The sequence below is a fragment of the Barbatula barbatula genome (genome assembly GCF_947034865.1).
Source record: "Barbatula barbatula genome assembly, chromosome: 15".
NCBI lineage: Eukaryota > Metazoa > Chordata > Actinopteri > Cypriniformes > Nemacheilidae > Barbatula > Barbatula barbatula.
In genome coordinates, this window is record NC_136778.1 from 5,580,582 (window position 1) to 5,644,980 (window position 64,399).

Genomic DNA, 64,399 nt, shown 5'->3' on the forward strand with positions numbered 1-64,399 from the left:
GAAAATGTGCTACTGATGACAATGTCATCTATCTGGCGAATGGAAGCCGGTTTTTTCAACGGGATTTGCATTAATACGCTTCGAAATAAAATAATAAAAATAATAAAATAATAAATAATAAAATAATAAAAGCCCTCGATGCGCCCCCTTGCGTTTCGAAAGCGTAGTTTCGACATAGACGGTCAAATTTAGGATGGTTTTAAGTTTGGTAGGCTTGGCAGGCAAATCGAGCAATACACGTTTTCTATAGTTAAATAATGGATTGGTTTAGTAAACAAACAAATGCCCAAACAAAATTGTAAAAACAGGCAGTTGTTTATTGTATCCCTGGGCGACGGATTGTTACACAACTGTCGAATCTACTTCAGGACACTTCAACTTTGCAGACCGTCACGCCATATAAAGTCATCCTTTATACAAAATGGACAGGAGGTAAGATTTACCGATAAGGAAATTGTGCGATTAAACATTAGGCCAACCTTAGTCTTAAAACGTACTATTGTTTATAATCAATTTATAATAAATAGCCTGTTTGGGTTTCGACAGACGGATATGCCCAAACTTGTTTATAAATGAACTTTAAATGATTCTAACATTGAGATTTGTTTAAAGTCAACAAAAAGCTCCTGGATAACATGGTCTGCTTACTTATAAACGAAACTTAAACCATACACATGCTAGCAAACTAAAATTTAAACTAGCATTTACGTTTACAATAATATCTTATTCAATTTATTGACTAACACGAAAATATGGCAACTATTTATGTCAAATTGTATGTAAAATTTTGTGTTTCTTGTTATTTAACTTGTTGATGTAGGCCTATGCTTGCCACTGTGTAGGCTAAATAAGGAAATTACAATACACCTTTCTTAATTCTTACATGTAAAACAACAGATTCACTTTTGAATCACAGCACACAAACAATTAGATTATAGAGCTTAATAGGAACCAAACAACAGCAATAACCCATTTGTGATATCTTATTCTTTGATATTAAATTTTATAGTGAAATGTCTTGCATGAGCATGAATAGGAGGAAACACACTGCCTCTCAACACTCACTCTGGAGCTCTGAGATGGAGCAAGAGTTCAAGCCTCACATTAGACACGTTGAGCCTATTCTGACGGAGTAAGTCCTTTAGAAATTATTTTCTGTCCTGTAACGTGATTGATGAAATACTAAATGAATGAGACAACAGTTGAAGATATCTGTCTGTGACTTTTCCAATGCCTCTCACAAAGATATGTTACACTAAACTAAATATATATTTTTCTGATGGATAAACATGTTGTGTATATTTATACATGTGTATATTACTACTACTGTATTTAGTTACACCTGATAAAGCATTGTGATGCCCATCTGATTGTTTTAGATGTGACCTGGACTGGAAATCCCGTCTGCGCTGGATAGCTGAACCTCGATACGGTGATGCCCCACTTCCGCACATCAAAGACATAAAGTTTCCCATGGAAGGAAAACTGATGAGGTCATTTCCACGTGAGTAAGACCTTGACCAACAAGACATGCGTGTTAAATTATTAAATGAACAGATGCTCCTTCTTTGGAGTTTGTCTTTAGATTTGATTTGTCTCAATCCTTTATATTTATTGACATTTCTGTCTAGAGTCCAATATGACGTCCTGGACTGAGTGGAGCTTTTATCCAAATTTTGGACAGCCCAAGACCTACCACACTGGAAAGAGATGTTTTACAGACAATATGAATCATCCAAGAAGCACAAGATGTATTACAGAGAATTCGCTGGAATCATCCATAGGGAGGAAAAAGAAGGGTAAGAACTACTTTTTTTACATCAGTGCACCTACTGTTGAGTTACATGTATTTTTTTACAGTATGTAGGAGATGAGACCATTCATATTTTTTATATTTGCTGCTTGAAAAACTCAAATGTCTTTTATTTGTTTTGTAAGCCACAGATAAATTCGACCCGTCAACAAGAGCCAGACCTTTTCTAGTTCCCGAGTATAGCCCTGGCTTTCACAAGTTTAAATCAACTCCACACAAAACTACTTTTGGGTAAGCTAAACAACTTTCATTAAAGAAACCTATCTGCCAAAAAGAAAGAAAAACCCCCCACATGATTAGATGCGATAATACATGTACCATATAGATGGCACTGTTGTCATTAAATGCAGTAGCTGTAGATGAAATGAAACAACAAATCAAATCAAAATCAAAATTAAATGAATTGTTGATATCAGAAATGCAGGTTGTAACACAAGACTCAAGCATGAGGGCAAGTTCCCCATGTGTGTTTAGTAATACAGCAATAAGGTAGCATACAGATAGATGTTCATGCTAAACTGTCAATAATAGGTTGCTGAACTAAATGTGCAAATTTTATGTACCATTATTTTTTCCAGGTCATTAGCCACTTGTGAATCATTTATTTGCCTAAAGGCCCCTCCAAAAGAGTTCAGGTACATCTGCTGTTATTCTTTAGTTGCTGATTTTGTTATGCTGTAATTTGCTATGTTTTAACATTGTATGCATACTTGAAGGCATTCCATTCAAATCTGTAGTCATATCAGACACTTTTTGTATGTCTGTATTTGACAAATAAATCGTACATGTGTCCTATGGTGTGACATAGCAAAATTTAGAAATCAAACTGTTCATTTTACATTGTTTTTTATTATTAATATTTATCCTGTAAATAACATTAGAGATTTATATTCATTGTTTGTTTTTCTTCTAAGTTTTTTGCCATCACACCATAGCACAAATTTGCATATTAATCTGTCAACTACCCATTTACCATTTTACAAGCACTGAAGAGCAAGCTTTTTAAAATCAACAAACAAAATATTGTAGAAATTGTCATTGTTTTAACAGGTATATGTCGATATGCATATATCATATGTTTGCAGAAAATCTTATGCAGAGAAAAGCAAAATTCGAGAGAAAGAAAATGACATTCTTGAAGTGGAGAGGCTAAACAACTGGAAACCAGTGCCAGATATCTATGCCGGGGCAGGTTTACAGGACACCTAATTTGCAAGCAGTTGAACTTAACTTTCTCCTTAGAATACTATATTTCTTACATAAATAAGTTATGGCTTACCTGAATAACTTAACACCAAGAAGGTTTCAAAGCGGGCCAGCGTTTCCTCAAATGCTGTAGACTTTGGATAGTCCATGACCTGACCTTTCTTTGCCGTATTATTATTTAGAAGGGTACGTGCTTTAGTTGTTTTCTAATTCCCTGACAATTCTCTGTTTTCATTATAATCATGTACTGAACTTCTGGTGTTTAATATGCATGACATTTATAAAGTCAGCTTGCTTTGCTGCAGTCTAAAGATGCATATTTTACAGCAGTTTTTTTGCTTGTGTAACATTCTGTGTTGCAGACCATCTGGTGTGTTGTTATCTAGCCATCGAAAGGTTATGCTTTGCCGCATATTGTAATTATTGTCCATGCGGTTTATCCGAAGGGCAGATGAATAATGCCCAAGAGTTTATCGACACGCTACAGCTCGTACAGTTTAATCGTCATGCACCAACACTTTCTGTAACCCCTACACAGCACACACATGCATGTGTTTCTGTGAGCATGATTAGCATTGCTAATGTATATACTGTCCTTATCTTGTACTGCAAGCATGCTGTAGAGACCCTTGATATTGTTTTACTCCGTTATGGTACAACGTTTTTCAGTCTCCAATGCTCTACCTATGTTTAGCAGAATTACTTTTTTTAAAGGTCTTTTCTTGACAAGTTCTTGGTGTGTTAAGAATGGATTTCCAGAGTAACACTCTTAACAATCTTTACAGCTTCTGACATACTCCCTTGAGATCCTCTGAGCGGTACAGATCACCTTTTGAGTGCATTTATGTCAAAAAGAGATGACACATCCCTTGCATAAAAGTAAAGATATGTGTCACACAGCATACTAATTTGACACCCTCTTTTGGCATGAATGCATTGAAATAAGGTAAATATGTCTTCATCTAAAGTTTCTTTTTTTAAAATGCAATAAGAGCCGTCTCGTTTCTAATTGGTGTAATTGGCATCATTATATACTATTCATGCTTTAAAACATCTCAGCTACAGATTACATATGATATAAATGTCCTTTTTAGAAGCGTTTCAAAAAAACAGGCACTTTCTTTGGACTACTGCTGGGCCCATGAGCATATTGATTTACCCATAATCACTCATTGATCATTTGCCATTAAAAAACACAAGACACAGCACTCTTTAAAAAAAATGTTTCTGACTGGCTACAGTAAGTAAAGTCTCTCCAGATAAGCTACTGGTTAAAGTGATCGTTCACCCAAAAATGAAAATTCCGTCATTATTTACTTGCACTGTTGTTATTTCAAACCTGTATGGCTTTCTTCTGCAGAACACAAAAGAGGATATTTTAAAGAATGCTGGTAACCGAATAAAGGTGGTACCCATTCACATCTATAGTAGGGACATAAAACCAATGCAAGTCCAACAGTACCAACCTCCTTCAAATGATCTTTTTGTGTTCTACAGAAGAATGAACAAAGGTACAATTTTATGAAAGATTACGTTTCTATGATAGATGTCCTTTTTTAAGCAACCACTAGAGGGCACTGTTTGTTTTCCATTAGAAATTAACAAACTTCTTATGAAATCCCAAAATATTTTTTTTATTTCGTATAGTTTTAGTTTACGGTAGATTATTTCTGTTTTAAAGTTGGTCACCTTTTTAAAAGCAATAAATCCTGTTTGTGATGTTAACATGCTTTAATGTGGATTTTATGTCAGATCTTAAATTAGCAGAAGTTCACCTCCAAATATATTTTATAAACGTATCTTGTGAATAATAGCCGAAAGCCGTTATAGGCATCCTGCAGCAGTCCATCGCGTTCCTAAACAGTGCTAGTCTCATTAATAGATGATATTTTACACATTTCAACGACAATAAAATGACACCGTACAATGATTGTTAAATGTTCTTTGTTTATTTTAAATTAACTAGACGATCATTCACATTGCAAAGTATTAGAAAATTTGAGTATTTTAAAATAGCTATGTGCAGATAGAGCAGATTTTAATGCCAATTAAATAAATTTACTGCGTAACACTTTGTGGCATTTATCCTTATTTTCTTATCATTGATAGCATTACATTTTGCAATAAAAAAACGACAAAAATTGTATAAACACGTGTTACGTCAGGTCCCTGCTCTCTCACGCATGAAACACTGCAGTATTTGAGAACTCGCAGTATTTGAAGTCTGTAGTTTAATGCAAACAGTGCTCCTATGATTCCTTGTTAGTCTACTGCGGCTTTCTGTGATTTGTGTTCGGTGGTTAAAGGGGGAGTTCGCCCAAAAATCTACTTTGTGTGTTTTTTCTTTCCTTAAACACGTTTAGAGAACTTCCAGCGTCTTCGGAGCACAAATGAAGATATTTTAGGTGACATCTGACAGATTTCCAGGCCTCCTCATAGACATCATGGTGTCAGTTTTTGCTAAGGTCCAGAAAAGTACTAAAGACATTAAATTTGTCCATCCATGCAAAGTGGCTCAGTTGAATTTTTTTGAAGCGACGACAATGCTTTATGTTAAAAATACAAACCAAAATACAGACTTTAATCTATATAGTCTCCTCGGTCTTGTCAGTGTCTGGCGCGTGTTCACGAGAGCACTTCTTCGTCTTCTTCTTGGACGAGAGCACTTCTTCGTCTTCTTCTTGGACGAGAGCACTTTAATGCATGTGTATTAGGTTTGTGCACCGAACGCCGCAGGGGCTTGCCCCTATTGGACGCCGGCCCTCTGACTTACATGCTCACAAGTGTTCTTCTCCAAGAAGAACTGGACCTTGGCAAGAACTGACACCATGATGTCTATGAGGAGGCCAGGAAATCTCTCGGATGTCACCTTCATATCTTCATTTGTGCTCCGAAGATGCAGCAAGTTCTCTAAACATATTTAACGTCATGTGGGTGAGGAAAAAATCACACAAAGTTAATTTTTCGGTGGACTTTCCCTTTAAATATCTGCAACTGAGCTCTGTGTGAGGAGAAAAGGTTCAACCCTATGGTTCACCAGCCATTGCTTTTTCCGATCTTTTGAAGATTATGTTCCTAGTGATGTTTAGAATATTTCTTATGTCGCTGATAATATACTGTATGTGCGTACAAATCTTATTTTTCTTAGGTTTCACAGGGAGCAACGCACCATTCTAATGCATATAACCAGAATCTAGCGAGCGTGCGATTTCAAGTCGGAAGTACGTCACAAGGTTACATGCCAGTAGTCCATTGATTAGTACATCTAAGAAAATATGTTTAAAATAATGTCTGCTCACATGAGACCAACCTGTAATCTATTTTAAAAGCTTTTTATTTAATAATAAAATGTAGGCTGTCACGCAGAGTTCCCATGATCAGCAGGATTCTATTGGCTTTATCTGTGTAACACCCTCTTTTCGCACACGTTCACTCGAAGATGGAATGAATCATGGCTGACTGCTAATAGAGCATTTCTACAATGCCTTTAGTAACCGAAAACGTTTGCATGATGATTGAAAAACAACATGTCTTGCATGTCAGCTAGCGGATGTGCTACTGTAAGCAATAAAACAACAGAGCTCCTTTGAATCCAGAAACAAGAAGTGCATACAAGACATCACTTTTTGAATACCTAACATTGTATAATCTTAAATTTCGTTTTTAAAAGATTACATTTTGTACATCAGAACACTGTTTTTCACTTTAAATCGAAATGCACCACAGGTCGAACCCATCTGGAGCTGTACCGTGTGCCCGGCCACCTCTTGAATTTATCTATTGTATGAGCCAATCTGTGTAGGACGCTGTCTGCGGGATCAGCACTTTTTCTTCAGCCCACAATATTCAGAGCTCAGCCTCCTCTTCCCTGTTGCTTTACTGCTTGTGTCTTACTGCCTTGTATTCACTCAAATGACTGTTGCTTTTTAATTTCACTTTAGTGGTAAGTGAAGTCAGCAGTCCCATATATCAGCTCGTCTCGACCATTTGTTAGTTAAAGTAGCGTCCTTGTAGAGCATGCTGCAAGTTCACCCTAATGGAAATGCACTGATAATCAATACTAAACAAGAGCAATACAATCAAGTGATTGCTTGTGAAACAGAACTTTGGATTGAGTATATTAAACATGGGGAGAGTATCTAGACCCCCACCCCCAAAATAAAAGGTCCCGTTTCGTAAGTAATTTAATTAAGAAAAATCTTAAAGGTCCAATGTGTAATCTTTTGGGGTCTTTTGAAAGAAATCCAATATAGTATACATAACTATGTGTTCAGAGGTATATAAAGAGCTTACGTAATGAAGCGTTATGTTTTTATTACTTTAGAATGAGCTATTTCTAACTACGCACACCGCGGGTCCCCTTACATGGACATCACCGTGTTGTTTCTACAGTAGCCCTTAATGGACAAACTGCTCTTCAGAACGTGTTTGGAAATACGTTATCTCTTTTGGCAAAGAAGTGAAGACGTGACGACATCCTAGTTCTGTGTCAGCCTCCGTCGTAAGAGAGGGGATGAAGGCCTCCCAACCTATCGCAACCTCACTGCTAGATGGTGCTAAAATCTCCACATTGACCCTTAAATAGACACAATCTGTAAGTATCATGAACCAATTTTGCTGTCTTTCTAAAATCGATGGGATTTTAGAATCCCACTGCCATCAGTGTACCTTCATTTTACTCACCGCACTCCCCAAAGGCATCCCATTAACTGCTGCCACAAACACCTCAACTGGATATGTGAGGTGAGTGACGGTACTGAAAACACAACATTTTACCCTTAAAGCTAAAAAAGACTCCCTTGTAACTGGGCTAGCTTTAGGAAGGATGCCTAATGAAAAAACAAGCTTCTTCCCAAACCTCAGTTTATCTCTGGGGACTGCAAAACCTTTGACCCTAGCATTTACAGGTGCATCTCAAATAAATTGAATATTGTTAAAAAGGTCAATATTTTTGTCACTCATTTCAGAATGTGAAACCCATATATTATATAGATTCATTACACACAGAGAGAAATATTTATAGACTTTATATTTGTTATTTTGATGATAATGAAAACCCATAATTCTCAGAAAATGTGAATATTACATCAGATACGTAATACAAAATGAAATTTTAAACTGAGAAGTCAAGATTCTGAAAAGTATGTTCATTTCTATGCACTCAATATTTGGTACATGAGTTACTGCATCAATGCGGCGTGGCATGGAGGCGATCAGCCTGTGGCACTGGTCAGATGTAATGGAAGCCCAGGTTGCTTTAAAAGCGACCTTCAGGTCATCTGTATTGTAGGGTCTGGTGTCTCTCATCTTCCTCTTGACAATACCAAATTAGGCAAGTTTGCTGGCCAATCAAGCACAGTAACACCATGGTCATTTAACCAGCTTTTGGTACTTGGCAGGTGCCAAGTCCTGCTGGAAAATGACATCAGCATCTCCATAAAGCTTGTAAGAAGAAGGAAGCATGATGTGCTCTAAAGTTTCCTGGTAGATGGCTGCGTTGATTGTGGACTTGAGAAAACACTGACATTTCTGTTAAAAATATCATTTCTTATTGATCTTATGGAATCTTTACATTTTCTGAGACATAGAATTTTGGGTTTTCATTATCTGTAAGCCATAATCATCAAACATTTCAAGAAAAATAGGCTTGAAATATTATAATATATGGGTTTCACTTATTGAAAAATATTGACCTTTTTCACGATATTGTATATTTTTTTAATATACTTTAAAGCCAATTTGGTTCAACTCATAAATTTAAGGCAACCGAAATGCTTTACCTTGCATATAATGTGGGATGCACTTAAGGTACGTCACAAATAAAAGGTAAGCGTGCTTAATCCTCCCGTAGAATATAATATAGGAAGAAACTTCAGCTAAAAGTATCAACCCACAGAACTCCATATCCACACACAGCCTGATAAACCGATAGGTCATACCCTGGCACTGGGTCGTGTAGGGTCGCATCATTCGGCACGCAAACCCCATTCTGCATCTCAGCTGTCCTCTCTCAAAAGCCATTACAAGAGAGGAGCGCAGGTGCTGGAGCAAATAAGCGAGGAGACCCCCTCAGCAAGACTGATAATGTGAAATTCACTTTCCATCTCCATGAACTCGCGCGATTATGATAAATGCAATATTTTTTCTGCGAGAGGGCCATTTGCAAAACTGCATTTAGAAAACAAAAAGAGCAGGGGGATGGACGCTGGACCCAAAGCCAGACTGCCACTGTCTTTCTTTGATTTTCTCATTTGCTTTTATCACCGCTGCCACACATCCACGGGCGATTTTTTATTCCTAGGCAGCAAACAGGCCTCCCTGAGATTAGCCCCAATTTCATTGCATTACAGGGCTGTTTTGATTTAAGACCCTTATCCTAAAGGCGCTGTTTGTCTGATAATGAGGTGAAGGTGAGGGTGTGTGGAGCAATGCTAGTAACTAGAGATACAAGTTTTTCTTGACATTTCATCTGTTTTGACTTGGAAAAGAAAATGCTTTGAATAATAGAAGCACGGAGTGATTGTTATTTACTGGCTGTTGTTTTGGGGTAAAACAGGCACATTTTGCGTACATTCTAGGTGAAATTGAAACCTGAAAACCACTTCACTTTGAACGGCATCTATAAGAAGAAACCACATTTGATGACTCTTTACTGTAAACCATTTGCAGTTAAGAAGCAAATATAAATACAAAGGGAAAGTTCTAACCTTTATTTGACCAACGTTTCGGGTATAATAAAAGTCTGCACAAGTGATTGTGCGGTCGGATTTCCATTTTATTTATACAGATAAATATCTTTCTCTGAGTTCAACCAAACAAATAGATTTATATAGGTTTGGAACAACTAGAGTGAGTAATTCAAGACAGACTTTTCATTTTTGAGTGAACTATACCTTAAGCAAACCTAAAAACAAAGCAACCTTGTGCCATTAAATCTGAACAGAATATACCAAAATAATTATATTAAGATTTAAAATAATTCAACATTTTAGTGTGGTTTATGTTATACAGTTCTGCTTATATATACACATATATTATATTATATACTGCATAGTTAAGTCTCATAGAAGAAGAAACTATGGATATATCAGAAACATGACATTACATTGGTTCAAATTGCCCAATTTTCGGGATTTAAACATTGTTGAAAACATTTAGGATAAAGTAAGTGCACACGTGAACAAAATACACACTTCCCCTAGAATACATAAGCCAACAATTATTGGTCCAAGAATATTTATTTACATTAAAGAGCATTTTAACATTAATGTTTTATATTTTTAAATGTTTTAAAATGTCAACTCACCAAAAGTTTTCCTCCGGACAATATATCATGTGCATTTGAATAGTCATTTCCAATGTTTCTGTATAGTGAAATTACATTGTGTTTTATGACATTATGCTTTAAACATTTAGACACTAGATGGGTGAGTACACTGTACTGTATACAGCAAGTGCGAAGTATATACTTTTAGTAGGCAACATCTTTTGGGACTTAGCGTCCTTCTCAGTCTATACATTATCCACATTCCACAACCAGTAATCTTACATTCCACTCTTTAGTTTTCCTTTGTTCTCGTTGATACCCAGGACAGTGATATATGGATATAGGTAGGAACTAAGGGGCATAGATGGAGGAATCTGTTCTCATTTCTACTGTTGAGTTGCTAATCCTCAGTTGACATGCTCCGTGGACATCTGCTCAGCAACGCTGCTTCCTCGGAGTGTCAGAAATCCTATTTCACACACTCTCACTATACTTCATTATGGATGACATGCCTGAGAGATAAAAATGGATGGTGTGACGCCATTTAGCCGTTCTGTCTCTTCTGTGAAGCATTGATGAGGAAAAACAGTAGAAATTGTCAATATTGTTGAGAGTTGTTGGCACTTTGCTTCGGGGGGAATTGGTCTTGTGTAACACAGAGCGTACAAATTTAACTAACTACCTATAGGTTTGTGTACGTGAGACATGGGCTGTTTTGTGTTGTTCTCATGATTGTATTTATGTACTGGTGTGTATATATATATATATATGTATGGTATGTGACCCTGAAATTAGCAATTCATTTTCCTTAAAGTTGTATATCGTAACTGTCCTTCCAAAACCTTGGATATCCAGATTTGTAGTAAATGATTCAATTCTGTGATGTTAAAGTTGACAAGCACTTTTTAATACTTTTATTGGTTAGATATGTGCAAAACTCAGTGACAGACATAAAGGGTGACTAATACTAATGATTTATCACAAAAAGTAAAGAATCACGAAATGTTGAGATTCAGCATCCTTTCATTCTATTTAAATAATTGATTGCTGTAACTGTATTTAAACATGGCCTGAAAACCACTACATAGAAGAAATGTTATTCATTACAACTGAAATAAGGATCATGTAGTGCAGAAAAAAACATTTACTTGAAGCGCTTGAGCTAACACAATGAAAAGTTGCCTCTTGTTTCTTTAACCTCACTCACAGTTTCTCGGCAAATGTTAATTTAGTTTCGATGAAACAGAGCTTAAGGGTATTCCAGCGTGACTCATCGGTGCTGTTCTGGTAAATAAAGACAGCCAGAGAGAATTCAACACTCCACATTCCCTTTGATCTATTCAGAGCTGGTGCAAGTGTGTGAGTTTTTGTCTGTTAAACCTGAAATCATTGCGCTTTCTTATTACTATTGACTTGAATTCAGTTCCATTTTTTTACCAGGTACTCTCTAGATCACATTTTACCAATGCTTTGGTCGTCCCACAAGTCATTAGAATAGTTGCCAATCAATCCGCTGAATCCCCCCAAAAAGTCACAGCGGTTACATTCTTTACAGTTCAACTTCTGAAAAGGCCGTTTCAAATTGCTTTTGCTTATTAATCCTGTCTAGGAAAAGAAAAACAAACTCAACATTTTTGTTCATGCTTTTTTAAAAACTGATGTAATACATGCAGTAACCAAGGCTAAAAATAAAGCGTTTGGCTTGAATTTTTGATCAGAGCTGCTTCAGAGGGACCTACAGTAAATGTCACTGCCAAATTCTAACGCCCAATTGCAGCAGTCACTGAATGCAGTTTATAATTCGAACTGGACTTTTACTCATGCATGTAATTGTTCACCTTCACACCCGTGTCCACCTGGATATTTAAAGTGCAGCTCAGGCCTTCCATGATACGTTTATTTACCATTATACTCATGCTGGCAAAACCATCTGTCAGCTATAACTCTGCAACAAAGAGTCATATTCCGAAACGCACGTTATTAAAAGCTTTCACAATGTTTGGGAAGGATAACTATCATCATTGGCTTTGAGAATTTTAGATAGTAAAATAGGAGCTTTGTATGAGTCGGTTCGGAAAGAGGTAATTCTTCTGGTATTGTTCTTCTGCATTGTTCTTATTTACAGACTTACATTGTACCCCGGGGAAATTTTGTCTTTCCACTTCGTTGAAATGGTGCATATTCCATTATCTTGAGAAGAAGCAATGCATTGTGTTTGACAGCATTAAGTAAAGGAAATAAAACAAAACCGTTTATAATTATTAATTTGACCTGGTCTAATGGGTCATATTTCAGATAAAGTTTTTTTTACAAGAATACTTACAAAGTTAATTTTAAAGATATTTTAAGTTCTTTACCCAACTTACAAAGTCAACCTATATTGCAAATGTTTTATATATTTTTTTGATCATTTTTGAAGACATTTCTATATTGTGTCTGATATTGTCGAAGGAAATTAACAGGTGATGTCTTAGGAAATGGCAGCCAATTCTAACCATTATTTTGTACAATTGGTTATATTTTATATATTGTGTTTAACCTCTACGTGTTTTGGGAGTCTGCACTACTTAAATGTATTGATGAATTACAGTATCTTACAAATGAATGTAACGTAAAAAATAAGTAGGTAAGTGACCTGAATATTTGAGTGCCGTGAAGTCTACCAAACAGTTTTTGTGTATTTACATGCTCGCCATACAACTGCAAATCACAATGAAATCACTTAGTCACTAATCGTTCTTGTTAACATCGGTTCACATTTCAACCTGCATTGTAAGTGTACCGTCATTTCTGAAAGTATAATTTATGAATAATGCAATGCGGGTTTCCCTCCCTTGCATAGTCCCCAAAGACTACTGGGAGATTTCCCACAAAGATGCTGTGCCACAACTAATATATTTCTTAATAGCCACAATTATAACACAGTGACAGTTTTATCAATAGGTGTATATTAGAAAGCCGCAGTCGTTCTTGCTCTCATTTTGCGGATTACACCAGATACAAAAGCAGATATTGGCATGTCACGAAGCAGCAGAAGTATTCCTGGATTTATTTACAGCCTCCTTAGGTTTTTTTCCTGGCCCACTCCTTTCCCGCATTGCTTTATGTACGTGATCAATTATTCAGCTTGTGGCTTCCTCCAGAGCTGCATCCTGCTATGCCGAATGGAGGATTTCCTTACATGACATAAAAAAGTTGAAATGGACATTAATTCGGAAATTAGCATAAATTCTTAACCCCCTGGAACATAGTACAGTTAGTCTGTATAGTTGAAGAAATGCCATTGAAAAGGGTTGTCAAAAATGTTCTCATCATTTATTCACCTTCATTGAGAAATGTCTCAATGTCTTTGTCCACACATTGGAAGTCAGCTGGGACAATGTTGTTTGCTTACTTGCCGCCTTCAAAATATCCAACCTGGTCTAAATTTGCAAATATTTTACAAGGTGGCTTACATGTATGTGTATGAATTCATATGTTGTGAATCACACAAAAACACAATACTGAAGCCACACACCTAACCCCGCCTTTAACCCTAGCGGCTCTGGTGCGAAAGCAAATTATACTAAAATGTACGAATGAGGTCATACAAATTCATATGAATTAGACAAAATTAGCTACATAGGTGAAAGACTGAGATTTTGAAATATCTTGCGTGTTTTTCTGAAGAAAAAGTCATGCAGTTTTGAAGTGACATGAGGATGAGTAATTGATGCAAGCATTTTTGGGTGAGCTATCCTTTTATTCCCCTTCTAGGTCCCACCACGAAAGACTCATGTTTCTGAAATTCTAGGAGAAGGTAGAGCTATCCTTCATCTACTGTACGATCACGTTCAGTTACGAGAACATACAGCATGACCACCTGCGGACAACTTATAGCCTGCTGAATGGAGAACAAGTCAGCTGAGATTTTAAAAACCGCAGTCATTGAAGTTGTGATCGAGACCACAGCTGACAGTGATGTATGAGCAGGCAGAACAGAAATACATCGAGCTTATAAAGCCTGTGGATGAATGGAGCAATATTTCAATATGTAATAGTGGCCTGTCACAGTCCCTTACTGTATCGCTGCTTCTCCTGCAGTCTCGTGTTTGGAGCTGAAGTCTTATGAGCATGTGTGCAGGCAAAATTAGAGTTGATTTTCTATCAGCATTAAAAATGTAGCGCTTTATTTTCCTGCCAATTGGCAGTTGTAGAGAAAATGCTATTTAATGGCTTAATTGCAAGAAGTGACTTTGATAGCAAATTAGTAATCGTGACACAGTCCGAGTCATTTGAGATGTCCATTGATGACTCAAACTAATGTTGTGCATATAATATACAAATATTGCACTATTTTAAATGTTCAGTGTGTAATATTTAGGAGTGCGCACCAAACAAGCGGCCCACTTTTAAACGAACTTTGGCAACATGGACCAAAGGCATCGGACTGAACCAAAAGCAGGAAGTGATAACATTAACAGGTCTTTATCTTTACAGAAAAATAACATCTTGCAAAGCATTCTGGGAACCAGAAATCCTCATCAACCTTTTTTAGTTTTCTTTCTAATTTTGGTTCCCAGAAGGCATTGCATGAGGCTGTTATTTTTTTCTGTAAAGATAAAGACTTGTAACCAGGAGATTACTTAAAAGCAAATCTACGGTAAGTTACCGGCAAAATGCTGCCAGTTATATTGTAATTTCTTAAGATATTTAAAACAGTGTAGCGAGAAGACTTCTTCAAGCATGTAGCTGGATTTGCTGACCAGGCCTTCTGGGTCATGTATTCTTAAAGGCCTTCAGCTGATAAAATGATAAAGAAAGGATGAAGTCAAGCAGATAGAGAGCAAACCTCACATCAGCGTTACTCAGAGCAGGGAAAGCCCATTGGGGGAATCCCAGGTTGCTGAGAAAAGCCCTGGCTGAGATTTGTGCATTTAATAAAATAGCCCTTATTGAAAGAACTCAGACAGTCCAGAGAAAACAATTCCCTGAACTCATTTCGTTTAATTGTGTAGTATGTGAAGTGTGTCTTGTGGTATACATTGAAGAGCACAAAGAAATGATAAAAATGCATCAATTCAGTAATTTCCCCCTAAGCCATTTAAAGCTTAAGATGGAGTAGTGTTTTTAAAACAATCAGTATTTTGCCGTTCCGTTTGATAGATACAGTGTCACATACTCTTAAAGGAGCAATGTAGAGATTTTAGCGGCGTCTAGCTGTGAGGTTGCGAGTTGCAGCTCACTCAACCCCTGCCTTTCGAAGCATTACAGCGACTGCGCGTTCATATTTCTAGTTTGTTTTTTGGTCCAGTCCTGTTTTTCTTAGGGTTCAGACTGGCATTTTAACTGTGAACCTAAAGATATCGCACCTAACAGCTTACGTGTAAAATCGCAACGTCATTGTCAGCTTTTATGATTTATATTTTAAGGCGGAACTTACCGGACACCCAAAACAATGCTGTGTGCACAGTGCTGCATGGGTCATACATGCTCAGTGTATTATTACGCATATGAGGGTATTTTTTGCAAACCGGTAACTCGCGAAGAGTGTTTAAAGCAGTCAAAACGGCGCCAGGAATTCCTCCGTTACATGTGTCAAGAGTAACCTAAGTTTTTCTGGAAACTTAAGAAAACTCTGACCATTGTGGATGATCTTTCTATTTGGCACTGTTTTCTAGACTTGACATTATTTTTATGGTCTCAAGTCTTATACTTGTAGTTTTGGTGTAAATCTCTTGAATGGATAGACTATTCACCCCAAAAGGACAATTCTTTCATTATTTACTCTCCCTCTTGTCATTTCAAACCTGTGTGACTTTCTTTCTTCCGCAAAACACAAAAGAAGATATTTCAAAGAATTTTGGTAACCAAAAACCATTGGTCTCCATTGACTTTTATTGTACGGACACAAAGCCAATGCAAGTCAAAGGGGGCCAACTGTTTTCTGATACCAACAGTCTTCAAATTTATCCTCTTTTGTGTTGTGCATGCAGAAGAATGAAAATCATACAGGTTTGAAATGTCAAGAGGGTGAATAAATGAAATGATTTTGTCTTTGTACCCTTTTCTTACTCATCCTTCACTCGTTCTTCCCTTAAATGACCTGAATGCATGTTGAAATATTCGACATCATAAATATAAAAAAGTATCCGATTAGCTGTGGAACCTTTACAAAAATTTCGAAATGAACGTGACTTAATGTGTCTCTGAATAATGAAACACTAGCATCATTTGATGTGACCTTAATGCGCAGCTGTCATCGTAGATACTGCAGACCTGCTCCGGGCTTCTGTCACACTCTGTTGCTGTGTGTATGACACGAGTGAAAGATTGTTTTCTATTCATATAATCTTAGCCTAGGGGAACGTTCAAGAGGGTTGATCCACAACTGAATTTAAGAGAGATCTACTTTGACTGCAATGGTTGAAAATGTTACCATAACCTTCAGTTTGTCAATAGTTAGAACATATTTCATTCTATAAATATATGATATCTTGGACACCACCCATTATGTCATTATTATGTTTTAAAATGTGGATTCTTTTTCTTATCCTAGAAAATAAAACTATAGGAGATAGATGTTATTAGTTTACAATTTACAAAGATTAAACTTTAATGCATTGTAAGATTGTCTGTCTATATATTTCAATACCCCAGTACGTTTTTTTGATTTTTTGATTTATTACAACAGATTAATCTGCAAAAACAGACAAAAAAATCTATAGATTGAAGAATTTCTGTCAGAAGTACATAAATCAATTATCTTGAATTATAAGAATATACCAAAGCCCCCCAGTCCAATACATACATGCATATCGGTTGTAAAAATCAATGTTGTTCAATTTGATTTAAAAAATACTTTGTTGCCTCTGTTCAGTGCCGTAAATATGCATTGAGATTATATCTCAATTTTACTCCTCGCTGCTTCGCAATGTTATGACACCCACCTAAAAATCTAAATGCATTCGCAAAGAAGGGAGGCCATTATTGATGTTGTGGTTTGATGAATTGCTTGCTAGAAACTTGATTCTAATGTAGCAGAAAGAAGAGAACACAAGATCAGCTGTTACACAAAGTGAAAGCTGTGTGGTAAAAGAAATGTTCCTGGGAGGCCCAGGCGTTTGCTTCACAATTGCTGCTTTGATGCTTGATTGTTGAATATAATATTCTTCTGTTGTGTGGTGTCTTACACAATAGTACCCCCTGGCAGAGTCAATTCGGGCGATTTCTGGAGGTGTGGTGTTGAATTGCTAAGGAATATATTGCTTTACCTCCAATAAAATGCGTGCAGCTTTTCCACATGTGCTGCTTCAGTTGATCCTTCACAGAGTGCAGATGTTTGTGTTGTGTGTGACAGTGTTTTCTACATGGTTCAAATTTAAAAGCAAATACAATTACTTTTTTTTGTTTTATTAATTTACGATGACGAATGTATAATGAAAAGCCAAACGATTGCAATACTGGCAAGGCTTCTTATTTAAAAGAATAGACCATAGACCTTTACATGTACTGTACTGTACAGTAAAATAAAGATCACCATCTTAGGTCAAATTTTGCTGCTGTCCTTCAAAAACCATATATTACCATATGTCATTGTTTTTTTGCATCAATCATTATTCATCAACCTTTTTATGTTTGTCACTGGGCTTCGCAAACAACTAACCAATACAAAGTATTAAAATGTGCTTGTCAACTTGGACAACACAGTACTTAATCATTTAAAAAGTACAGTGTTCGTTCCATTTCCTGAAAAACATCAGAGGTTTCGGTAAGAAAGCAACGATGATACAACTGAATTGCATTTATTACATTTTAGTATTCTAGAAAATAGTAGCTTTACCTTGTTTGACAGGCTAATGACGCTACAGCTATCGCCTGAGTTTCTTCTTTAGGCTGCCCAGTTATTTTGCATTAACACCATGAGCTGAGACTTATGAAATATATGGACATGGCTATCATCCTCACGGGATGACAGATTCATAGGAAACTGTTATAACCTCTGTGTGGAATGGACCACATGTACCATGTAATGGCATGTAAGAGGATTCCACATACACGCTAAGTCTGCAATTCTCCATTAGTATGACGGATGTATAATGAATCCACCATCAGGTAGAACAAAAGTCTCGCAATGCACATAATATTAGATCTTCTTAAAGGATCAGATCACACAAAAGTAAGAATGCTGTTATCATTTACTCACCCTCCAAATCTGTATATGTCTTTGTTCTGATGAACACAGAGAAAGATATTTGGAAGAATGCTTTTAACTAAACAGTTCTTTGCCACCATTACCATAGTCAATGTCATTTAGTTAAGATATTTTGAAGATTTTTTATTATTATATTATACTTTTGACTACCATTGGTCGGCCAACTTGCTCTCAGATTGGAACATTAAGAACTGTATAGTGGAACAACAATGTTTGTCAAATAAATTATTATTTAGCATTTTTGTATTCTTTTAATGAAATACTGTACGCGATATACAATTTCATATTTCATTTGACATTATTTGCATTTTTGTGTGTGTTTCACAATAGATCACATGAGAGTGCGTAAATATCGATTTATTACAGTAAACAGATTACTGCAAATTATTACTGTAAAAACGTTATTAAGTATTATTCGAACATACAATACGATTTAAACCAAATAACCAATGTTGTCTCATATTTATCCTTAGAAATGTATTGCCATGCCTTATCCACCTTCTATCTCACAGACTGATGCACAGATTGCCCCTTGACAACATTTCGCAGAGGATTGAACGTGTGATACAAGGAGATAGCAGAGGACAAATGTTCTTGCTATTCGCAATGAAACTCCCGTATGAGCACAGGTAGACTGTCCTCAGGAATCAGGAGCTGTAAGATAAATGACAACAAATAGCCGAGGGAATCCAGCATCGACTGAACCGAAGAACAAAATCCATCTTCTGGTAAGTCTGGACCAAAAATGGGTCAGGTCAGGGCACCGTTTTATCACTTTCATAAAGTTGCAAAAGGTAATGTCAGTGTTCTCATACAAGATTTTCTTGATTCATTCAGAATAAAGCAATTTCAATAAGATGCTATTACACGCAGTACCTCTTGTCGATATTCATTCCAATGACTTTCCCTGTTTGTTTAAACTCTATCTAGAAGGTTGAGAAGCAAATTATTGCTTGGCAGAAATTAGGCACGGTATATGAATCCATTTCTGCATATATATTGCTATTATAAATCACTCTGTGCGTTAACGGTCCAGTGTGTAACATTGAGGATGACCTATTGACAGAAATACAAAATAATATACTGTACATAACTTTGTCTTCAGGGGTGTATACAGACCTTACATAATGAAGCGCTATGTTATTATTATGGCAAAAGAAGCGAAAATGTGATGTCATTTTTGTCCTGAGAGCCACCATAGTGCTTCGAAAGGGGGGTGGAGTGAGCTGTTGGTTGCAATTCACAACCTCACCGCTAGATGCCACTAAAATCTTCATATTACTCCTTTAATGTAAACTTTTTCTTTAGCTTTAAAATAAGTTTTACTTTATTTGGTGCCTGATCAGAACTTTTAACAAAATGTTTGTCTTGCTAAACTGAAATTTAAACAAAATTTTACTAAAAAAGAAGCATAATTTTGAAGGGATTCAAACATTTTAAATATAGAAAATATATATATATATGTGTATATATATGTGTATATATCACATGATATATGCAAAAACATTGTTATATTATTAAATTAATGTTATTATATTTATATTTTTTAAGCTTTAACATTGTGTACTTGGCATACTGGCATGCATGATACATTACTATAACCATTTGTTTTTGATTTATTTAGTATTTGTAGCTATATCATTGCTTAACCAGAATAGCTATTTTGATCTACTGTAAACAAGTTATTGCAAGAATGCTGCACATTTTTGAATGGTCAGTACACAATATATCTTGAGGTCCAGATATGATTCCACAGGAGGACAGGATCATACACATCGTCGGCAGAGATGTATAGTTTGATCGCATTCAAGTAATTATTACACATCTGCTGTTGTTAAGTTCTAACTGTATTCAAATAGCTTAAATGAGCTGTTGTCAAAAGTTTGAGTTACAAAAGTGGGCCACGTTTTCCCACAACGCATCACTCGTGAGACCACTGCTTTTGATGCAGTCGAGAAATGTGCATATGCTTATCTGGCATTTCCCAAGCTGGTGACTGTGGTACGAAATCGCTTCTCTTTTACTGGTGGAACAAACTAGATTAGTTCTGCCGCAGCCTAGGCTTTCCTCGCTGTAATACGTATCTCCTCCAACACATGGCAAAAGAGACGATATCTGAATAGTTTACATAATCTGCCTTACAGTCATAGCCAATGGATGTTTGCATCTATAAATGACTGCTAAGTGCTCGAGCAACCTACTGTTTGAATGTCCCATGTGGAATAGATTAAATTTTGTCCCTGAGATGAAGTGCATGCACCATGAGGTATTAGATGCATTATTTCTTGCATACACTAATTACCTGATTTACAGGCAGATAGAGCGCTTAATGTTTGCAGGGATGATGGCCTGATGATGGTGCCATGCATGCAATAATGCAAGACTGAATTGTCTCATAAAAGAAGAGCATCCCTTGAGTTATCTCTGCGCTTTAGAATGCCGTGAATGCAATTAGGCTGGGGTTCTTTTAGAAAAGAAGGACACAGCCGTTGATGTGCTTTGGATTTTTTAGCAAAAAAATATTACATTTATTAAAAGATATTTATTAAAATAAAAAATGCACGATAAACTATATTTTCATGGTATATCAAGCTAATATTTTAAGCAATAATAAATAAAACAAGACTCCCTTTTGCGGGATATTGCTTTTGACGGACAAATGTAATGACATTTCTCTGCTGTAATAGCATAGAAACTCTCACTGCTGTTGTCACACTACTGCTTGCAGCAAATAAACAGTCATAACATCATTCCCTATAGTGCAACTATTAGAAGAAATTATGTCAAAGAATATTTGGCTCATTTGGTTCTGGCAAGTTATATTACCTGTGCTTACAGAGAGGTGTCATTTTAAACTCAGAAGAATGGAAATAGTGCTATAATGTCTTAAATATTCATAATGTACCCTTAAAGAGTGACATTTCATAAAATGGATCACTGGGTCTGCAAGACAAGATTCAGATTGTGAAAGGCAAGGCAAGCCATTGCCATTATTATTATACAGGATTATTTATGCATTGTATGCTGTAGGATATTTCAATAACACTTTGCAATAAGAGTTCATTTTTTAAATTATTGCATTAACGTTATAAAAATAAAACAAATAAAGTTGTAGAACTATTGGTCAATTAGTTCATTTTAGCTAATACATTAACTAATGTTGATAATTCAACCTTATTGTAAAGTGTTACCAATATTTATTTAAACAAAAAGGCTTTGGAAAACAAACCCTCCTCAAAACTGTCAATATAGAAATATAAAAACCTGACTAATTGCCGATGTTTAAAATCACACCTCATAAAGCAAAGGGCCAGTCTGTAGTCTTAATCTACGACCAGAAAGTGGGTCGTCATGTAATATGAATTCACTCAGAGAGATGTGATGTCAAGAGCTGTTGATTTAAGGCCACTTCTCACCAAAACATTTTAATAATTTATCATTTTATCTGATTTGAACACTGAATTTTCTCAGACCAACATCAAAGATTTAGAAGGTTCTCAGGCTTGGAAAGAATTCCAGAAGGGTACAATTCCCAGTGACTCATACATCGCATTGTCCTGCATAAGGTCTATGGCGTAAGTGTGCCATAACCGGCTCTGAGCTCTGTTTGTTTCTCTTCTCTCATCTCATCCTATCTTTGGCGGGCGATGCTTTGAACGGTCTGACAGTATCATTTTAAGGACCCATTGGAAATTCATCGACCGAAGAACGGCAAATCCATCCGTCCACAATATGCCTATAGGCAGGATATACTATATTTTCAAGTATATACAGCACAGTTGTTTCTTGTGCTTGAACTACTAGATACTACCACAATTTTGATCCTGTCCTTAACACATTTTCTTTGCTAATTTAATAGCAATTACTGGTGACTGCATTATTCAAATTAGTTTAACATTTAACATGAATTTACAGAGCAAGACGGAGCAAAGAGGGCTTAAAATTAATTGGTTATTTGTTTATTTACATAAACCATGCAAACGAAATGATTCACTAAAAATCAGACTTCCAAAACATTCACAAAGATAGGACACGTTCCATAACTGTGGCTTCAGATCGCTGTACTGTAAAATTGCAGACACACAAGGAAATCATATTAAAAATACAGCAACATAACGTTTTGTCATGGTAGACTGCTGCTCATTAGAAAATGCAGCTTATTACCGGTAAAAATGAACTGTTTTGGAAATATCTGAAGTACTGTCAAGCTTCTGAAAATGGAGTCAAGACAGTAGCGTCACAACTTCAAATTATTCTCCAACAGTGCAAGATACACTCTTAAAAATAAAAGTGGTTAAAAGGTTTCCTCACAGCGATGCCATAGAAGAACCATTTCAAGGAACCATTCAGTCAAAGACTCCCATTTTCTTCTTACCTTTTTATATTCTGAAAAAACGCTTTTCGTCACAAATAACCTTTTGTGAAACAGAATCACAAGACGAATAGTAGAGCCACAAGATGTCCCTCAAAATAAACTGCTGAAATAATAAAAGTTAATAGCTTGACATATTTTTTATGTACATGAAACAATATGAACACAACAAACTATACCAGATGGCCTTGGCTTTAATGGGTACAATGGATGTTTGTTGACAATGAGCACCAAAGATTTCCCAGTTTGACAATAACCTTAAAATGTATAGCTACATTAAACCTCTAAACACCAAAGGATGAAGATATACAAGCTAGCAGCATTCAACGGAACTGCTTTGAATCAAATATATGTTCCAATAAAAAGTCAAACTTAACCCAAATAATGCCTTAAAGAGATAGATCATCTAAAAACGAAATTTCTTTCATCATTGATTCATCCTCTTGTGGTTTCAAACCTTTAAAACGTTCTTTCTTTAAAAGAATGATGTAACCAACAAATCAACATTGGCCCCCGTTGACTTCCATTGTTTGGACACCAAACTATTTTCTTTTGAGTTCCATCAAAGAAAAACTCATATACGGCGTTTGTATAACATTAGGGTATAAAAATATATTTTTTGTATTTTTGGGTAAACTACACAGGTCCTTGGCTCCTCATTATAGGGGAACCATTTTTAGTGCTATAAAGAACCATATTTTGGAGCTTCAGTGGTTCTTCAGCGGTTCTTTGTGATGACTGAGGTTCTATGTAGAACAGCTGAAGAACCATACAGGCCTTAACAAGTTCTTCATACGGAAATATATATGTATTTCCCAAAAGAACCTCTAAAGAACCACTAAGATATGGTGCTATGCAACACCAAAAGTGGTTCCCCTATGACCACGAGCAAAGTGCTATAAAGCACATTTTTTTAGGCTATACCCTTTTAAGCAGTAAAAACCTAAGTGCAAAATCTCTGGTTTAATGTCTTACTCAATTGTAAAAAAAATGCTTCAGCATGCATTTTTACTATTTCACTTTTATCCGAACAAATTTTGTAGTGTTCATGAGATTCTTAAGTGCTTTGACCATTTGCCATTCATTAATGTTTTAAAGGCTTAAAAATACCGCAGATTGGAAGCTTCTTTCAGCTTATATAAAGAGAAATGCATGACATATGGATAACAATGTTGGATGCATCTAATTTTGTCCTTGACTTAGCAGCTCTGCAAGACTGCGAAGAGGCATTAACATATTCCTCACGATAATGGGAAAACGGCAGATGGTGATGCATTATTGCGCTACTCAACACTTTCACTTGGACTTTTTGGAGGAGCCGTATTTATCTAGAACTGAGGAAAAACCCTCGGCTTAAGAATAGTTCACATTTGGCGTGCATCATTAGTATTCATAAGGCTCGGGTTGCGTTTCCTGGGAAGTTTATGTGGTTTGTTGCTTCCCCAGCGAGACAAATGTGCTCAATATTCAGCTACATTGGTCACTGTCACAGAGCTTGCTTGCCATTTATATTTTTTCTCGGCATATAAGAATGCTTTCTCTTTCTGAGACTTACTGCGGAGATTGGTTTAACATTCTGATTTGAAATATATCAGTTTGCCTTTTTCCACCACGTGTCTTGGTTTCCTCCGTTTCTTGGTTGAAGACTCTTATATTTACTGACGTTATCTGCAAAGCAACAGGCATTAGCGTATTAGAGCAAAAGTATCAATGGGATGTCTGTCAGACAGGCAATCATTTCATGTTAAGCCATTCAGGGAAAAATAGCTTGAAAGTACACAGGATATGTCTTAAAAGGTTTTTTTGTTCATTGAAACATAGAAAAAGATGTAAAGGACTGTATGACTCATCAGATGTCTAAATCCATCCCCCAACCCTGTCGCCTTGAATACGGTACTTACCAGCAGAAAGATCCTTCTTCGTTTGCATTTACAGTCTGCTTACGCAGGCATGGATCAAATACAACTGTGCATATGCTTGTAAACAATACAATGAAGTTGTTTTTTAGGTCATTTTATAAATGAATTTTTTTTGCTTCTCTTCGTTTTTCCCCAATTATTGGCTCCTTTCACTTAGTCCTCTACAATGTCCAAAAATAAGTTTAGAATCTTTGCTCCCTTGAAATATTTGGTCCACTCAATTTATCTTTTTATATGTGATACAGAAATAATAAACACAATTATACTATTCTTTTTAGAAGAAAGTAATGGAAATGACATTTTAAAGGGGTCATATGGCGCGTATACGTGTTTTCTGTATCTTTGGTATGTTATAAGCTGCCCATGTATGTATTAGACATAAAATGTCAAAACAAAAGATCTCTATCTAAAGATTTCTATCTAAAAGCGAATGTTCACCCAGACCTGCCTAAAACGCCTTGTATAACCCCCACAAATAGACGTCAGTTTGTGGTATTTGACTAAGACTGCCCAAATGTATGTGCAAGTAAGGTGGGCGTACCTGTCAGTACAATTGCGTTGGAACCTGATGTTCCAAATATGATAAGAGGCGATACATTTCCGTCACATGCTTGCAGTATTTGACCAATCACTATGTACTGGTTAACATGCCAATCATAGCACACGATGAGCTTTCAGAGAGGTTAGGCAAATAGGAGAATACAGAGTTTTTGATCCTTAAATCGTGTATACCGTTGCATTGCATCTAAAACAAACAATAACATTAGTTTTAGCCGTGTCATATGACCCCTTTAAACATTTTCACATGAAATGGTTGAGTCCTTTAGTTTTGCTAAGGCAAATTTTATAGCTCATGTTTTTTGTAGCTTTCAAAACATGATGACTTCAAGAAATAATTGTCATTGTTTTGTTGACAAAATTATGTCTTATATTTTGTCCCAATATGCTTTTGATTGGTACCTAGGTTAAAAATGTTTTGATAAAACTTAATAGGTTGGTTTGCCGGTCAGGGATGAAGCATTGTCTGTCTTAACCAAAATAGGCAATGAGGTTTCATAAAATGTATCAGTGCTGTTCTTTGTGTAGAAAAGGATTAAACAATTTCACACCTCAGGTAAAAAAAAACAGTTAAGTAAGTACCAGGCATGGGCCAAATACCGGTTTCAAGGTATGCCGAGGTTTGAAAGAGTCAAGGTTTCAAAACCACTAACATTTTCTGTGATACCGTTTCTAAGGTATGAGCGGCGCTTACACAAAAATAAATAATTAATTCATGTAAATGCAGTATTTGGTCCTAATATATGGGCTATGACAAAAATATATTTTTTGAAAGAGTATTATAATTTTAAGGCTTTACCTGACACATATGTTCTGTGAATGTTGGTTAAAAATAAAATGCATTTGTGTCCAGTTGTAAAGTTGTTGTTTGTATACGCAGACATTTTAAAATGACACATTTTAGTGTTGTAATTACAATATCGTGAAACCGTGACACTTTTGATAAAGGTTTTCATACCGTCAAAATATCATACCGGGCCCATGACTATTGAGGTCACATAAGTTTATCTTAATATTACAAAATAAGAGTGTGAAAATAGTGGACTTCAAATACATTCAAGTGTTTTTGGTGGACTGTTTTGGGACAACAAATCGAGTCATTTTTTCTAAGAAATTACTCTTTGCACATCTTATTATAGGTTTTAAAATGTAATGTTTTCATAATGAATTGCCATTGACATCGAAAGTCTGTGAACTTTGTTTTTCTTAAAACCTGCTACTTAAAACTGTGTCATAAGAAACCCCTATAAACTTCTCCTTAATGTTTAAAAGCACAACAACGTAGTGTATTTTCATTTGTGTGTCGCTCAGACAGAAGCTCTGAAATTTGCTGCCAGTCAAGCTTTAAATATCCAGCATGCCTCCTCCTCCGATGGACCCTTCATGTAGTCACAGCGAGACACGTAACGAATGGAACAACACAGAAATCTCTTTTTACCATCAATGCTTTTAAAGAGTAAACCTCCGCAACTCTATCAACATGCTAGGTCAGGCCGAATCAAAACAAATGCGCACCATTGAGTCATTCAGTGATGTACGTAAGACATTAAGCATTTTCACTTAAGAAAATGATCAGAAATAGTAAAGAGTTGTTTTTTTAAAGCCATTGGAGTAATGACCGTGGTTTGAGGTCGAAAATGTATGTTATCTAAATATTTTTCAAATGAGACATTTACTACACCGATCTGTGTTTGACATTTAATTTGGTGCAGCGCAGTCACAGTATAATTCACTTGGATGAGCTTCAAATAAATGCCAATGGTATTACAACAGAAAACAAAGACACAACAAAGAAAGCCCACACTGATTACCACAGTGGTATTGATTTGTAGCAGCAAGATCTAAGCTTTTGTTTCCCAAAATGAATAAAGAGCTTAAACTTTTCTAGAAGAAAAATCATTTTCTCTTGAATTCTAAATAAAAAAGCAATATTTTGGTCATTAAAACCCCATTACAACAGGCTTTGGCTAATGTTAGCTGTGGTTCACCAAAGGTATTAGACTTACTGTGCAGATTTATACCCGACCAGCAGAACAATAGCTCAACTAATGAGACAATAGAGTCTGCAAAGAAGATCCCAAGGTGAGCAAGGAATGTCCATGTATCATATCCGACCCCATCCGGCGCTCATTCACAAGCTATCAATTTACAGTAAAGCCAAATTGCTGTACTTCATAGTTCAATGGAGTGAATCAACCCTTTGACAGAGGAAACCTCATGTGGCTTCGGTTGTAACGTCCGCCATTCTCTTCACACGTGCTTCACATGAACACTCTCTGACCACGCAACACACCATCACTCAAACCCACTGCCTGATCAACAAGACATACCGGTCCCAAGTCAGATGATCGATCAAGCCCATCTGGGTTCGACAAATGTGCAAAGGTTGTCTGGATGGTTGACTGTAAAAACAGGACAGGAGAGGGAAAATGTGCCGTTTGATGGACAGAAGGTTTAATCGAACGGTTTGGGGAAACCAGCAGGATTGGCTTTATTGGCGACTGAAATGTTTAATGGAAGAATCGAAGTGATGAATAGGTTCCTGTCTGGTTCCCGAGAAATGTATAAATGTAGAGATGCATCTGTAAAAGAATCCATTTTAAATTATTAAATTATAAAAGAAAGAAAGTCAAGATTGTGAGTGAATGATGACAGTATAAAAATGTTGGGGTGAACTATTCCCATGTTGTTAAAGCTGACAAGCTCTTTGTAGTGCTTGACAACGGTTAAATATTTGTAAAACACACAAACTAACATGAGGGTGAAAACTGTAGAAAAACACTGCAAAATATTGAGATTCAAGGTTTCTGCCACACATCAATGTGTTGTTTGGAACCATGCATCTATTTCTATACAACATTTGCAAAATGCATAGATTCTTTATTCTTTTTTAAGACATTTTCAAATCGCTTTGTGCAGCAGAAAATCCATGCTGTGTGGCATTACTCCAGCTAAAGTATGTTTACACTTAATGTGTTTTGAGGATGCCTAAGGGCAGATTTATTTTTTGCAGATATAGTGTGGGCTCTATTTATGGGTTTATGTTTTGAAGTTGCTTAGCTGAGACAGAGCCTGGAAACAGACGGACACACTCACATGGAAAATTGAACATCCCTGGTGGAAATATTCTTGGTAAAATACATTTCTATCATCGTTTGTTTGATTTGCATTCTTTATTTACCGAAGCATTTTTCAGCCAGACGGATGCATGATCTTGTTCTAATATTCAAATCTGTTGCTATTTTTATTTCTCGATTTATCATTTTTGTAGTCAAAATGTTTCAATTTGTACATTAACATTACTTCTGTCCTTAAGGTTGAAGTTTCTTGACATCAAAGGCAGGCAGATTTAAAAAATATGTCTGCACTTGACAAGTGTGAAAAATCTTCCTCCATGTATAATCCCTCTGCAGGGAGCCGCTGGGAGCGTGCCCCAGATCACACCAAAAGGTCATTTTCATACCCATAATGGAACTGACAAGTACTGTTATTGATAAGAAAGCCATTTCAACTCTTAGCAGCAATTATTTCATGGTATTGATTTAGCTACTAACATGCAACAGGGTCAGCGCTTTCGGCCTTTAAAGATGATTGGCTGATTTTATTGCACCCTTTTTGTACCGGGGATGATTTACATTTACATTTAGTCGTTTGATGATCTATAACATGCGTAAATAAATACAGAATGTCACACTACAACACATTTCAGAGATCCCGTTGAATATTAAGTCACTTTAGTAAGAGGAATTTTGTACAGCTAGCCTAATTCATTTATTAGGTTGGCATAAATGATAAAGTACCTGTGCTGTCATGGGCTTTTATTTATGACGAGGCTTTTGGGGTTTTAAATTAAATATAAAAATAGTTATTTAGAATTTGCAGCAATAACCAGCTCCCTGACCAAGAGAAATTATCTCGACCCTCTCATTTGTAAGTCGCTTTGGATAAAGGTGTCTGCTAAATGAATGAATGTAAACCTAGTAAATTTGCCCCAGGATGTTTATTACAGGTGACTTTACAACCCCCCTTCATTAACTTATTGTAAAACTTGGCATGTGTGGCTTGTTTTGTTTCCATTATGGCTTTACCTAAAGCTGAAATTATTTCCTGCTGTTCCAGAAAATTGAGAGCAAACAGTTGCCTGATTCCATGCTTTAGCGCTCATGGGTATGCTGTTACACTTGCCAAATGTCATTTCATTAAAAAAACATAATGAGGACGCTCCGGACAGAAATGAAGAATGAATGGCATGCTAGCAAAAACGGATAAGTCCCTCAAGGAAAGATGCTTTGCTTTTAAAACCAGCCCTTTGAGCAGAAGAGGTATCGGTGTCCAATGAAAAATGTGAAACTTGAAGCTGTAGGTGTCATTTTATTACAGCAGGCTCCAGCGATTAAATCAATTGTCATATTGAGAGTTTATTAGACTGCTTTCCCTGATCGGATTTCGAGGCACTGAATGCTGTAAAATGCCTTGTGTGGCTTCTTTTCCTCATGAGTGATTAAGAGAGTTGATCTGGCGAATCTATTGATTTAATATAATCCTCTTTTCCGTATGTTTTGTGTATTAATTATGCGAGTGATTTGGGAAATGCACTTCAGATCGTCTGCATGTGGATTAGGATTATCTTTTAATTATTCTCTCCATTATCTATTTTTTATTTATTTATTTATGACAGCTTCAGAGTTGGTAGCCGCACTCATCCCACTAAGGAATGTAAAAATAAGAGAACACAATGTCGCTTTGCCAAGCTATTGTTTCATTGTAGCCTGAATGGAAATTTAGTTTTAAGTATCTCTACAGTAAATAAAACAAAAATAGCTCTCAGGCTCTTAACAATAGCATTCATAGGCCTAATACAATTTCATCTTCAGCTTCTGTACTAATTTGGATGCCAACCAACGGTCAGAATCATTAAACGTATCAAAGGAGGCATGTGTTGTTCAATGCAGTGTATAGTCAGAACGATGTGAGTGACGGCTAGTATAGTTGGCCCTGAACTTAATACTCCTGTGGGACTTTGTCTGGGAGATCTCTGCATGGCTCTATCAAGATTATTTAAGCATAATTATGCAAAGAAAATATTCAGTGTTGTCAGCAGGTTTCAAAGAGCACATTTGTCATTAAAGGGATACTTCAGCCAAAAATGAAAATTCATCATTGGAACAACCTTCCAGTTGTTCCAATTCTGCGTACATTTCTTTGTCCTGATGAACACAGAGAATGATATTTGGGAGAATGTTTATAACCAGACAGATTTCCCCCCCTATTGACTACCATGGTAGGAAAACATACAATGGTATTCAAAAGTGACCCAGAACTGTTTGATGTCCAACATTCTTCAAAATGTCGTCTTTTGTGTTCAACAGAACTAAAACAATTTAAAGTGTTTTTTACTATGGGAGTCAATGTGGGACCAAATCTGTCTGGATATAAGCATTCTTCCAAAAATGAAGAGTTGTGACTGATAAAGAACAGGTGTATTTTTGGGTGGGATTTTTTAGGGTGTGCGAAGTCAAAAGATGCAGTGATTTGAGAATTCAAACAGAAGGGCAGCGTCTTAAAATACACAATGACGGGAAATAACTTTGTGCTCTCTGGATGGCCTTCATTTGGAACATCTGATTTCTCACCTCCAGATCGTAGGAAACAGTATTTTCTGCTTGGTAAAAAATAGCTTTTTGTGAGCTGAAAATATTAAAGCCACAATAATGAACTTTTGCTCACGATTCTCCCATGTGGTTGATAAGCGCAATTGCACTGAACAAAGGTTTTCATTCAACCAATTCAGAAATTTGGGTAAGGATTCTTATTGGCTCAAGTTTTTAAAGCCAGGTTGTGGCCGCTCTGAGGTTGCTTAGGTAGCAGCGTGGGTAGAATTAGTCCAGTTACGTTTTTCTACCATTTAAATAATTTTAGTGACTTTATTTTAAGGTTGAAAAAACTAAGTGTTGCTTTAAACATTTGATAAATCACCAAGAGCAGTTTATTCAAAATTGAAAATTCTTTCATCATTTACTCACCCTCATGTCATTCCAAACTTGTATGACTTTGTTTTTTCAACAGAACACAAAAGAAGATATTTTGAAGAATGTTGATAATCAACAACATGGGCCCCCATTGACTTCCATTGTATGGACGCAGAACCACTAAACCATTTCTCAAAATATATAGACAAAAGAGCCTTTTGAATGACATAGAGGTTTTCTTTTTTCTGTATGTGTTTGGTTCGAGCTGCAGTTTCCCTTTTTCTGTATTCTTCTTTTTCTCTCTATTCCAAAGGATAACAAAACTATTTTCAGCCAAACTCTAGACATATTCTTGCCACAAAAAAGAAACAAAAAGCACTAAAAGTGGCCCTGTTTTTCCCATCAAGTGCAAAACAACTCTGATATCTTATTTCTTTACCAACTATCAGCACATGCACTTATTTGGCAGTAGCCTCATTTGCTTATTCTTACCAAGAGTTTTCAGCAAGTGGATGTGAGTATAGGCCTGTCGATGCCCTGTAACAGAAAGGGGTTGAGGCATTGTGGTACTGCATTGGAAAACATTCCAATATTCAGCTTCACAGTAAGATGGCCATGACGTCACCTGCATTGTTTACGCCACACCCGATAACGATAACATTCATAACAGAGAGTAAATGTTCATGTCAAGTGAGTCATAATTTACACCCTGCCATTGTTCTGAGCTCATCCAACCGGATATTCATTTCATTTTATTATTCAGTGTAACAAAGTCTTGTGGGTTTTGATTGATACGAGGGTGAGAAAACAACGAGAAAAGTGTCAATTTTGAGTAATTGTTGACTTTGTCCTGTGGCCTGGCAAAAAAGAAAACGGACAAACAAATGCAAATGTTAACCATTTATTTCTATTTTAGTATCTGCCAAATACACAAATGTTATAAATGCCCAGTGAAAATGGTTTACAATGACCTTTGATTGTCATTTATTAAACTAATAAATTTTGACACGCCCTTGTCCCAGGTGACCCCCAATGAGATCCAGTTTATTCAACTGTTCACAGAGCATGAAATTACTTTAATTTCCCACCATGATTTAAACGCTGACGCTGGTAAATCATTTCATCTCTTGTCCTGAATGTTCTCTCTTGTCCAGTGACTCTCTATTTTTAGATGGATCAAGCTCGGACTCAAAAAGTCGTTGGCTGGTCCCACATTTGAAGAGGTCATCAATGTATCTGGCAATTTACAAGCTACATTACCCTTACTAATCTACTCCTACCCAGCATGCATCTCTCTCAAGCAAGTGCCAAATCACACCATGTAGTACCCAAATGCTTAGCACAAAGTCTGCTTTTATTGACCAGAATTACTTGAATTTTAGAAGTCTTTTGACAAATCGAACCACATCATGTAAACCGTATTGTGATGTGAAACCAGTATTCTGTGACGTTGCTTTTACTATGAGCTGCCAAAGGCAGGAGCATTTTAAAAACACAGCAGAACTGTTTACATGCCTTTGAATTGAAATATTATTCAAACAGTTGTTTAATTGAAAGTCATTCGGTTTGATTTCTTTATGTGACTCTCTTACAAATTAAAAACATAAATTGATGCAAAACAAGCACAAGCTAGTATTCAAATATATAGGCCTATTTGTATCTGGGCAATAGGTGTATAAATGTGTTTTTTAATAGTTATAAGCATCATCCCATCTAACAATCTCCAAAACTAGCATGAGTTTTGCTGTAAAAGTACAGGAATTGAGTATCTGTATTTCTGAGCGGCATTTTGATTCATGAGTAGTTCCATGATAGACTATATACACATACACAGAGGCTCGTTTAACAGAATGAATAAGTCTTTGAATTTCGAGTGAGTCGGATAAGTGGTTTATAACAGAACATCATATGCACAGAAACAGCAAAATTCAATTACATTCTCTCTGTCAGAACACTGAGACTATACAAAGATAACTGATGCCTTACTATACTCCTTTAACAACGGGTGTAAGTCAAGTCAATCGTATAATATTATAAATTAGATTACAGATTAAAAAGATTAAACTAAAGTTTTTAATAAGTCAAAGATTTTAACCTATTAAGAGTGATTCATTGGTCTTCCAATTGCTTGATAATGTCTTGAGGTGTTGACCATGTACAGTACAGTTTTTTTAATGTTCAGGATCTGTTGTACAGGATTCTTTCTTACTGGTTTCATGGTTGTCTGTCGCCTTTCATTTTTGTCTACTCTGCGGCATGAAACACTTCAGTGCCTCAAATGACTCCAATGCGTCAAAGAATTCGAAAAACGCCCTGTAATGAAATACATTCCTTATCTCAAGGGCAAAAGATCAATTTGATGGGGCCCAACATCCTTATCAGACAGCGATGCATGGGGGGAGCCGTTTCCTATTGGAGCCACTATCTCATATCTAATTAAAATTCACATGCAAGGGCGGCTCTTGTGATACACGGAATGTGCCTCATGCATCGAATGGCCCACAGGGTCTACTGGCATGTAAATCTAAACGAAGAATGCAAGCTTGTCTCTTTCCTTGTCTATTAATAGTTAGGTCAAATTACTGGTGATTTATTGAATGACTCTGTGTAATGTGCTATCTGGGTTTAAAGAAAGAAATATAAATATTTAGACATGCTTTAGTGATTTCCAGCCATCATATGTCAAGCGCTCTAAAAAGACTTTGTGAATGAAATGCTTTTACAGTCACCATGTGTAAAATATTCAATTTATGCATTCGAGCCATTTTCCTTGAGTTTGAAATAATGAGGCGCATAACATTTAAAAAATGACGCACTGTTTGACACATCGAGCATCCGTATATGATTTACTACTGAGACGATGCTTATATGTAGAAGACTGTATATTTAGTTGTATTTTCATGATAAACACTCAACTGTACTGTGAGAACATTAAAAGGACAGCACGAGGAAATGCACATCAAAACATAACACTTGTGCTACTCCCCTATCCCATAATCCTTTCAATTAGATAATTACAAGGTTCTTCGCACTTAACCCCCTCAAAAAAAAAACACAGATGTGCCGGCTCTTGTTTTGACAAGGCGAAGCAGTGTATGTGTTGACTGGGCAGTAAGAAGCAGAGATCAGAAGGCAGCAGCGGCACAGATTTTTTTTAATGATAGCAGGGAGAACTGCTGCATGTTGACTCATCCTTATCAATATGCATGACATCATTTCTGACCTTGTAAATGTGCAGATTTAGGTGCGCTAAATCCCTGTTGACGTTAAAGCCTGTGTTCAGCCCAAGAGACACATAAATTGGTCTGACTTTATTGCTGAGGGCTTTCTCAAATTTTTTTACGAACTGAGTTGTTGTTTCAGTATTATTTATAGACCAATTAATTTTAAATGCAAAACAACCCCTAGCCATTCTGGTGTGATGGTTTTGGAAGTGTCTGTGTTCTTCTTAATAATGAAAAGTTCAATGCAGTTGACAGTCACCAATTTGGCATTGCCATGCCAATTATACTTTTTTAATTAATTGCTAGATATAATCACCAAAACAGAAAGTGGTTTGCTAAACAATAATTGGCAGAAGCCACATGCAAAACCCACCTCGCAACATGTTTTTCAGCCACTTCCATTTACCCCGGAGCGAAAAGACATTAGCCAGGACATACGTAGCATTTACTTTGCAAGATAAATCAAGGGGATGCACAACGTGATCCATCATGGGTCTGAAAAGTTAATCCACACACTGGATGTGCCATCAGGAGCCATGAGCTATTATGTGTTCATCATTGAATGTCTATTGATGATGCTGCGCCTGAAAATGTTATCAAGTGTTTAAAAACAAAGAAAGGAATTTCTGCTGTAGTGGAAAATGGCTGCACAGCCGGTTTTAAGTTAAAATAAATATATACTCTAATTTCTAACATTCGGCTAATTGCTAATAAAAAAATCAGTTGAGCACAGTTTTGTATATGAAGAAATAACTGCCTAGCATCTTATTTCTAAAATTAAAAAAGAGAGAGAAGAACACCCTTGAGGACGCCTGGTTCAGGTCTTTGTTTGGCCGTTATTATACACATTACACGCCAAGGTAAACATGTATAACTGTGGCACTTTTTTCTGTTGTTAAAATGTGCTTAAACTAAATTTTACATCACAGCATCATGTTTCAGATTCATATTTTAATCTATGACATAAAAAACTGTTATTTCCTGCTCGTTGTTTTGCTAAATCTTTTTTGTGTCTTAGAAAATGGCGGTTTCTGACAAGTTGCTAAAAGCGCATATAAATCTCACAAATAATGCAACATGATGGGAACACCATTTTCATCAAGTTCGAAGTAGTTGTTGGAGGCTTATTAGTGGTGATGTTCATTTTGAGTGACTGTAGTGTGGTCTGTTTATAGCCTCATGTTAGCTTTTTACTTCTGGCGATTGCATTTCGGCTTCCAAAGAAACAAATGTTGCGTTAACTTGTTAAAATAATCTGGATAGACAAAACGTGTAAACATCATAAACCTCTGTCAGGCCCGGATTCAGAAGGCCCCTGGGCACAAGTGCCTTGTTGACCCCCCCACCTTAAATTAATAAGATAAGTTAATTATATAAAGAATTTTCATAAGTGCAATCCTCAGATATTATCTCATGAACATCTCACTTTTTCTAAGAATAGAAGGGCAGTCTTTGTCAATGATTATACTACACAAGAGATTTGTCCATTTGTTAAACTTCAGTTGTGTTACAAGTACCTTGCAACTCACGTTCTAATGTAAGCGTGTAATGTGTTCAATGGCATTAACAAATATTCTAAGTATACTTATTTAGCCTATATATTCTGACATCTTAATATTTGTGTGTATTGAAACATTTTGCATTGTATGGCACTGTGGATTATCTAACAATGAAGGCTAAATATTGGTAAAGTACGGCAGTTAGACCTGATCATCATTATATCAATATAAAATTCATAATTGTCAAGAAAACCCCACCAAATACATGTAAAAAATCCTTTTGAGATTTAAGATAACAGTGAGGTTATCTTGGGCCTGTGCCCATAATGCCCATTGGAAAATTTGTTCCGAAGGTCTATGGGAAAATTGCATAGGCTTTCAGTCGAGGGAACCATTATTGATCTGCACTGCAACCTCCAGGTTGGTCTATAAAAATACGTCATGCAGCACTCCATTGTTTATATGTCATAGGTCATCGATGACGGTCACATGATAATGAACACATGGCGGATGTACTTATTTGTCTTGAAGTAGTTACTTAATGTAATTCAGTATGTACTGTCACATGTGATTTCAGATGCAGAGATTCATTGCCAAACTGCACAGGAGTTCATTCACACAACATTTCTGACTCTACTCCTCTTGTAAGTTGCAGAAGCTGAACTTTTACCACCCAGCTGCAGAATAAAGTCGAAGATAAGCATGAAGCACTCATTAAAGTGATAGTTCACCCAAAAAGGAAAATCCTGTCATCTTTTGCACACCCTCATGTCATGTCATACTTGTATAAATTACTTTGTTCTGATGAACATAGAGAAAGATGTTTGGAAGAATGTTTGCTATTTTCAATTCTTTGACATCGTTGACTGCCATAGTAGGAAAAACCAAATGGTAGTCAAAGGTGCCCCAAAACTGTTAGTGTTCCTAAATTCTTCAAAAAATATCACTTTGTGTTCAACAGAACCAAAAAATATACAGTATTTATTTCCTGCTATGGTAGTGAATGATGTCACAGAACTGGAAATTGCTAACATTCTTACATATATCTTTTTTTGTGTTTAACAGAACAAAGACATTAATACAAGTTCGAAACAGTAAACGATGCAAGAATTTTCATTCGTGAGTGAACTATCCCTTTAATGCCCTGTACTAATAAAAATAGGTCAGCCTTCATATCCACCTAGGAAAAAATGCTGAGTTGCAACCTTGTTTAAAATACGTAGGTCTATTCAGGGTTTGCTTTTTGAATTCGAACACAGTGATCAAATCATACCAATGAGCATAAAGTATATTTCCTCTTGAAAGTACATTTTTGTGTAACCAAGCGATGAGGAGATGTTCCCACATGCGCACACACATCAGATGCATGCTCTCTCAAGAGGCCTCGCAGCATCTGCTGGGTTGTATCACTCTCCGGCTCCTACTCACCGAGTCTTCTCTAATTGTCAGTTGAAAAGACGCAGTGATGCTGTGCCCTCTAACAAGTGTCTCTCAACTTAAGTGTCATATGCACCATCTTACGAAATAGCTAATTTAATGCAGGCTACATTGTTAAGTGTGATTTCTGTATTACAGGCCCAAACTACAGTAAATTAAGCCAATATTAACATTCGGTTGTACTTGCGAGGCGGCCTGTGAGATTTGTAGCAGCAGATGCCTCCCATAAGAAATGATTCCATTGCTCCGAGATTTCTCAAATACTGAGAGACCTTAGACTGGCAGTCTCATGTTTTCATATCTCAATTTAGGTTTCAAGCATCAAGCTTTTCTCACATGCTTCGTTTTATAATAAAATAGTGAGAAATTTGTTTACACAAGATTATGACTAGATCTATACTGTTAGTGAGCATTGCACAGATCAGATTATGTCGTTTTGGAAGAATTTTATGGTTTTATGTTTCTGTTGATTGTAACCGTTGGTATCTTGATTTATTTGAGTTTGGCATAACTTTAACTTTTTTATCTATTAGTTTTCCGTTTAAATGTCATTCATCAAAAACACGCATCAACTTCTTCTTCAGACTTTTCTATAAATATTCATGGGTTACTGCATACGGGCAAATGATGTCCTATTTTGCTCTGCTGATAAAACCTCATTGGAAAGATCAAACGTTATTAATTTCCCATTCCACAGAAGTGAACAAAACCCAGACATTTCAAGAGGAGGACTCCACTACATTTGAACATTGCCCCTGAGTCTAAAATAAAATAATATTTATACTTCACAAAGTCTTCCTTGTTTTCATCCTAATTCGATTTTGTGTTCTTGCAGTACTTTGAATCAGCTGTAAAAATAGAAAAAAAGTAGAAAAAAGCAGTAAGTGTTAATCTTGTGAAGATAATTTCCTCTAGTTACTTGAATTGACCTCAAAGCCTTTTTGACCTTGTGCTTTTATAATCTTGGTTACATTTCTGACTTTCTAACAGAACAGATGAAGACTGACAGATTTCCTCTCTTCACATTTTTTGCAAACACGTTCCGATTTTCACACAACGTTATCGCCACCAGATTTCCCCATCGGGTTCGAAAGCAAATGCGTCACGGTGATGCGCAAAGATCTTGGGCCGTGGAGTCTCAAGACCGTAAAAGGCTGGAACACATGCCCTTAAGGGTCTTTTTGACCTTCATCTAAAACGATTGATTCAGCAGCATTACAAAAGCGGAACAGTCAGATGAGTCACCATCATACAGCAGAACTCACTTATGGGGTTGGGCCAAGTGCACCAACCTTTAACTGGTGGCGCTAGATGCTGGGCAATAAAATACGAAACCTGTGCCAATGAAATACATTCATCCTCTCATGAGGCAGTGTAGCGAGGCGGGGAGGAGCTGTGGGTGAAATCCCTTGGCTGAAGGTAGTATATTCCCAGAAAAGCAATGTCAGCATTGTGGCAAACACACTGTGACAAGTGGAATGATTAATGAGCTTTGAAGGGCCGCTTTAGACATTTAACAAGTGCTAATTGGAGTGCATTTACGGTTATAAAGGGAACAATATAGTTTTCACATTGGGAAAGTTGTATTGGTTTTTAGCAATCATTTTGTAGCATAATTTAGTCAGATTTCTTTGTTTTACGGATTTGATTTCTCATCGAAAAGGTTTTGTTCTGTTGCCGTTGACTATGGTTTTCAGATATCTGACACCGCCGGGGGCGTAGGGTTTTGCTCCACACCGTGATGACATTGAAGCGTTTGTAGTGCAACTCGAGGGTGAAAACCACTGGAGGGTGTACAACCTTCAGTGAGTTATATATTCATTATATACGTTATGCATTGAATTAGCATTATTTTGCTGTATTAAAAAAAAGTGTACAGTACAGTATTAAAACTTCAGATGTCCCTGTTTTTCATGGTATTATACACCCGACATGTACATTTGCGGTCTGTAATTTGAAAGTTCTGTAAAATGAAACTGTAAAATGAGTGTTAGTTGGCATACAGTAAATGGCTTGGTAGAAAAATCTGTTTCAGTTTGACGCAATAGTAATCCTGCATATAACACAGAGCGGCAGTGACAGAGAGGACGCCCATGCTGTCTTTCACTATTACAGTCGGTTACCGCCTCTCGTCTTCAATGAAGTCTTACTCAGTGAAATAAACATCAGATCTGAACAGCAGGTGGTGCTTCCTGTTTTTCTGAGTGGGAGCCAAAGCAATTCATGACTCAAGGTTGCACAGGCTCTGCTGGACACGGGGCACATACTGCAGCAGAACCATATGAGGACCATTCATAATACTGACAACAATAGCAAAGCGCACTGTCACCTCAGAGAGGAGCCCCGTTTCTTTCAGCAGTCCTTTATGATTTGATTAATTTATCACAGCCGGGAACTGACTTCACACTCGGTGATGTCGGCTGGAACGTGATGCTCATCTTTTTGAGGTTTGGAGGTGTGCGTGGTGTTCATCATGTGTGTTTTTTTCAGCATATGAAGAGCAATGTAGGCGTATATGGTGGCTGGGAATATCAAACGGATGTTTGAAATGCGTGCTTTTAGGACAATAAGCGTACAGTATTTCACCCCGATGGTTCGAATGTGATGTTTTATTTTCTGTAGGCAAAATAGTTATAATTATTTTGAATAATTTTCGTCGTTTAAATGTTGGATTGATATATGACCTGAACAGGTTTTTGAAGAATAACTCACTTCATCTTGACACACTTGCAGTCATTTTGATTGGCAGTTAGCTTATCTCTATGTTCAGTAATGTACTTTACAGAACATAACACCTCTCCATCCCACTATGCAGGCCCCAGGGGCTGATTCTAAACCCATTTAGCTATTTATAATGCATGGGATTACTTATTCTCATGAAATGGATGTATTGACAGCAGCCGATAACATAAGGGCTCCTCTATCTAATGGAAAGTAATTAATTACACCGGGTCATTCATTTTCTCTTGGATGCTAAAATGAGACCTTGAGTCCGCTTGCAGTATATGCTTTATGGGCCGCTGGCCAAAGTTTAGCACAGAGAATGTTTGGTAAGGGAAAGTAAAACCAAACACAAAGGACTAGTAATGAGATTATTTTAGCTGCTCTGTTTTGCTGGTCATAGCCCTTGGAGCACGGATGTGTCAGTTATTAAAGTTCTTAATGTAAAACTAAGATGTTAGAGGATGAATATAGGGGACTAAATAAAACAAAGTATTTTTTTTATTAAGTAAATTCATTTCTGTAGAAATAAAAACTGTACTTTATAGCAAAATGACATTGCTGTATAAACATTAAATCAGAAATGTGACTGTTACCTCTGTACTTTTGAATAGCATCATGTGTATTTTCAGTGTTCATTTCGTGGCACCCCTCATCATTTAAAATATTCATAAAATATTTTTTTAGACATGCAATGGCATCTTGATCGAGGATTTGTGTTTATGAAGCTTATTCATTTTAAATGACGGATCGTTTCGCTAGATAAGACCCGTAGTCATCATCTGGTTTCGTTTAAGGCCCTTTGAAGCTTCACTGAAACTGTAATTTTGACCTTCAACCGTTTGGAGTCCATTTAAATCCACTATACGGAGAATAATCCTGGAATGTTTTCATCAAAAACCTTAATTTCTTTTGACTACAGAAAAAAATGCATTTACATCTTGGATGACAACCGAGGTGAGTCAATTCTCATGAAAATGTATGTTGAAAGTGATCAATTCCTTTAAGTAAAAGATGCAATTTCACTGCATTAGAGGAGCTGTTGGGTCTGATGGCACTAAACAAAGTACTGGCCACTGCGATTGGCAGGAAGTGAGACTGCAAAAATTTGGGATTCCTCTCAAACACGCAACACCCCGTCCCATTTTCTATTTCCGGCATCTTCTCCAACTTTACCTGTATTTCTCTCCAGTCATCTCTGTAGTCAGGTATTAGAAGAGAAAACCGAGTTTCTGGATTTAGGTTAAAATTTCTTCCTAAGAAAAGAATAAGCTTGTTATATTAGCATTACATCCCATTACAGAACATGTCGCTTTATGTCATGTCCCTTTAAATTAGAGAGGGGAGGAGTGTTTCTCATTCAAATAATAAAGGTGCCTATTCAAGCTTCAGTAAATTTGCATATAGAGTCAAACAAATTGTTCTTGTTAAAATGAAAAGCCCCAACATATCTCTTTAGTAAGTTGTGCTCAAAGATCATATAGTTCTTGCAGTTCTCAGCAAGTCACCGAATTACATTCAGCAGTTGTAAACTCACAATCATCCAAAGAAGTAATGAAGAGGGCTGTAACTAAACAGGATTACAGGCATCACTTCGGTTACGCATGATCAGGGACGCAGGGAATTATTTTGCATAGACTTCAGTTCAAATGAATGCACAAAACAAAGTATAAAATAATAGCAATGTGTAGTGAGTAATCTAAGGGTTGCTGTTTTGTGTTTGGTTATTAAAAGTGGCCTTGTAGAATGATAGATTCACTTTGCCTCGATAGCTGCCATTTAAAGAAAACATCAGTTAAAGGTCACTGTAAATGTAATCTTCATTTTCTAACTCCATAAGATTATATGCATAATTGACCTTATATGCATTTCCTACAAATTTTCATCATGCTGCCAGTTATTTGATAGAGTATGATTTTATAGTGTTATGGATTGTCACAGCTTTTACAAGTTGCATTTCTGGACGTGATTTTTAAACCACAAGTCATATGCTTATTTGAGGCACCTTATAATGTTGTCCTAGAAACGTTTCTCATGCAGTAATCCAAAATAAGCAAAGCCTGTTATTACATCATAATTGGACCTCAAAGAATCCATGTAGACAGTTCCTGTCTCTATTTTTGGTTCTGTCAGTGTTTTGTGTAACAACCCATTAAAACTATAATATAATGGTCTGTTGATGCAGGTTGGTAAAGGCCAAGATATCTGTGTTTAAAAAAAGTTTTCAACAAATGAGTAATTAGCTGTATGTAATGTTCAACATGCTTGCTCTCTCTTATTATTTTATGCAGTTTCGTGTCAGGACATGGATAGACACGATCTCATTCACATGCACTCCCACTTGAATAAGCAGCACCCTGTCCTCCAGGGGTGTCCAGTCACTTCATCAGCAAACTCTCGAGGACTTTATTCCACATTATAGAAGCCTCTCATCTCCCCCTCTCTGCAGCGAGTTCTGGGAATACGCGTTCCTTAAACGCGTTCAAATCCGCATGCAGCCCGTCGTCTTTAAGATGGGATGGGATGGGAAAACCTCATTCATTAGTAATCGAGTGGCTATTTCAAGTGGTGGGTCCGCGATCACTAAGTCTCCGAAGCGCACGAGCCGAAGCCCCCACCCTCCCAGCATTTCCACGTCGTGCCTCCCTCCATCCACACAGCAGCACATGGTTACAATCAAGCCCATAAATCAGACGCCTCCGATCTAATAGTCGGAATGAAGCACACATGCACATCAGACCGAGGTTGGCTGCTGTTGCAGCAGCAGAGGATGCGAGAGATATCAGTGCTTTAAAAGGGGGAGGGATGGACGGCTCGAGATGCAACCAAAAAGCCTCTATAGTGATCAATATCTGACCGTCTTGTTGCAAATCGCCGCAGTGCTTCACAGGTGTAGATTCGAGTATTCTCATACGGATTGACTGAACTGGAGCCACATGTCACATGTGCTTCTTAGGAAGAAACGGGGCATCATCTGCTGCAAGCCGGATCTGGAGGAGGATGCTGCGGCAAGTGATACACAGAGGGCTGAAAGCTTCTTTCTACTGGCTGGGTTTGTTCGTGAGCAGGCATCCGGTTTTCTTCCTCACCGTCCCCGCAGTGCTGACCATCATTTTCGGATCCACGGTGCTGAGCAGGTTTAAGCCCGAAACGGACCTGGAGATCCTGGTGGCCCCGACGCACAGCCTCGCGAAGATCGAGCGGAGTCTCGCCAACAGCCTCTTCCCCATCGACCAGTCCAAACACAAGCTGTACTCGGACCTGCACACCCCCGGCAGATATGGCAGACTCATCCTGCTGGCCAAATCCGGAAATATCCTGGAACTTGCCGAGCAGGTGCTCCAGGTGCACAAGAAGGTCCTGGATATGCGCGTCAATTACAAAGGCTTCAATTACACTTTCGCGCATCTCTGCGTCCTGAGTCACCGGGACAAGAGATGCCTTCTGGATGATATCATCACGATATTTGAAGACATTCGCTTGGCTGTTCTCTCTAACAGCACTTTTGCCAAGGTCCCTGTGAGCTATCCGAATACAACGTTAAAGGTAAGAGAAGCAATCGTGCACGTATGTTTTCTTTGTATATGGATGCTGCTGGAGCGCAGCGGTTTTGTTTAGCGATGTTTAGACACGGGAGCGTTTGGATCGCGGTTTGCATGGGCTGGATCTTTAGTTAAGGTTGAAACAATGAAACTGCACAAGCATCTCGGTATATTGCGACACTTGCCTATAACCCCCGACAACAGTTGTGACGCTTGCGTCGCGACGCGAAGCCCTCATGAATAGACTCCGCTGCTGCTCCTGTGTGTAGTCTGTCTAAATTAGCTGCATACCTGTATAGGTCCTCAAGATATGCATTTATTTCACTGAATTTATTATATTCCCCTGATGATTTGTTCACACACGTACTGCATGAATAGTTTTGCCGGGGTACGTTAAAGGTTGTACCTTGTGTGTGTGTGTGTGTGTGTGTGTGCGTGTGTGTGTGTGTATGTGTGTGTGTGGTCAATTGCACATTTGTTAATACTCATGTGTGTCATGAATCAAAATGCTGCAACACTCACAGACCAAAGACTAAATATAACAACAGCGCACCAAGCCAAATACCATATTGTCTTCCAAAGCGTACGTCAGTCGCAATAGGAACAAGATGTGTGTGAATGAGGCACTCACCGTGGCCTCAAAGATTAAGAGCTCTCATTCATAATGTGTCAGTCTTTTTATACACATTGACACTGTTGCTGCATTCAAGGCCACAACCTTCTTTGAGAGCTGTGATGCATGCTTCACGTCATTTCAAGATGAAAAAATACAGTTTGACCCAGTCTGTCTTCTGTTTGACTAATTCTACATCGTTTTAATGCATAACCAATGCCGTTCAACTTTGGAAGTTGTTCTAACAGATTTAGCAAGCTTTATGCTATGGTTTTATATCTTTTCTCGCTTGTCTGTCTGACATTTAGCTAAAAGACACTAAGTACACAATTGCTCCATTGTCTGGCATGCTGGAATTTAGCCTAGCTGGCTGAAGCCTTGTTTTTTTGTTATGGATCGCTATTTTAATGCATTTGTTAAAATGTGTGAAATGTATTCAAATACCACAGATCTACAGTAATGTCAGTATTATGGTTTGAAATATTAAAATGTGAGCACTGTACCATTGTACTACTATAAATCCTTGAACTACACTGTACTGTACTGTACTGTACAAGTGTATAGCATAAAAATGTATATTGAATATTGTGAACTTATAGCTGTAACACAAGTTGGCACTGTTTGTTTAATTTTTTAGGATTTGTGCTTGGTTGCTGCATTTTGATTAGACAGTTATTTTAACACAGGTTTCTATTCCCATTTCTACCAGAAGCCCAAATCTCAGATTTCGGCTCATTTGTTAACCAACTTTAATATTCCTAAAATGGCCCAAACGTCCCAATTATTTTATTCAACATATTTTCAAACCTCAATTGATTTTCCCTGATTGCAAAGTACACTTGTCAGATTACATTCACGCTAAACTCAACTTCACTCATTTCTCTTAATGAATAAACCAAACAAGTAACTGGTTTGTTTTTCTTCCAGAATGGTCGTGTGTCCTTCATCGGCCATCAGCTGGGCGGCGTGCCCCTTTCCACGAAGAACTCAGACCAACAGGTCAAATTTGCCCGCACCATCCAGATCACCTACTACCTCCGCAACCTTGGCCCAGTGGTACAGGACATCATCGCTGAGAAGTGGGAAAGCGAATTTTGTAAGCTGGTGCACCAGCTGGCTACGGACAGCGAGGAGCTACACATTTACTCGCTCACTTCCTTCAGCTTATGGCGGGACTTCCACAAGACGGGCGTGCTGGCCAAGAGCGAGGTACTGGTCAGCCTGGTGCTGGTCCTCCTGGCAGCGACCATCTCCAGCTCCATGCGGGACTGCTTGCGAGGAAAGCCCTTTCTGGGCCTGTTGGGTGTCCTTACCATCTGCATCGCCAACGTGACGGCAGCAGGGATTTTTTTTATCTCAGATGGGAAGTTTAACTCGACGCTGCTCGGGATCCCCTTTTTCGCCATGGGTAAGTGTGCAGAGAGCGATGGTGATTGTATGCAGGATTACAATAATTGTTGTGTGACTCCTCAGACGAAGGGGGGTGGGGGGGTGTTGTAATTGTTTTCTACGGCAGTCATCGAGGTCAGTGCTCGTGCAGCAATGGGTTCTGTCATTACAAATGGAGAATATCTGATACCATTAATGGAATTGGAGTAATGTCAAATTTGTATGAATATAAATGAATGTTGCATAACGTACCATTTTGATCAGATTGGTGGCTTACATTGTGTTTTGCTTAGGATAAACTAATAAATAACAGAGGATCTTGATGTTGATGGGACTTTTACATAGAAAACGGTTCTATTGTGGTAGGAAAATGTGTTTGACAAAATGTCTATAACACACAGTTTAAAGGGATAGTTCAACTCCCCCCCTCAACAAAAAACGTCCATCAGTCTTTGTTCAAAACCATGTATTTCATTTTAAGAAATGTCTCAGTGGTTTTGTGTCCATACAATGAAAGTCAATGAGAAATATCTTATTTTGTGTCATGCAGAATACAAATCACAAACGTTTGGAACGATGTGAGGGTGAATAAATAAAAAATAATTCATCGGTGAACTATCCTTTTAATGCTTGTCTGTCATCTCTCAAATTCAGCTCTTCTCTTTTCCTCAATCCAGAGCTAATAATATCTGTGCATTTCAACGTTTGTTAATCCAAGATTATAATTTTTTTAGGTGAAACCTGTCATGGAACTGATAATTATAGTGTGAAACTGACATACCTGTACAATGTGGCAGACTTTTTAGCCTATAGAATTTTTCTTTTCAAAGGGTTCAGTTTTATCATTTGTGCATTTTGAGCGTATAACATGGAACAGTCATAAATTTCCAGCGGTGCTGTTTTTCTGTTGTTTTGGGGTCCCCCGGGAACCCAATCTTGCAAGCTCAAACTATCTTGGAAATTTAACGAACACGGATTCAACACATCTCGCAGGTGTGAAAACACCCTTAGATTTTACACCTGTCTAGGCTGCATTAGATGCCCTTCGGTGACGGCTGTCACAACGCTCAACTGAGTGGAACTAATTTGCTTCGAATTTAAAACGTGTAGATTTGTTTGCTCCTGCGGAGGACGATTCGTGGTTCCCGAAAACAAAGGGATACAGGATACAAACGCACAATTACAACCTGCAGAGAATCAACGCATTCAGTATTCCTGTTCTTTGTAAATAGAAAAACACTGCTTATGCATTTCTTGATTGTTTTCTGATGAAGTGCAACAATTTAGCTTGACTTCTCTGTTTAACAAAGACGGTACTTAGTATTGTAAGTAGACTCTGTATTGTTGGATTTTATGATCATGAATGTCCTAGTGGAGCTTGTGGATCAAAGGTAATAATGCCCGGCATTGTATAGTCACCTCTTAAGCTCCAACCAGCCGTTTATGGTGTCCCTAATGATGTAAACCCCACAGATCCTGGGTCTTATTGTAGGGCTAGCCCAGCGTGAAAGATTAATTGCTCCCTGACCAGTGGATTTTGAATCCGTTGCTGAATACCGGAGGACCTGTGATTTACTCTGCGTTTGAGTTTCACAGCAAGGACAATCTGGAAAAATAGATTTTGTCCCGCCAGCAAAGATGAATGGCTACACACTACACTGCGTATCACAATGTGCTCAGGTGTCCCCGGGGATTCAGGGTGGTTCTGTCGGGTTGACCTGCGCGATTTTCTTATAAAGGTAAAGACGGCTTGACAGAATGTGAAGCACGAATGAATGAATGAATGAGTCATAAAACTTGACTTTGATCTTCTGCAGAACACAAAAGCAGTTATTTTAAAGACTTTTGGCAACCAAACAATGGCAGTACCCATTGCCTTACACTGGTTTCGTGTCATAATAAAAGTAAATGTCTGCCACCACCGTTGTTCGTTTACCAACATTGCCAGAAAGGTTTGTATGCGTAGCAGAAATCAATGTTTAACACTGCTGTCAGAGACAGTAAATGGACAGCATTATAAACCTTCAGTATAGTTTGATTGTTATTTATATTCAGGCGCACACTACAGCTATTTATAGAAAGACATGGTTTCTGCCCCGCGTCTTAGAGGCGGAGAGGCGAATGCTTTCTTCTTGTGGGACAAATGACAGGATGGGAAATCAATGTCAGATTGCTCACTCACCTCTTGATAGTACATTAAGCTCTTTGGTGTTGTCACGATTTTCATGATTTTCTAGATCAGTGTTTATAAAAAGCATTGCTTTACTCTGTCACAGACATGTTATATAAATCATATTTTATTAAATTCTTTTAAAATATGTTCTTATTTATATACATTACATACTGCACGGTATTTATCTATTTATCAGTTGTACAGTATGTGTTTATTGGATCTTATTTTCAAGAATGTAGGTATTTTAAAGAATGTAGGAAAGCAAACATTTCTGGGTCACTTCTGACTGCCATTGTCATTTTTCCTACTATGGTAGTCAATGGTGGCCAAGAGCTGTTTGGTTATTATGCATTCTTCCAAATATCTTTCTCTTTGTTCATCAGAAGAACACAATTTATACAGATTTGGAACTCAAGAGTGTTGAAGACAGAATTTCAATTTTTGGGTGAACGGTCTCTTTAAACACTACATTCCGGTAAGCAAAGCTAAAGTCACAGGTAGCTAGCTACTCTATTTATAGTTCACAGTGGTTGAATGTCATGAACTTGTCTCTCAGTGTGTTGCATTGGCAAAGATTTCGGGTTTCCCACCTCTATACCCTGAATCCAACTCCTGTGTGTGCGTCTGCTCCGATCCTACAGCAAGCTTGTTTTTATGTATGTGCGCAATGGCGCAGTCTCTCCCCGGCACGTCAGTCCTATTGATCGAGCTCATTTAGGGCCACAGACTGTGGAACAGCATGTGCCCTGAGATTCAGGCCGTCTCTCTGCAATTCTCTCCACACAAGCATGATTGTGTCTGGTCACGGCTAACGCACATATGGCGCCCAGGAAACAGTATCCCGTCTCAATCATCCATTCCGCGAGCAAACACGTCCACAAAGCCAACGTTTAGACCCGGCCACCATTCGCCGTCTCCCACTGGAAAATATAGATGATGGGGTGTTGGAAGATTGAAGTGCATCCATATTGAATGCCATTGATTAGCCACTGTGCCAGAAGGCAAAAGGAAGTCCTGGGGAAGAGATTAGGGGTCTTACCAATGAACTACTTATCACAGATGTCTTCAAGCGTCACACGTTACATGCCATTAGGCCCGTGGCTGGATAATTTGCCATTGTCAGGAGGAAGAATCAGGATGAGGGTGCTCAAGCGGTGTGGTGGACATCCTAAGCCAGGGGGGAAATGGAATTTGCATAGTGTACTTTGGTCAGGCGTGCCGTGAGAACATTGCCAAGGTGTATGGATGGATAGAAATAAGAAGAAAGTCTAGTTTTGTGATTAATGGGTGGAAGGTTTTTCTGATTGAAACGTACAAAAGATTAAAAATGATATAGGGATAGATTGCATCATTTTGTGGTTAGTTTTCAGGATATTGTTTGGATTTTTTTATTCAGAAATTACGGACTTTCTTAGTTTATGTTAATAAAATGCTTGAAAAAGTGTTCTGGTGTGGAAATGTAGTTGTTGGTAGTGTTTGATGCTGCAGTGAAGACCTTGAACTCAGTGACATACTGACATTGGCATGTTTTACAATACCATGAATTATGACGTCAAGGATGGTAAGGTATATTCTCCCATGAGTCCTCGTGACTGAAGCCATAGCCTATAGAAAATGAGTGGCAGCAAAGGATGATCGAGATCTATTGACCCAAATCCAGCTGAGCTGACAGTTATGTGCACAATGATTCTTTCCATTAAAGGTACAGTGCATGAGATTTAGCGGCATGTAGCCGCAGGGCTGCGAATTCCAACCAACGTCTAACTTTAACCCTCCCTTTCAAAGGACTACGGTGGTTGTCACATTTTCTCTTCTTTGCCAAAAGAGATAATGTATTCATGAAATGTGCTCTGTAGAGCAGTTTTTTTCCGTTAAGGGCAACTGTTGAAAGAACATGGTAAATTCCATGTAAGGTGACCCGCTGTGTATGTAGATAGAAATAGCTCATTCTAATAAAAATATAACGCTTCATTGTGTAAGGTCTTTATACACCTCTGAAGACATACAGTAGTTATGTGTGTTATATTGCATTTCTGTCAATAGGCCCTCCCAAAAATTACACACCGGACCTTTGAAGACTAAAATATTGTTTAAGTTCCCTGATATTGCTTAAGATTTTGAGTTGGATTCACATTATATTTTGTACCTGAGCTCATTATTATCAGGCTACAGAGGCAACTTTGATATAATCTAAATAAACAGTTGTATTGTCTTTTAAGTATTGCTGGGTTGAAGTCATGAGATGTTGATAGACTCTAGTCCAAGGGGTTTTCAAACTAGGGGGCCTCCAGAATGGTTTAAGGGGTCCCTAAAAAATTTTTGGAGAACCTTAAGACACCAGAAGTTGTAAAACTCTATACTGAAGATTATTCCAGTTATCTTTTTCAAACAGTATGTTGTCTTTATGATATCCTTACTATTTGTCTGACAGTTTAAATGCTTCTTTATAAAAAAATGGATATGTATTTTCAGAAAGGGTATCCCTCGCGAAAGGTTAAACATATTTGGGGGTCCTTGGCATGAAAAGTTTGAAAACCCCTGGTCTAGACTCAGAGCGCCGCTTACTCATTTAGCTGTGAAGCCTGTGGCACAATAGATGCAGGCCGTTGTGTTCAACCTATTTTAGACTTCTCAGCCGGAAAGTAGGCCATAAGAAAGATTTTAAAGTTTGAAGAATCAGATCCAAATGCTCTTTTAGCTTGCTTTTAATGTACTGTGCTGTCATTTGTTTGTACTTTCTCTTGTCTATTTTTAGGTTCTTCATACTGCAAACTCTGATATTAGACCTTACCCCAGTTTTTATCATAGGCCTTTAATAAGCTCTGTTCCAAAACCTAGTGAGATGACTCGCTCGTCTATCATTTAAATCTTAGCCTTGCTTTACTATGTTGTATTGAGTAAAAATATTTATAATCAACTGAACAATTGGTGGGTCTGCAGGACATGTTACAAATGTTACATTTGTAGCTCACTAAGTTTTGGAACATAACAATTATTTCTTCATTTTTATTTGGAATATAAATATTTGATAGAATAAATAATATAGTCATACAATATGTTCTACCCAAAATCACAACTCTAGCTAAATCAGCTTATCGGATTCAATCCAGAAAAGACAAACTTCTACAATCTCCCCGCATCACTTCAGAATTGTTCATACTCAACAGCGGGATTGATAAGGTCCACTTTAATGAAATTACACGCGAGGACCCGAACCCATTTCTCGAGCAAGATTTACATGCGGTGCATTAGCGCAGGCTTTTTCATTACGAGCCGCAGATGTGGCGCCACAAGAAGAAACAACCTCTCGATACGATCATTCTCACTATGACATAAGTGTCAGACCTCTCACTACATCTCCTGACTGCAACCGTTTGACCGCTCTGAAAAACACCCTGCTTTCTACACACATACTGTTGTGTTGTGCAGAGTTTTGTGGACATTGCACAGTTTATCCTGTGCTGGGGGGTTAACATAGGCCGTGCTGTTGAGTTTTGTGTGTGTGCGGGTGTAAGATAACAACATGTTCGCTGTCAATCGAGATGGTAATTTTGGGTACTTTTATAAAAAAAATGTTTTGGGTAACACAGGCTCTAGTTTTTGTTGATAAAATGCCATGGAAACTAAATAAAGATTTAAGACAATTTCTGAAATATTGTCTTCGTTCAGTCAGAATGTGTAAATAACCAAATATTCAAAAGCAGAATGCAGCACATTAAAACAAGCTATTTTTGTTGACATTTGGAGTAATGCATGCTTCAATGGAAGCAAAGAAATCTGACCTTTTGAACGAAGGAATGAACGCCTATATGCCGCGTATGCGATTATTGACCTATGAATGCACGATCGGTGCACTTCTTCATTTGACATCATCAGCAAATGTTTCTTCTGGGTTTTTACTTTACCCAAACATTACATTTTTGTCCCTATTTACTCACCATCATGTTTGTCAAACCTCTCCTTCATTTGTTCTTCGGAATAAAACGATTTTTAAGTGTTGTTTTACCTTTTCTGTTTATATAGGTAGTAGATTGTGTCACAAACCACTCCCATTGCAAACAGAGAAAGCAAACTCCTTTTTGTAAATCTCTGTTTTTGTTTAGAAGAACAAAGAAAGCAATAGGGGATAAATAATGTCAAAACATTTATTAATTGTTCTAAACCTGTATACATTTATTTTTTCTGATGAACACAAAGTAAGCTATGTGGAAAAAATTAGCAACTGAGATTTCTGGGACATCATTGACTACGTTTACATGCGGATCAATAATGCGATTATTAGGACAAAATAATAGTAATAAGGACTTAATCGCAGTAACATGTTTACATGAACCTCTTTACTCCCGTTTACATGGAAGTTTTATATTCTGATTATTTGCTATAAAACACAGCACAACGATGATCTCGTGTACAGTAGGTGTGTGTTATTGGCGATCGTTTAAATAATGCAAAACACCATTATGTGGACCTATTTTATGGTTATTTGTATGCCCGGATTAAGAATTCAGAGGCCCCTTGGCACAAGTGTCTCATGGACCCCCCAAACCCCCCTCTCCCCTATACACACAAGTGTGCCCAATAAAGTTTTAAATTAGCCTATAGGGTACTACAGGTATGTTTAGGAAACACCTCTTTCTTATTCAGGATTACATTGACCAGTTACCAAGTAACCCGAAGGACAATATCAACGGGGCAGAGAAGCGCACGGCAGGATCCGGCCCTATTTGGCGTCAATGATGAATATATAGAAATATGATGGAAAATGCCTCCGCAATGGTCGAGTATGCTGTCATCGCATTTGTGCTGTTTCTGTATGAAGAAAAGGACCAGAGTCGGCTGACAGCAACGGTCGTGTTGACGACGGTAAAACTTCAGACTGTCATTTTAACTTAAGATGCGTGACAAAGCCACATGCGCACCTTGGTTAGAGCAGCATTAATGGGATTAAGGTGTTGACATGCCTTCTTATTGCAATGAAAAAGACGTACACCACATACTGTGTATTTTACATGTGGTAAAGTATAATCATTTTTCCTACTATGGTATTCAATAATGTCCCAGAAAAAAACATTCTTCTGTGTTCATCAGAACAAACTTGATGGTGAATAAATGATGACAGAATTTTCACTTTGGCGTAGAGTTTCCCTTTAATTGACATTTTGGAACCAAGATTTTTTTCGTGGCTGTCACAGTATGGATATCGGTGTAATATTTTTGCGATCATCTGTCACAACCGGACGTGAGTGGCGTCCTCAGGATGTTTGCTGCAGGTGATTGATATGTTTGCGTCTGGTCTGGACGCTGCTTAAGTTTTAAAGCAGTAATTTAGTTTCATGACTCACTTTACTGCAGTGAGAGAGGTGATGCTGCTCTCTGTATCAAAGGCGCTGCCTCAGAGACGCTTGCCTTTGGTATGTGCCGGCTGAAACTGTTCACAGGAGGCCCGTGACAAACTGCCCTCTTAAGTTAGGAGGAATGTTGTACCTGTCCACCAGCACACATAGACATGAGCTACAGCCCTTTATTTCCTGATTTAGCCCTTGTGAGACTCACAGGGAACATTGCAGTTTAAATTCCCAGGGTGTACCTTTGAAAAAGCATGGAAGAATGGGTTTTGAATCATGCTGGTGGGTGTTATTCTAAAAAAGGTTGGAGAATATTAAATGATATGTTTATATTGGGTGTTATTATGCCTAACTTCCCTTTTGCAAAGTTGGGCAAAATTCTGAATTCACTGCCTTTCGTGAATGAATTGACAGACATATTTATTTTTAAGATTAAAACTTTTGTATCCATACAAGGGAAGTCAATGGGGGCCAATGTTCTTCAAAATATCTTCTCTTGTGTTCTGCACAAGAAAGATATACAGGTTTGGGAAGACATGAGCGTGAGTTAATGCAATAGATGCAATCCTTTTTTTGGGGGGAAAACTGCCCCTTTAAAACAATTCCCACAAGCAAGATTTTCATTTTGCAATAATGCATCACAAAATAACTATAAATTGTTCTTCCACTTTACTTTTACACTTTTACATTGATTAAATATAAAATATTTATTTGTATAAATTAATTGCTAATTTAATTAAGTGTTGTTTGATTGTACTGTATTATAAGATGTTTATGGGTACCTTATGCTTACAAATGATGCATTTCATTGCATTTCTGCCCAAAATAAATTGCAATTCGGCATCCTCTTTACTACATCAGTTTAGATTCTAGACTTGGAATATATAGTAATAGGCATTCTCAATTCCATGCATCAACAGTCAGCAGTCGGCCACAGGTCATCCCCCCTCTTGTGTCCAGAGGCATTTGGGATCCCAGTGGCCCTATTAGACCAGCGCCTGGTCCAGTAAAATGATTTTGGATGTTGTCGAAATGGTTTTATTTCGAATGCCTCAATAATCTCTGTCCCAGCCTGTGATTTATAAGCGACAGGAGGAGGCCTCGCCTCCTTCCAGCTCACGCATTTGTCCTCTCTGTTTTTAATGCACTCTGTTTGCTGCTGCGCTCCTTCACATTCACAACTGATGCTGCAGAGAATGTCAGTCGTTTTCTGCGATGTCAGTTTGCTGGGCTTTTTACATTACTACGTGCATGCACTCCTGGGGTGGTCCCAATTTAATTTACACCCTTCCATAGATGGAACCCTTTGACAGTGCTTGATGGAAAGGGAATCACTTGATCATACATTAGATGTTATTTTGGGAGAAAGCTTGCTTTCGGATTGCCGCTGCCCAGTGACAAAAATTGACCTTGTCAGAAAAATGCAGTTGTTCTTTAAATTGGAATAATAGAACATTATATAAAATTTGAATTACAGATTACATTATGGAGAAAATCTTTTTATTATAATATATATTATATTATAATTATATAGGTAACTCTTGTCAGTATTGCGCTAGTATAGTCACATGTTCTTTAGGACTGAGCACATGTTCTTGTGCCCAGATCTCTGATACACACAATGCATAACATTTGAAGCTCACACATTCGATGTTTGGGATTGAAGATTTTATTTATTATCAAATATTATGACTTTTTATTCTTTAAATATTTATCAAATCAATAAGGTGCCAACAGGCTATGCATTCTAAGGATTCTTCAGAAGACATCGCTGCAGTTTTATCTGTGCAGCCGTTCATTACACAAGGTAATGTTCACAGGTTCTCGGTGAATGAGATCTTTGTGACTGAAGTCAAATGGACCTTGAAGCATTAGCTGTGTCTCAGGACCATCTGAACGTGAACTAGCCGGATCAACAGCCGAGTGAATAGTGTAATGAATAATGCAAGAAATTAAGTTAAAGTTTATTTACCATGCAGAGGCACTGTTAACATTCTTTGTAGACCTTGCAAATAATAAGTGGCACTCACTTCATGCATTTTATTCATCTTTTTAATTGGTGGATATAAAAGGAATTGCTTCAGCAGTGATTTTCAGAAGATGACTGGGGCGACTACTTGTCAAACATTCAATTCCCTATCTGGTGGTTTTGTTGCACTACAATTTGGCATGAAGTGACCCATGTATGCACTCAGATGCCTCAATAGTTTGTTGGTAGCACACTTGTGTATAGAAAATTCGGTTTTAACTGCCATGCTGAATTTAGAAGATGAATTTCAGTCCCTCAGGACAACCCGAGGCTGCAAAGCTCTTGTGTACGCAAGCGGTACTCAACGTATTCTGTTGTTTGTCCATCTATCTTTATTTAGTATTTGTCACATCTGGAACTATTGTAACCTTTCTTTTGGGGAAAACATTTTCCTAATTGTAATTATAGACACACATGCTCATTCTTTACATATGTGACCCTGGATCACAAAACCAGTCTTAAGTAGCACGGCAACATTTTTAGTAAAAGCCAAAAATACATTGTGTGGGTCAAAATTATAGATTTATCTTTTATGCCAAAAATCATTAGGATATTAAGTAAAGATCATGTTCCATAAAGATTTTTAGTAAATTTTCAACCCAAAATATATAAACACTTTATTTTTGTGAGTGGATGGCCTGATACAGTGCCTCGGATTAACAACTTGAAAGGTGATTTTCTCAATATTTTGATTTTTTGCACCTTTTACTTCCAGGGTTTTACACTCTTGTATCTCCACCAGATATTGTCCCATCTTAACAACAAATATATCAATAAAAAGCTTAACTATATATCTTTCAAATATTTATAAACTTGAGTAAACTCTCGGTTACTTTTTAGACAGTTGAAGTTCCCCTTTATTCTTTGTTTTCTTTATTATTCAGTTTAAGCAAATCCCTTTAAAAACAAAAAAGTTTGTAATGAAAACAAAAAACTACTGTTAATGACATTCAAGCAAAGATTGTAATGTGGTTTTGATGTCAGGTTGAACATGAAATCTTTTCATCATTTTGTGTTACCATCATGTGCCCACGTATCCTTCTGCCTACTAAAAGTCACCCCATCTAACTCATTACATCGATTTAATCCATAACGCTTAATTCGATTGTTCTCCCTTTCTGTAAACTCAATAGAAAGGAAGGAGTAAGAGAAGTGATTTTTTGATGCGTTCTCGACAGCAAGGGTCGAAGTGTGATGTCCCTGATTCAGAGTGAAATATTCAGAAGAGGGAAGAAAGTTAAATGTATTAATATCTTCAAAGGCAGAAGCGAGCACACAGACTAGATCTGATGTTTCAGCTTAAGTGCAGTTGAGGACAGCAGAAAAGTATTTTACAAATACAGCTTAGGTTGCAACTACTACGAAAGGTGTGATAACTTGTGTTAAGTGTTCAACTTGTGTTATAAATAATTGAATAGTAGAAAAAAACTTATAAGTGAAAATCTCTTTAAAAGATATTTATGTCATATTTTTAATTTGACTACAGAAAGTTGCTGTATATAAATAATTATAATATTTATACTGACATTGATTATTCGGTGTAATCTTGTTTTCCTCTGTGAATCCATTCAGCATGAAACCAAAATATCGTCTTTTCTGTTCTTTTCAGGACATGGAACAAAAGGGGTCTTTGAACTTCTGGCAGGCTGGAGAAGAACCCGAGAGAGTTTGCCCTTCAAAGAGAGAGTGGCAGACGCATTTGCCGACGTGATGGTATGTTACACCATGACCAGCTCCCTCTACATCATCACATTCGGTATGGGCGCCAGTCCATTCACCAACATCGAATCTGTGAAAGTCTTCTGCCAGAGCATGTGCGTAGCAATACTGGTAAACTACTTCTACGTGTTCTCCTTCTACGGTTCCTGCCTGGTGTTTGCTGGGCAGTTGGAGCAGAATCACTATCATAGCGTCTTCTGCTGTAAGATCCCATCCGTGGAGTACCTCAACCGCCAGCCCACCTGGTTTAAGACCATGATGAGCGACGGTCATGACCTCTCCACGCATCACGACAGTGTGCCGTACCAGAACCACTTCATTCAGCACTTCTTGCGGGAGCACTACACAGAATGGATTACCAACACCTACGTCAAGCCGTTTGTGGTAATCCTTTACCTGATTTACGCTTCTTTTTCGTTCATGGGATGTTTACAAATCCGTGACGGATCTAATGTAATTAATCTGCTAGCTAGTAATTCGCCTAGCGTGTCGTTCGCTCTGACACAACAGAAGTACTTCAGCAACTACAGCCCGGTGATTGGCTTTTACATCTACGAACCCATCGAGTATTGGAACTCCACAGTGCACGACCAACTCAAGACACTGGAAAAAGGCTTCAATACGATTTCGTGGATCGATAACTACTTTCACTATCTGAAGGTGGTCAACGTGAGCGCTTCAACCAAAAGCGATTTCATCAACATCCTCAAAACCACGTTTCTCAGAAGCCCCGAATATCAACACTTCGTGGACGACATCATATTCTCGAAAAATGGAGATGAGTACGACATCATTGCGTCCAAATTGTACTTGGTCGCCAGGACGACAGAGAAGAGCAGGGAGGAGGTCGTGGAGCTGCTAGAAAAACTTCGACCTCTGTCCCTGGTCAACAACATTAAGTTCATTGTTTTCAACCCCACCTTCGTGTTCATGGACCGCTACAGTTCCTCCATCATCTCCCCCATTCTCACGTCAGGTTTCAGCGTGCTGACCATCCTCATCCTCACCTTCTTCCTGGTCATCAACCCGCTGGGGAACCTCTGGTTGATCTTGACCGTCACCTCTGTGGAGCTGGGCGTCCTGGGTCTCATGACGCTCTGGAATGTAGACATGGACAGCATCTCTATCCTGTGCCTTATTTTCACTCTCAACTTTGCCATGGATCACTGTGTCCCCCATCTCTACACGTTCGTACTGGCCACAGAGCACACACGGACTCAGTGCATAAAAATTTCGTTGGAGGAACACGGGGCGGCCATTTTGCAGAACACCTCGTGTTTCGTCATCGGGATAATGCCCCTTCTCTTTGTGCCTTCTAATCTGACCTACACACTGTTCAAATGCTCCCTGCTCACTGTCGGATGCACAGTGCTGCACTGTTTCGTCATCCTGCCCGTGTTTTTGACATTTTTCCCGCCCTCAAAAAAACGGCACAAGAAAAAGAAACGAGCCAAACGGAAAGAGCGCGAGCGGGAGAGGGAGAGAGAGGAAATCGAGTGCATCGAAGTCAGGGAAAACCCTGACCACGTGACCAACGTTTGAAAGGCACGTGTCAGTGCAGGTACTAAGAGAGCAGGTCCTGTCCACAAGGGGGCAACGGCACGCATCACAGGCCGAAAGGTGTCCGAGCTGTGACGCTCTCTCTTTCTGCTGGGGCGACCCCGGTGATCAACAGATGTGCTGTCCAGAGTTAAAAAAGATCCTCCTCACTCTTCATCCAGAACAGTGTATAACATCTGCAGCTGCTAGCTTATGTTGGCCATTCATGCGAAAGGCTTTCGAAAACAGTTTACCTGAGAAGGTTGTTCAGATGAAATGTTTCACTCCAAAAATCTAGCATGAAGTAGGTTGTTTCCTACGTTATTTTTAGATCTACACCATGTTTTTGATGCAAGGAAGTGGTATGCATATCTTCAGTGGTTTTCCCAAAGGTGTTCATGCGTGTTTTGTAAGAGTAGATATGAAAACCTGGTTCATTTGCTCTTATTTGGCAACAACATGATTCCTTTTGATCTGTGTTTTTCTGTCCGCCCTGCGCTTGCATCATAAATCAAGAGCGATTCTGTTTCAAGAAAAATGTGTAGCAATCGGAAGTAGCGTTTTTTTAGCGTCTATCAAATTATGCAATGCTCTCCTACAAATAACACTTGGCATGCATTTATCACAAATATCCTGTAGCGAAATTTATTAGTATGTTTGCCATTTCTCCAGTAGCAGTTAGAGGTAGGTAGACCCACTAAAATGAAATGTATTTGAGAAATATCCTCAGATAGGCAAGGCATTAATATAGAATTAATTTTAACGAATTGAAAAGGTGCTTTCTGCTTTGATTTGCTCGGTAATATTGAGCAAAAGTATTTAGCTGATCAGATCGTTTTTATTTTTCTCTCCAGAGTTAACAAACAGGGTTGTGTTGATAAAAGGAGCTTTGTGTAAAGGCCGCCAATAAAACTAAAATGTTCTACTCGTAATATTAAACTGTATATTCCATTTAAAAAAAAGATTTACAAAAACACCCGAGCTTCTCATTCATGAGAAAAAAACTGTAGCATGTTTTAACGCTGCATTGATATGGTCTGTTCTGTAGTTTGTTTGTTTGCTTGTTTGTTGGTTACAAAATCATACACCTACCCTAACTGAAACATAAAAGTAAAAAAGACTAAAACATTTCGCTTTTTTATTTTGCACAGCAGGAAAAGATACCCATTCACTGATAGTTGTTGTCTAACAAAATATGTCACATGGGAGGTATTGTTTTTCTTTTTCAATGTAGCATGTGTTTCGTCTGTATTTGTGTGTTTTTGTGGGGATAAGCAGTGCAGATGATATACACTGTGTTCACGCTGAAGAAAATATCTTGCACAAATCACCATAATGATATAGAGATACTGGTGGAAAAGAGTGTTTCTGTTATGTTAGAAGTGTCGATCCTCTTGTTCGCAGGCATGTATGACATCACATTGCACAATGTTGTGTGTCACAGTTTTGCGCTATGGGTTATTCTACAGTATGTGTGGTAAAAAATTAGCTGTTATAACAGAAATGGGACATATTGCACCAACTGCACCACAAATGGTAATGTTGAAAAATGAAATGCTCTTTAAATGATCGCGAACAGCTAAGAGAGTTTGATAGTGAAGAGAAGGAGAAGGTTTGCACCCCCTGGATCCTGAAGTCTCTTGTTTAATGTTCTGATAATCACAGATTAAAATATTTCATATAAATCTGTAATCGACGTCTAATTGTTCTATTTAACGCATCAGAATCAACAGTTTAAAGGTGTCAAACAGCACAACTGGTTTGTGCCTTTCATGTTGTCATTGGTTCATGAGGGATTCATCTGATTCCAGGTCAGTCGTTGAAAATGCCTCAACCCACTACTGGCCAAACATTTTAGTTTTTGTGAGAAACCCTTAAATATTCTTTTTAAATGTTAAAAGAAAGTCCTATTGGCTTTGTCCCTGGCATGTTTGTTGTTTGCGTTTCATAATCGTTGGACTGTGCTAAACTAACTTTTGTCTGTTTGCACATGACATGCCTTATTGATCCAGTAAAATCGCTGGCTTCATTGTAGAGTCATTCCAAAGGCAAAGGGTCTTTTTATTGAAGGTTTTGCTAACCAGAGTTTACTTCAAAGGTTGAGATAAATGGACCAAATGTTTGGCACGGTCTTGAAGCAGATTAGCATGGGAAGAAGAGACGGACTCCATTACAAACCACAAATGGCACACTACAAAACGCGTCATTAACGCTTGGTGGGCTGTCTAAAGACACATTGTTACAGATATATAGCACCTCTATTAAATGGCCATTTTGTTAGACACAACATTCCCATCCAAAAAGGTTAAAAGTAAGTAGACATTTGAACGTGTTGTCTTAAATGATGACATCCCCACATTTTGTAAGACTAGCATACATAAATATTTGTGTTGGAAGAGGGCATGAACATAAATAATTGGTAGGAGATGCATAAAGAAAATGATGGAAATCATATACTTCCCAGAATAACTGTGTATGCATGTATTGTATGTACTGTATGCATGTGTTTGGTTAGTGTGTGTAATTTACTTTGACATTTTGAGACCTGTCGATTCTAAAGACTGGGTTTATGCATACTTAATTCCATCTCTAGTCATTTGTGTTTTAAAATCGTTTCTGTTATGCTAAGCCAGTAGAAAAATATTGAACTGTAAAATAAATGTATAGCATTTTCTAATTTTTTTAAAGAAACATTTTTAAGATGAGTCATATTATTATAAAAAGCAATAAAGAAAAAAAACAGATCAATTCTAAGCTCAGTATGCCGGTAATAATTTATGGAATGTGTTGCTGCATCATCAGCGTATCAGTTCTTTTCTCACTATAATCTAATAGTTGCTTCTCTGTCAATTCAACATATCTACAATAGAAGCCTATATAAAACCATAGAGTAATGTACATTTACCGGAGATGACATTTCTTCCTGCTATGCGGCTTTCCGACACTTATGATCTATTTCTTCATAGCTGGCCAATACTGAATCTTAATTAGAAATCTAATTATAATGCAATGTAATCATAGGTGTAGAGAGTTTGCTAAGTATACAATGATAAAGCTATTAAAACACCAAATAACTATGTTGTGAATTCAGTTTTAATCACGTAACCCAACAGTATTATATCTACAAAACCGCCGGTTATATCTTAAGAGTTAATGCTGCATAGATGAAAATCTGTATACTGTTGTTTTTTGCTGTGATGCATGTTCTTGGATCAGGCCATAAATCACCAAGTCGACATCCTTATTATCTGCTTTATTTAACTTTAAAGTGGCCCACAAATCAAAGTCAACGCAAAGTCACCGCCGTTTTCAAAGAAACCACTGACTTCAGCCAAGCGGCTAGGTTTTCTGATGACCATCAATTAAATATGCACTTTTGGGGCTCAAATTGCTATGACACAAGCGTGTGATCTTACATTTCACCAGCTGAGACTGTGATTTGATAGACGTGTAATGATCGAACATGAAAGGAATATATGTGAATCATTTTCATCACAGGGTACAAATTTGTTTAAAGCCACATCATAGGTCAAACGTGAGATTTTTCATTGCTCTGTGGACCCTGGAACATTTTTGCAAGTGACATGCATGAATTTTACACAATAACATGAGAGCAAGTGTCTGATGATGTGACCATTATGTTTGAAAACCATAAATCGTACAAATACTTAGTTTTGAACAATATATCTATTGTTCTGTTCAAATCTTTCTTGCTTGGGTTTTTTGTGTCACATATAACAAGTTGACGGAAGTGTCCAAATACGTTTTTCGTCCCAGTTAGCTGCTGTTTTGTCATGTAAGAATTTGCTTTCATATACAAATAACAGTTAACATCTCTGGCTTTTTACTGACTTGTATAACCTATATTTTAAGAAAATGCGTTGCCACGATGAGGTCAATACAATATACAATTTTAAATGGAACTTACTCATCTGTCAGAAACATTCAACATGTAAAGGGGTACATCACCCAAAATAATTTACTCGCCCTCAAAATGTTCTAAACCTGTATACATTTCTCTGTTATGCTGAACCCACAGGAAGATAATTTAATAGAATGTCAGATCCCATGCCCCATTGACTCCCATAGTGTTTATTTTCCCTACTGGCAGTAAACCTGAAGGTGAGTAAATGACAAAATGTTCATTTTTGGGTGACGTATCCCTTTAATGTTGAGACATCATTGATTTAATGTTGAATCAATGTTGCGAATAACTAATTTAACATTCATCCAACATTAAACCTGTTACTGTATCTTTGATATCTGTCTTTGCATATGCTTTTCAACACCAGTATTTAGTATTTGTCATGTTCAGGTCACCCATAAAGAGCAATAATGTACTGCAAAGTTCAAAATGTTTTTTCTCACATCCATATCTCAAACACAACAGTCTTTGACACCGTATTTGGGTAGGGCTATACATCCATGGCATAACACCCGTTTCATATGCATGGCATACATAAGTATTTCACAGCTCATAGGAAGCTTGTGATTTCTGCAGGTAGAGTGCTGAACTCACCAAAGTTATGCATTTCAAAGTATTTATCTACAAAACTTTTTGCATTATACATTTTTAAAAAGCAACGTAATAATGGAGAGTATGTTAGGCTGTTTTGCTTGATGCACGTTTGCTTGATTCGCAGTAACAGACATGCCAACAGCACTTTCAAAATACATCCAGAGCATTTTAAGCAGTTTATAGCTACACTTTGTGGTTTGTGTTCCATTCATGTAGATTAATTACCATCCGAATGTAAACGTGGGTCCCTTCCTCATGTACAAATGAGATTCTTCCACGATTAAGTTCGTAATTCTCAATGGCCCGCTCCTGATAACCATTTTATAATTGATGATCGGTATTAAAGAAAACACTCAATGCTGGAACCCAGAAACCACTTTAATTTCACTGCAAAATAGCCGTTGACTCAAAAGCGGTGTTATGTTCCTATTGCAATGCGCGCCGTGTGAAACGGGCTTCAATCTGTCTCCAACTAAGACACCAGTTTCATCATGTTGAATTACGCATGCAGGTGCACGCTCTATAATAAGCTTTTGAGTATTGAGAACTTTCATTTACGAGAGGTTAAGTAATCCGTAACCTCAATTCAAACATTTATGTGTTGTGTTGCGTAGACGAACAAAGCATATTCAGTTCATTGCTTTCGTCTGCTCAGCTCTACACTTGTTTTAAAAAGCGTCATCCAGAATTTTATGAAGTGATGAGGATAAAACCAATCGTTGCTGAAACGTCTTGATTTGCTGATTTTAATAATATTTGACAATGTGGGACTTTTAAGTTACAGCGATTTAAAGATGATGTTTTGTTTTTTATTCATTTGGGTGGCATTCATTTATGGCAATTCAGTGCGTGTTCATCCGTTTAGTTGAAACAGAATCAGACTGCTATGGATGTCATGCGAAAGCTATGTCACCATATACCATCCACAGGTTCATAAAATTAGATTCATTCCAAATTATGAAACATTTATGTGTTCAGTTTTTTGTGTTTTGCTAGTTTTTGTCTTAAGGGTCTACAGAGCAGAAATGGTAATACGAATTTTCAACAACGCACCTACGCAACATATACATTAAATAACAATATGAACATGAGACTGCCTAATATTAGAAATCTAAAGCGTGGTCAATGTTTAGCGTAGAATTCTAAAAAGCTGTCTATTATTACGTATGTCTGGTTAATGTTAGGTTTTAAAGAAATAAAGAAAAGTAAACTTCAGGTCGCCGTCAATACAGCGCAGTAAATCTGTAGTACAGAGCCATTTATATAATTCTCACCGATAAGTAGGGATGCGATTATTGAAATCCATACAGGAGAATTGCGCAAATATGTGCAAATATAAAGCATAATTTGAA

General features: G+C 37.5%; 1 protein-coding gene across 1 annotated transcript; it reads left to right on the top strand.

Annotated features, from left to right (window-relative positions):
• Positions 1-43,122: 43,122 nt before the first annotated feature.
• On the top strand, positions 43,123-58,531 carry ptchd4 (patched domain containing 4; the record flags this gene model as incomplete). Its single annotated transcript, XM_079474219.1, has 3 exons — positions 43,123-43,551; positions 45,262-45,742; positions 56,880-58,531. 3 exons carry the CDS (start codon positions 43,123-43,125, stop codon positions 58,529-58,531), a joined length of 2,562 nt encoding a protein of 853 aa, XP_079330345.1.
• Between the last annotated feature and the right edge of the window lie 5,868 nt (positions 58,532-64,399).